At 41.6% G+C, this 72,089-nt stretch overlaps 2 protein-coding genes across 2 annotated transcripts; both read left to right on the top strand.

The window, feature by feature from the left end:
* Window positions 1-30,004: 30,004 nt before the first annotated feature.
* On the top strand, window positions 30,005-59,574 carry LOC146652892 (NACHT, LRR and PYD domains-containing protein 3-like). The gene is made up of 8 exons (XM_085381395.1): window positions 30,005-30,089; window positions 38,375-38,669; window positions 39,170-40,949; window positions 41,061-41,234; window positions 41,660-41,833; window positions 42,120-42,293; window positions 52,374-52,420; window positions 54,987-59,574. The coding sequence occupies exons 1-8, from the start codon at window positions 30,078-30,080 to the stop codon at window positions 55,538-55,540; spliced, it is 3,210 nt and encodes a 1,069-aa protein (XP_085237521.1). The 5' UTR covers window positions 30,005-30,077; the 3' UTR covers window positions 55,541-59,574.
* A 2,270-nt stretch (window positions 59,575-61,844) lies between these two features.
* On the top strand, window positions 61,845-68,791 carry LOC146652891 (photoreceptor outer segment membrane glycoprotein 2-like). Its single transcript, XM_085381412.1, has 3 exons — window positions 61,845-62,425; window positions 64,960-65,197; window positions 66,544-68,791. Exons 1-3 carry the CDS (start codon window positions 61,845-61,847, stop codon window positions 66,769-66,771), a joined length of 1,047 nt encoding a protein of 348 aa, XP_085237538.1. The 3' UTR covers window positions 66,772-68,791.
* The last annotated feature ends 3,298 nt before the right edge of the window (window positions 68,792-72,089 follow it).

Below are 72,089 nucleotides of genomic sequence, written 5' to 3'. Positions count from 1 at the left end.
AATGAAGTCCCTCACCGAAACTGTCCTCCAACTTTCCACTTCCGTCACCTTGCTGCAACGTCAGCCAGCGCCGGTGAGCGCGGAGCCCCAGATCGGACTACCAGATAAGTGGAACGGAGTTGATGGGCGGCCTGATGGTTTGCTCACCACTTTAGACATGCTGTTTGAATGTCAGCCCACTAAATACGCCACCGCCCGTGCAAAAGTTGCACTGTTAACCTCTCTCTTGTCTGGCCAGGCTCAGGAATGGGCCGCGGCTCTCTACAACAATAAATCTGCAGCTTGCAATGACTATGCCCTGTTTGTGGAGGCATTAAAAAGACATTTGTTCCCCCGAGCAGTGAAGTGGAAGTGGAGTCACAGCTGCTTCATTTACGCCAGGGCAGTCGACCCGTCTGTCACTTTGCCTCCCAATTCCGTATCCTGGCCGCTAAGCTAAAGTGGGGAGATGATTCTCTGCGCTCTATTTTTCTGGAGGGACTGGCTGATTACATCCGAGATGAGATGACCGGCCGTGAGGCCCCAAAAACTCTGGATGAGGCCGTGGACCTCACCCTGAAGATCGACCAACGAGTGATGTCGCGGCCTCGCCACACCCCTCGGGCCTTCAAATCCTTCCAGCCTCAGAGGGCCACGTCTTCGCAGCCTCCTCCCCCCTCTGACGGAGCCACTGCTAGCCCAAGCAGTAGATCCAGCGAGGAGCCCATGCAGCTGGGTAGACTCTCCAAAGAGGAGAGAGAGAGACGCTGGCGTGAGGGTCTCTGCGCCTACTGTGGATCAGCTCGACACCGTCGTCCCCAGTGCCCGCTACGTCCGGGAAACGACGACGCCAGGTAGACTGTGGGGGAGTCCCACCTGGCCCTTCCCACTCCTCTGACCCCTCTCGTTTTCTGTTACCAGTAATATTTCACCTGAAACACCAACAGTTCTCATCTGAAACCCTCCTGGACACCGGAGCCGCTGAGAACTTCATCGACCAAACACTAGCCTCTCAACTTCGCATTCGGTTAACTTCCGTCGATCGATTTCTCCTGGTGACCTCAGTAGATGGGCGACCCCTCCTACCCTACCCGATCCAGTTCCAGACCCAGCCAGTTCGCATGTCTATTGGGGATCATCAGGAGGAGATCCAGTTTCTAGTAGTCTCAGCCATTTCCTCTCCTCTCATCCTTGGATACCCCTGGTTCCGTCAACATGACCCCCACATCTCCTGGTCTTCCTGCCAGATCCTGGATTGGGGTCCCCAGTGTCAATGAAATTTTCTCCCATGCAGCAACGGTACGGTGTCGGAGACCGAGAACTCCTGGCCATCAAGTGGGCCTTAGAAGAGTGGCGGCATTGGCTCCTGGGAGCGAAAGACCCTTTTCTGATCTGGACTGATCATCAGAACCTGATCCATATTCGTTCTGCCAAGCAGCTCAACCCAAGGCAGGCCCTTTGGGCCTTATTCTTTTAGCCTTACAATTTCCACCTCGCCTACCGCCCTGGTTCCAAGAACGCTAAGGCAGACGCTCTCTCCAGACAGTTCGCCCAGGACGGCCTCACGTCAGACCCTGGACCTATCCTACCTTCTCATTGCTTTGCTGCCCCCCTTCGGTGGCCCTTGGAGGACTCTATCCGGAATGCCCTGACCGCCGAACCACCTCCGCCTGACACCCCTGCTGGGAGGCTCTATGTACCATCCCGGTGCTGTCAGGAGGCCTTGCTCTGGGCTCATTCCTCCCCGCTCTCTGGTCACCCGGGGCCCGACAGGACCCTCCAACTCCTCCGTCGTGCCTTCTGGTGGCCCTCCATGACTCGGGACGTCCGTGAATTCGTTTATGCCTGTGACACCTGTGCTCGGGCCAAGTCCTCCACTCAGCCGCCCGCTGGCAACCTTCGCCCTCTCCCTGTGCTGGGACGTCCCTGGTCCCATGTCGGCCTTGACTTTGTTACCGGCCTCCCATCCGTGGACGGTCTTGACACCATCCTCACCTTTGTAGACCGGTTTTCTAAGGCGGTGCACCTGGTCGCTCTGGCCGGCCTCCCTTCTGCCAAACGGATGGCCGAGCTCCTCTTGGACCATGTCGTCCGGCTTCACGGGTTCCCCAAGGACATAGTCTCTGATCGGGGGCCCCAGTTCACCGCCAGGTTCTGGAAAGCCTTTTGCCACCTGATTGGAGCGTCTCCCAGCCTCTCGTCCGGCTATCACCCTCAGACCAATGGGCAGGTTGAACGGACCAATCAACAGTTGGGGCGCTTCTTGAGGTGCTTCGTCTCCACCCAACCGTCGCTTTGGCCTCGTTACCTGTTGTGGGCTGGGCTGTCTCATAACCTTCACGTCTCTTCTGCCACCGGTCTCTCGCCCTTTGAAGTCTGTAATGGTTTTCATCCTCCATTACTAGAGAAAAAAAAATACTCAAAATCATCTCACAGATGTAACATTATGGTAAATGGTAAATGGCCTGTATTTATATAGCGCCTTACTAGTCCCTAAGGACCCCAAAGCGCTTTACATATCCAGTCATCCACCCATTCACACACACATTCACACACTGGCGATGGCAAGCTACATTGTAGCCACAGCTGCCCTGGGGCGCACTGACAGAGGCGAGGCTGCCGGACACTGGCGCCACCGGGCCCTCTGACCACCACCAGTAGGCAAACACGGGGTTAGTATCTTGCCCAAGGATATTTGGCATGCAGTCAGGAGGCAGACTGGGATCGAACCACCAACCTTCTGATTAGTGGCTGACCTGCTCTGCCACCTGAGCTACAGCCACCCAACTAGACTCAATTGGCTTCTCTCAAAATGTAAAAGAAGCCACCCACCACTTTAATCACACTCTACACAGCAAATTCAAAAGTGTTAAATTTTTTGGTGTTAATAGTCTCCTTGCAAAAGTAGAGTTAATTTTACTCTAAGCAGAGTCACATTCTTTTAATGTAACTCTGAGGTGTAAAATGATAGTAGTTAAAATCGAGTGTTAAAAATGAGTGTTTCTCTGTCAAATCTGGAGGTGTTACAATGGAAACATTAACTCTTGACCTCTTAACTCTGAACTCCTAGAGGGGCTATGACACCAACAGAGTAAATTCACAGACTCCACCCCCAGCACGGCTCCAATCGAAGCTGAAGTGAAGCCGTTTCAGAACATTTTGCTCTACATATTTGAGTTGTTTGCCATGCTTGGTAAGTCATTTTTTCAAAGATTGTTTCAATTATTATTATGAGCTTTTACTTCTGTGGCTCTTTGGAGTTGAGACAAAGCTGTGTGAAAGGCATTAGCCATGTTGCTCGGTGATAGCATAATATTCTGTTTTAGCTAGCTGAAAGGTATTGTTTGCGGGCAAATACCACAGCCTTGGAAAAAGCTTGCATGTGAATTTTCAGTCAAACCTTTGGTCAAATACACCTAAAACAATGTGTAGAATGTGAAATGTTGGTATAATGGTGCTACTTGAAGCCTGAAAACGATCGCCCATAAATTAAAAAAAAAACGAGCAAACAGCAGTAGCAGACGTCCTGACTGGGTTCTACGTTAGTATAGATCCCTCCAGAGTTTTGTGCACACGGTTTAGGTAAAAATGAAAAAGGTTGAGGTTTTACATTTAGTTCAGTATTACCTGTTGCCTGTGTATTTGTCTTTTGGGAAAATACTTTACACAAGTAATGGCTCAAAGAGGATTCCTTTTTTTTTTTTTTTTTTTACTGTGCTGCAATTGTTTACTGGATTATTTGTGCCATTAATTAGTGTCAACTAATTTTTATTCAATCTCCGCACAGGATATGCTTGTGAAGATGGAATATGGGGGAGAGCAGAAGTGCGTTGAAGTTCCACAAAGGGATGAATGAAGGACATGCATATTGTATTGAAGAAATAAGTGATGAGAATGCTGTTATTTGCATTTACCAGCTCGCCTATGTCAGACCTTTTGATAAACACAATTCTAATGAACGTGAGAACATGTACACTGTTACATCTTTCAGAAAATGTTTTGAAATTGTGGTGCACAGTTCAGAATAAATGTTTTTCAAAAACCATTGCATCTTTTTAGTAAATGTTTATTTCCAAAAGAAATTTCTATAAGTTCAGAACAGTAAAATTCCCGCTTTTTAGAATGAATTAGAAGATAACTCTTACGTAGTTAAACTAAAATACTCTTTGAGAGTTAATATATAAACTCTTAACACCAAGTGTTAAATTATCAACTCCAGACAGATTTGGTGTTTAACACTAAATCAGAGTTAACGTACCAACTCTCCAAAAAGAGTTAAATTAACACTCTCTGGTGTGGACCCATATAGACACTTTAATAGTGTTGAAATCAAATCCGACAGTGTTAATTTGGGCATGCTGGATTTGCTGTGTAGATCTTGTTTTAACATATGGCATAGAAACTGAACATTTAGCAGTGTTTCCTGAAAACCCTCTCTTGTCTGATCATTTCCTGATAACATTTACATTTACAATAATTGATTACACAGCAGTGGGGAGCAGACTTCATCACAGTACAGTGGGGCAAAAAAGTATTTAGTCAGCCACCGATTGTGCAAGTTCCCCCACTTAAAATGATGACAGAGGTCAGTAATTTGCACCAGAGGTACACTTCAACTGTGAGAGACAGAATGTGAAAAAAAAATCCATGAATCCACATGGTAGGATTTGTAAAGAATTTATTCGTAAATCAGGGTGGAAAATAAGTATTTGGTCAATAACAAAAATACAACTCAATACTTTGTAACATAACCTTTGTTGGCAATAACAGAGGTCAAACGTTTACTATAGGTCTTTACCAGGTTTGCACACACAGTAGCTGGTATTTTGGCCCATTCCTCCATGCAGATCTTCTCGAGAGCAGTGATGTTTTGGGGCTGTCGCCGAGCAACACGGACTTTCAACTCCCGCCACAGATTTTCTATGGGGTTGAGGTCTGGAGACTGGCTAGGCCACTCCAGGACTTTCAAATGCTTCTTACGGAGCCACTCCTTTGTTGCCCGGGCGGTGTGTTTTGGATCATTGTCATGTTGGAAGACCCAGCCTCATTTCATCTTCAAAGTTCTCACTGATGGAAGGAGGTTTTGGCTCAAAATCTCACGATACATGGCCCCATTCATTCTGTCCTTAACACGGATCAGTCGTCCTGTCCCCTTGGCAGAAAAACAGCCCCATAGCATGATGTTTCCACCCCCATGCTTCACAGTAGGTATGGTGTTCTTGGGATGCAACTCAGTATTCTTCTTCCTCCAAACACGACGAGTTGAGTTTATACCAAAAAGTTCTACTTTGGTTTCATCTGACCACATGACATTCTCCCAATCCTCTGCTGTATCATCCATGTGCTCTCTGGCAAACTTCAGACGGGCCTGGACATGCACTGGCTTCAGCAGCGGAACACGTCTGGCACTGCGGGATTTGATTCCCTGCCGTTGTAGTGTGTTACTGATGGTGACCTTTGTTACTTTGGTCCCAGCTCTCTGCAGGTCATTCACCAGGTCCCCCCGTGTGGTTCTGGGATCTTTGCTCACCGTTCTCATGATCATTTTGACCCCACGGGATGAGATCTTGCGTGGAGCCCCAGATCGAGGGAGATTATCAGTGGTCTTGTATGTCTTCCATTTTCTGATAATTGCTCCCACAGTTGATTTTTTTCACACCAAGCTGCTTGCCTATTGTAGATTCACTCTTCCCAGTCTGGTGCAGGTCTACAATACTTTTCCTGGTGTCCTTCGAAAGCTCTTTGGTCTTGGCCATGGCGGCGTTTGGAGTCTGACTGTTTGAGGCTGTGGACAGGGGTCTTTTATACAGATGATGAGTTCAAACAGGTGCCATTCATACAGGTAACGAGTGGGGGACAGAAAAGCTTCTTACAGAAGACGTTACAGGTCTGTGAGAGCCAGAGATTTTCCTTGTTTGAGGTGACCAAATACTTATTTTCCACCCTAATTTACGAATAAATTCTTTACAAATCCTACCATGTGAATTCATGGATTTTTTTTTCACATTCTGTCTCTCACAGTTGAAGTGTACCTCTGGTGCAAATTACTGACCTCTGTCATCATTTTAAGTGGGGGAACTTCCATAATCGGTGGCTGACTAAATACTTTTTTGCCCCACTGTAGATGTCTTTCTGAAAGTGCTGTAACTAAGTTTAAGAGTATAATGCACCCACTGTTATCATCTTCAATGCCCTGTACCAACACAGAGCAGAGCAGCTACTGTACCTGAACGCTGCTCAAACAGAGGTCGATTATCTTGTTAATAACTTTGCCTCCTCACTACGTATGACACTGGATACTGTGGCTCCTGTGAAAAATAAGGCCTCAAATCAGAAGTATTTAATGGTGTGGTATAATTCTCGTATCCTAAAGCAGATAACTTGTAAGCTGGAGAGGAAATGGTGTGTCAAAAATTTAGAAGATCATTTAGTGTGGAGAAATAGTTTGCTGCTTTATAAGAAAGCCCTCCGCAAAGCCAGAACATCTGACTATTCATCACTGATTGAGGGAAATGGTAAATGGACTGGTTCTTATAGCGCTTTTCTTTTTTTATTATCTCTTTTATTGAGAAAGCAATTGAACATAACAGTAGTATGGCTTTTTACACTGTCTTTGCTTTCATATTTTTTAACTTATAATTGGAAAGAACAAAGAAAAGATGAGAGAAAAAAGAAAAGAAAGGGGGAAAAAAAGACTTGGGTTAGGAGGTAGCAGGGCGGGTAAGTTCACATAATACTCAGGGCTTTAATGTAAAAAAAAAAGCATGGTTCATAAAAAATCACACCTCACAGGCTTAACATATTCTGTCCATTTAGACCATATTCTGTTGATGGTATCCCTCTGAAGTTTAAGAGAAAATGACAATTATTCCATCGTATACATCTCTTGTACAGAATGTATCCAATCTTCCATCGTTGGTGGTTCAGGCTTAAGCCGTCTCCTCGTAAGAGGCTTTTTACTTGCGGCCAGTAGGATATACAAGAGTCTTCTATCATTGTAATTCAATTTATCCACTGGTGCATTACACAAAAATATGGTCTCAAAGGTTAAAGGATAAACAAATGAAAAACCATTTTGTAGATGTTCATGGATTAGAGACCAATACTGGCAAACAACTTTGCAATCTCAAAAGATATGGAAATGGTTAGCTCCATCTCCCCCACATCTCCAACGTTTGTCACCAGTTCCCCGATATCTTTGTTGAGCAGGGGTGATGAAAAATCTCATGATGCTTTTCCAACAAAATTCACGCCAAACATTAGACCCAGTGGTAGCCCACTGTATCTTGCATGCGTGGCCCAACACTCCTCTGTAATTGGCAAATTACCTTCTTTTCTCCACATTGCTTTAATAAACACAGTGCTGTCACTTTTACACCACAGGATGCTGTTATATAAATTGGAAATAATTTTGCTTTGCACTCCAGGTTTAGTTAATAATAAAAATGTTTCTACAAATTGTAATTCATTTAGGTTAACTTTTAAGTTTTGATTAAAATAATTTCTGACCTGTTGATATCTAAAGAAATCGTCTGAACCTAAATCATGTTTACTCCTTAAAAATTCAAAGCTTTGGAATGCCCCCTTGTGGACAAATGAATAATAATTAGTTATACCTTTTGAAATCCAGTTTTTGAATCTATTATCGTACTGATTTGGAGTAAAATCTGAATCATATGCACACCATCTTAAAACCTTGGAGGCATTTTCCAAACCCTAAATTCTTATTACTTCTTTCCAAGCAGATATCATTATTTGTAGTATGGGTTTGTCTGCCATGTGTATTTTATTCTGTAATTTTATGTCCGATATTAAAGCTGTAACTGGTATTCCTTTAACTATTGTTCCTTCAACATCTTTCCATCCGGCGGTGTAATCTGGACAACAGAGACATATCAGTGGTCTTAACTGAGCTGCACATTAATATTCTCGTAGACAAGGAAGCCCTCCCTTTTCTTTCTTTAGTTGGAGCGTTTTATATTTAACTCTAGTTTTTTCCCGTTCCAGATATATTTTAACAATATTCTATCGGTAAAGACTGAAACAAATACAGCAGTCGGGGAAGAAAATTTAATCTGATTGATTCGATCCTGGAGTGTAGGTCCTGAAATGGAATGGTATCCCATCTTTGTATATCTGATTTTATAGATTCATTTAGCGGGGCATTGTTGGCATTGAACATTTTGGTGAAGTCACAGTGTATTGCCACCCCTAAATACCTAATGCTATCTGCATCCCATTTCCATTTATAGCGATTCTTAATTTCGACTGGTGGTTCATAGTTTAAAGTTAATACCTGCGTTTTATTTACATTAACCTTATATCCCGAAAAAGAACCATACTCTGATAGCATTTCCATGATTTGTGGGAGTGCCTTTGAGGGATAGGATATTGTTAAAAGTATGTCGTCAGCAAATAGTGCTAATTTCTGTTCCCCTTCTGCCGTTCTTACTCCAGTTATATCCTGTTTCTGTCTGATCCACTAACTTAATAGTTCTATAAACAAAGCAAAAAGCAGTGGTGAAATACAGCAACCCTGTCGTGTCCAGCATTCCAATATAAAATGGTTCGGTGACGTTTCTGTTGATTTTGATTTTAGCTGTTGGTTTGTTGTATAGCCCTGAAATAATATCAACTATGGATTTATCAAAGTTAAACAAGCAAAGTTCTCAAGCACTTTATATAAAAAGGACCATTTCACTGAACCGAATGCCTTCTTGGCATCTAAACTTAACACTAAGGTCTCTAATTTTTGTTTATCAACCTGCCTCATTATGTGCAAAACCTTTCTGATGTTGTCCTGGGCCTGTCTCTGTTTGATGAAACCCGTTTGGTCATTATGTATTAACCCGGGTAATATTGTTTCTAGTCTCTTAGAGATGATGAATGTGAACAACTTATAATCAATATTCAGTACACTAATTGGCAGGGCTGGACTGGGACAAAAAATTGGCCCGGGCATTTTGACTAGAGACTGCCCCCCCCCCCAGGTATTATAGGAAAAGCCATAAAGCCTTTGAATGAAAACAGACTCTGTTTTGACAGTGATGTACGCTGTCTTGTTGGTATATTTCTATACATTTTACGTCAGATAACAACTTTGGTTGTAAGCTTCAGATAATTAATAAAAGCATGACATTTTAAATGAGAATAAGAACATATTTCTTTGTGCTCCCCTTTCCCTGTTAATACCCTACCTGGCCCCCTGGCAAAACTTTGCTAGACCCGCCCCTGCACAGTTACCAGCTGTCAGCGTAAAAAAGGATCCTGGTGTTATTTGTCTCTCAGAAACAGTTCATAACTTCCCTTCAACTCATTACTGTCACCTAAAAGGTAAACCTGTTTCTCAATCACCTGTTCAGCTCTGATGGGTAAGGACATCTCCTGGTTTCATCTTCATGTTTCCCTCTCGCCACATATACAAACCGATATCATGACCAGCAGCTTTTACAGCTGTGGCTCCAGCAAACATTAGCTGATACTAGAAATTAATATTAAATAAATTCTAACAACAGCTGATCAAGCTTAAACGTGCAGCTGTTGTTTAACGTGACATCTGCTGGTTTCTTCTTTCTGGCGCTAAGTGGGCGATAAACAAACAAGAGAGAAAAGCTGATCACTGATAAGTTTCATGATTGAAGTAGCAACAGGAGAGGGAGGGGGACAGAATTAGAAGAGAAGAGGCAGCTGTGCAGCGTAAAGACAGAATAAATCCAGCTTTGTGTCTTTTTCCATTCTAGCTGAAGTACAGGACAAACTGTGCTCCTTTTCAGTTCAATACGAAACACGTAATATTTTCTCTCAATGCGGGACGATTCCGTCTTTTTACAGGACGGTTGGCAACTCTACTAACTAACCTTATGAATAAAATAAAGTTCACTATCAGTAACATCATAGCACCCACCCAGCTGTATAGAAACTCCGTCATGCTAGCTAGTACGCAGTATTGTAACTGACTGTAAAAAGTCAGCACAACGAAAATAAACTCCACCTAAACTTGGTTTATATCTGACCCAGATAGACTGCAGGTCATAACTTCTTACCTGAAGTTCAGTTCACCTGACACTCGGACCTGCGTCTGCCTCGGGTCTCTCCTTCTCCTGCCTCCCCTTTCTCTCATCCACCTGCTGGCCTCCACCACTTGCTAATGTTACTGAATCTGTGGAAGCTCCGCGATAGCCACCGCCAAACAACTGAGTTATTTTTACACACCGGCCAGCATCTGGCCAGTCCACCACCGTTACAAAAAAAAATAAAAAATCATCGGCCCATAAAAACCCGGTATGCCCGATGGCCAGTCCAGCTATGCTAATTGGGCAATAGTTACTACATTCTAGTTTATCTTTTCCTTCTTTTGGTATAATGGAAATTATTGCTTCCCTCCATGAAGAAGGGATAGTTTTCATTTACATTACCCAATTAAATGTTTTTAACATGGTGCGAGTCTAATAATCCTGCATTATTTTATACCATTCTGGGTCAAACCCATCTGGCCCTGCCGTTTCCCCTCCCTTTAGTCTTTTAATTGCCAAGTAAATTTCTTCTTTAGTTATTGTGGACAACAGCATTTTATTATATAGCGCTTTTCTAATCTCACTGAGCACTCAAAGCGCTTTATATAACTTGTGCATTCACCCAATCATTCCCATTCACACAAGCACTTTATCTAAGGTTTTTTTTAGTGCTTCTATCTAACATTCACTCGCATTCACACTCGGATGGAGTGCATCGGAGAGCAACATGGGGTTAGTAACTTGCCCAAGGATATTTGGCATGGTGTAGACTGGAGGAGCCTGGCATCGAACCACCAACCTTCTGGTGAATAGTTGCCCACCTGAGCTACAGCCACCCCAGAAAATAAGACCAACCCTAGGTTTCTCTTCAGCACTGTAGACAGGCTGACAAAAAGTCAGAGCTCTGTTGAGCCAACCAATCCTTTTTCTAGTTATGACTTCATGAATTTCTTTACAAAACTTTTTTAACCATTACTAGAGAAAAAAAAATACTCAAAATCATCTCACAGATGTAACATTATGGTAAATGGTAAATGGCCTGTATTTATATAGCGCCTTACTAGTCCCTAAGGACCCCAAAGCGCTTTACATATCCAGTCATCCACCCATTCACACACACATTCACACACTGGTGATGGCAAGCTACATTGTAGCCACAGCCACCCTGGGGCGTACTGACAGAGGCGAGGCCGCCGGACACTGGCGCCACCGGGCCCTCTGACCACCACCATTATCTACAGCTACTTTGAGTACCATTGATATTCATTTAGAGTCTTTTTCTCCAATTGATCTTTCTGAGTTAACTTCAGTAATTACTTCCTCCAAACCATCAACGTGTCTTTTAGACCCCATTCCTACAAAACTGCTCAAAGAAGTCCTGCCACTAATTAATGCTTCAATCTTAAATATGATCTACCTATTTCTCTAAACCTTTACTTAAAAAAAGATCTCTAGACCCAGTGGTCTTAGCTAATTATAGGCCAATCAACAACCTTCCTTTCATATAAAAAAAACTTCTGTTATCAAATAGCTAACAGATCATCTGCAGAGGAATGGCTTATTTGAAGAGTTTCAGTCAGGTTTCAGAGCCCATCACAGCACAGAAACAGCTTTAGTGAAGGTTACAAATGATTTTCTTATGACCTCAGTGCAACATTCGATACTGTCGACCATAATATTCTATTAGAACGATTAGAGCATGCTGTAGGTATTACAGGTACTGCGCTGCAGTGGTTTGCATCATATCTATCTAATAGACTCCAATTTGTTCATGTAAATGGAGAGTCTTCTTCACACGCTGAGGTTAATTATGGAGTTCAACAGTGTTCAGTGCTAGGACCATTTGTGTTTACATTATACATGCTTCCCTTTGGCAGTATCATCAGAAGGCATAGCATACATTTTCACTGCTATGCAGATGACACCCAGCTCTATCTATCCATGAAGCCAGATAACACACACCAATTAGTTAAACTGCATCAATGTCTTAAAGACATAAAGACCTGGGTCATTTTTGACCAGGATATGTCCTTCAATGCACATATTAAACAAATATGTAGGACTGCTTTCTTCTATTTATGCAATATCTCTAAAATTAGAAATATCCTGTCTCAGTGACACTGAAAAACTAGTTCATGCATTTATTACTTCTAGGTTGGACTACTAAAAAGAATGTCTGACTATGAAATGCACGATTTATTAAAAGAAACTGCTTTGGCTATAATGTGATTGACAAACACAGAGGGAGAAGTATTCCTCTGTATTTGAGTTAAAAAGAGATTATGTTCAAATGAATGTTCATTTGAAAATGAACTAATGATAAAGTTGATTAATGACGTCAATTTGGATAAACTGAATGAAACATGAAGTATATTCAGAATCAGAATACTTTATTAATTCTGATTCTGATATTACAATTCAATTACATATGAATATACTATTAGTATTTCCTTTTCAGTCACCTTTCTCACTCAACATGTGTTAATAGACCTCTCTACACTGAATTATACTTGTTATAATCTCTGGCTCTCTTCCACAGCATGTCTTTTATCCTGTCTTTCTTCTTTCACCCCAACCTGCAGCAGATGGCCGCCCCCTCACTGAGCCTGGTTCTGCAGGAGGTTTCTTCTTGTTAAAAGGGAGTTTTTCTTTGCACTGTCGCCAAAGTGTTTGCTCATAGGGGGTCATATGATTGTTGGTTTTTTTTCTCTGTATGTATTATTGTAGGGTCTACCTTACAATATAAATTGCCTTGAGGCGACTGTTGTTGTGATTTGGCACTATATAAATAACATTGAATTGAATTGAATTGAATTGAATTGAATTGAACAAGTATCTATACTTCTACTTAAGTACAGAATGTACTTTTGCCAACTCTGGATTTTATAGAAAGTTATTGATTAAACTGGTAATATATGGCTATGAGAGGGGTGTGGCAACTGAGTTCAATCAGCTGACTGAACAGACAGCTAGTCTAAAGAGGAAGTGTAAATAAATTAGGAATCTTCCCCACAATACCTGCACACCTGAGGTGGGCTTTTTCAGCTTCAAACCATCGAGCAGAAGCTGCTGGCAAGGTTTCTGACTTCCTGTGCTCTGAGTTTCTCTGTTAAACTCCGTAAACCTGCAGAGGAAATGAGCCTCATGTTCATTTAAGGCCCACGGAAGAGTTTTAGATGAAAAAAAAAGAATGCAGGAACTCTGTCAAACCCCAAATAGAAAGTGGAGGTACTTTTACTGTAGTACTTTTAGCTGTTACAGAGTGTTTCAGGACTGTAGCATTGCAGGTATTTCCATGTCTTCCAAACACACACATACACGCACACACACACATATATATGTATATATATATATATATATATATATATATATATGTATATGTATATATGTGTGTGTGTATATATATATATATATATATATATATATATATATATAACAACACCCAGCACGCCCCTGCAGGCGGTTTATCCTTCAAGCTCGGGTCCTCTACCAGAGGCCTGGGAGCTTGAGGGTCCTGCGCAGTATCTTAGCTGTTCCCAGGACTGCGCTCTTCTGGACAGAGATCTCCGATGTTATTCCCGGGATCTGCTGGAGCCACTCGCCTAGCTTGGGAGTCACCGCACCTAGTGCTCCGATTACCACGGGGACCACCGTTACCTTCACCCTCCACATCCTCTCGAGCTCTTCTCTGAGCCCTTGGTATTTCTCCAGCTTCTCGTGTTCATTCTTCCTGATATTGCTGTCATTCGGAACCGCTACATCGATCACTACGGCCGTCTTCTTCTGTTTGTCTACCACCACTATGTCCGGTTGGTTAGCCACCACCATTTTGTCCGTCTGTATCTGGAAGTCCCACAGGATCTTAGCTCGGTCATTCTCCACCACCCTTGGGGGCATCTCCCATTTTGACCTCGGGACTTCCAGGTTATACTCGGCACAGATGTTCCTGTACACTATGCCGGCCACTTGGTTATGGCGTTCCATGTATGCCTTGCTTGCTAGCATCTTGCACCCTGCTGTTATGTGCTGGATTGTCTCTGGGGCATCTTTACACAGCCTGCACCTGGGGTCTTGCCTGGTGTGATAGACCCCAGCCTCTATGGATCTTGTACTCAGAGCTTGTTCTTGTGCTGCCATGATTAGTGCCTCTGTGCTGTCTTTCAGTCCAGCTTTGTCCAGCCACTGGTAGGATTTCTGGATATCAGCCACCTCCTCTATCTGCCGGTGGTACATACCGTGCAGGGGCCTGTCCTTCCATGATGGTTCCTCGTCTCCCTCCTCTTTCTTGGGTTTCTGCTGCCTGAGGTATTCACTGAGCACTCGGTCAGTTGGGGCCATCCAATGTATTCTTGGATGTTCGTTGTCTCATCCTGGACTGTGGTGCTGACACTCACCAGTCCCCGGCCCCCTTCCTTCCGCTTAGCGTACAGCCTCAGGGTGCTGGACTTGGGGTGAAACCCTCCATGCATGGTAAGGAGCTTTCTTGTCTTTATGTCAGTGGCTTCTATCTCCTCCTTTGGCCAGCCTATTACCCCAGCAGGGTACCTGATCACGGGCAGGGCGTACGTGTTGATGGCCCGGATCTTGTTCTTACCATTCAGCTGACTCCTCAGGACTTGCCTGACCCTCTGCAGGTACTTGGTGGTTGCAGCCTTTCTAGCGGCCTCTTCATGGTTCCCATTTGCCTGCGGGATCCCCAGGTACTTGTAACTGTCCTCTATGTCTGCAATGTTGCCTTCTGGTAGTTCAATCCCCTCAGTTCTGACTACCTTCCCTCTCTTTGTTACCATCCTACTACACTTCTCCAGTCCGAACGACATTCCAATGTCATTGCTGTATAGCCTGGTAGTGTGGATCAGTGAATCGATGTCTCGTTCACTCTTGGCATACAGCTTGATGTCATCCATGTACAGGAGGTGGCTGACAACTGCTCTGTTCCGTAGTCGGTATCCGTAGCCAGTCTTGTTAATGATCTCACTGAGGGGGTTCAGGCCTATGCAGAACAGCAGTGGGGACAGAGCATCTCCTTGGTAGATCCCGCACTTGATGGTGACTTGTGCTATGGGCTTGGAGTTGGCCTCTAGTGTTGTACGCCACATCCCCATTGAGTTCCTGATGAAGGCTCTTAGGGTCCCATTGATCTTGTACAATTCTAGGCATTCCAGTATCCAGCTGTGGGGCATTGAGTCATAGGCCTTCTTGTAATCAATCCAGGCAGTGCACAGGTTGGTCAGTCTGGTCTTGCAGTCTCGGCTGACTGTTCTGTCTACCAGTAGCTGGTGTTTTGCGCCTCTGGTATTCTTGCCAATTCCTTTCTGTGTCCCACTCATGTATTGACCCATGTGCCTGTTCATCTTAGCCGATATGATGCCTGACAGGAGCTTCCATGTAGTACTGAGGCAGGTTATTGGTCGGTAGTTGGAGGGGACCGGTCCCTTCTTGGGGTCCTTGGGGATCAGGACCGTCCGACCTTCGGTTAGCCATTCCGGGTGTCTCTCGTTAACTAGCAGCTGGTTCATTTGTGCTGCCAGACGCTCGTGGAGTGCAGTCAGCTTCTTTAGCCAGTAGGCGTGAATCATGTCGGGCCCTGGTGCTGTCCAACTCTTCATACTGGAGACCCTTTCTTGGATATCTGCCACTGTGATGGTTACTGGACCCTGTTCAGGGAGGTCGCTGTGGTCTGCCCTCAGATCCACTAGCCACTGAGCATTGCCGTTATGGGTTGCGTCCTTCTCCCATATGCTCTTCCAGTATTGCTCCGTCTCCAGCCTTGGTGGTGCTGTTCTCTTATTATTGTTCCCTTGCCACTGAGAGTACACCTTTGCTGGTTCTGTGGAGAACAGCTGGTTTATTCTCCTGCCTTCTATCTCTCTGGTGTACCTCCTCAAGCGGCTGGCCAAGGCTGTGAGTCTTTGCTTGGCAGTTTCCAAGGCCTCAGGTGTGGACAGCTTGCTGTATTTCTTATGCACCTTCTTTGTCGCACCTTTCTGCAACTCTGTTAGTTGGCTAACCTCCCTCCGTGCTACTTTGATCTTGCCCTCTAGCCTCCTTCTCCATGGAGGGTACTGCCCCTTGTGGCTGTTCAACTTGTAGCCAAGCATCTCAATGATCACTGCTGCCGTATTGTAGATCAGCTTGTTAGTGTCGGTAATCGTGGTTGTAGGTATTGTCCGTAGTGCTGCATTAACATCATCTAGCAGACCTTCTGAGGGTACTTCACGTATATGTGTATATGTGTATATATATATATATATATATATATATATATGTGTGTGTGTGTGTGTGTGTATATATATATATATATATATATATATATATATAAACAAACACCCAGCACGCCCCTGCGGGCGGTTTATCCATCAAGCTCGTGTCCTTTACTAGAGGCCTGCACCAGACTGGGAAGAGTGAATCTACAACAGGCAAGCAGCTTGGTGTGAAAAAAATCAACTGTGGAAGCAATCATCAGAAAATGGAAGACATACAAGACCACTGATAATCTCCCTCGATCTGGGGCTCCACGCAAGATCTCATCCCGTGAGGTCAAAATGATCATGAGAACGGTGAGCAAAGATCCCAGAACCACACGGGGGGACCTGGTGAATGACCTGCAGAGAGCTGGGACCAAAGTAACAAAGGTCACCATCAGTAACACACTACAACGGCAGGGAATCAAATCCTGCAGTGCCAGACGTGTTCCGCTGCTGAAGCCAGTGCATGTCCAGGCCCGTCTGAAGTTTGCCAGAGAGCACATGGATGATACAGCAGAGGATTGGGAGAATGTCATGTGGTCAGATGAAACCAAAGTAGAACTTTTTGGTATAAACTCAACTCGTCGTGTTTGGAGGAAGAAGAATACTGAGTTGCATCCCAAGAACACCATACCTACTGTGAAGCATGGGGGTGGAAACATCATGCTATGGGGCTGTTTTTCTGCCAAGGGGACAGGACGACTGATCCGTGTTAAGGACAGAATGAATGGGGCCATGTATCGTGAGATTTTGAGCCAAAACCTCCTTCCATCAGTGAGAACTTTGAAGATGAAACGAGGCTGGGTCTTCCAACATGACAATGATCCAAAACACACCGCCCGGGCAACAAAGGAGTGGCTCCGTAAGAAGCATTTGAAAGTCCTGGAGTGGCCTAGCCAGTCTCCAGACCTCAACCCCATAGAAAATCTGTGGCGGGAGTTGAAAGTCCGTGTTGCTCGGCGACAGCCCCAAAACATCACTGCTCTCGAGAAGATTTTTGTTATTGACCAAATATTTATTTTCCACCCTGATTTACGAATAAATTCTTTACAAATCCTACCATGTGGATTCATGGATTTTTTTTTTCACATTCTGTCTCTCACAGTTGAAGTGTACCTCTGGTGCAAATTATTGACCTCTGTCGTCATTTTAGGTGGGGGAACTTGCACAATCGGTGGCTGACTAAATACTTTTTTGCCCCACTATATATATATATATATATATATATATATATATATATATATATATATATATATATATATATATATATATGTATGTTAGGGGTGCAACGATACACAAAATTCACGGTTCGGTTCGGTTCGGTACTTTGGTGTCACGGTTCGATATTTTTTCGATACAAAAAAATGTTCATGCCTTTTTAATTTGTCATTTATTAAAATTATAAATATATATTTTAACTCAAAAGTACAGTTTTTAAATTTAACCCTAACCCTTGTGCGCGTTTTTTATTTTGACAGCGAATGCGCACCTGCGGACCACTTATGTGCAGCCCTGGTTATTTAGCTCGTCATATTGCAGCCACAGAAATTCTTTTGTCCATGAAACCATAAAGCTGCACTTTCTTTTTGCCTTATAGTCTCATTTGTCATAACTTCTCCGTTTTGTGGTAAGCTTTTCTTTGGCTGTCACTTCTTCACCCTGACCTGTCTTATTTGGCTCAGCAGAACTAAAATATAAATCCTGCTGCTTTTACACACGGACTCACATAATTTCAGCGATTCTCTGCGCGATCAACCTCTCACATGTTTAAGCTTGCTGCGGGAGATTTCACTTGTCATGTTTGCATAGTAAGCTAACGATTAATAAGACGATGTCAGAGCAATTGGTGCACAAATTATCATCACTCACAGATCAGTGCTGTCGCTCTCTATACACAGTTCGCACGATTGCAAAGTGAAAGCAAAAAAACAAGCGCAAATTCAAACGCGATTTCAATATGTCACATATTGACAGTGGCTCACCGATGCCAATGACATAATTACCCAGCTACATTTCTGAAAGAATGCAAAAGCATTGACATATATTTTTCCTTCCTACAATAGCCCAACGGGCAGGGTAGCCCGTCTGAAAAAAATCGCTAGCCCCAGGACTCGGGCTAGCGATTTTGCGAGCCCTGTATCTGATTGAGGAATCACTCATCTTTGGAAAAGAGAGTTTATTACAGAGAAATGTCTCTTTCCAAAATAAAAGCTATACTATCCGCTTCTTCTGGGCTATATTCTCAGCAGCATAAGGAGAATCATGTGCTAACAGCTGTCTAAATGACTCAGCTAAAGTTAGTAGCATGCTTGTTGTTTTTGTCTTTGCACTAGGATGATGTCGGCGTAAATGTGCAGTCATATTCGTTGTGTTCCCACTAGTGCTTTCAGGTTAATCTCGTTGAAATGACCTTAACGCCACAACACGGCAAATCTCCGTTAACGAGCTACCGCCGATCGCCCCGTGCATGGGGCTAGACGGCCAACACGTTAACGAGCTAACTGCGCTAACACACTAGCTCCCACCCATGTAATTAAGCATTGCATGGCACATCCAACATACTGTTTTACTTTAGTCCATGACTCGCTTACCTTCAGGGTCATACGTCACATGAAAACCAAAATAATTCCAAACGCCAGATCTGAATGAGAGTGGGGGAGGTCCATCTTGCAAGGTGAGCTTAACTTCTGTCTTGCTAGCTTGCCCTGCGCTCTTCCTTCTGACTATGCTGTCTGTGTTGAGCGCTCAGTGGATCTGCGCTCGACAGTGCAGCCTAGGCGGAGTAGTCGAACGCAGATTCACTGAGCGCTCAACACAGACAGCATCGTCAGAAGGAAAGTTGATAAAATAAATTACAAATGTTGTATTATTCGATACATATGCGTACCGAACCGAAAGCACTGTATCGAACGGTTCAATATCAATACGAATATCGTTGCACCCCTAATATATATATATATATATATTAGGGGTGCAACGATACACAAAATTCACGGTTCGGTTCGGTTCGATACTTTGGTGTCACGGTTCGATATTTTTTCGATACAAAAAAATGTTCATGCATTTTTAATTTGTCATTTATTAAAATTATAAATATATATTTTAACTCAAAAGTACAGTTTTTAAATTTAACCCTAACCCTTGTGCGTGTTTTTTTATTTTGACAGCGAATGCGCACCTGCGGACCACTTATGTGCAGCCCTGGTTATTTAGCTCGTCATATTGCAGCCACAGAAATTCTTTTGTCCATGAAACCATAAAGCTGCACTTTCTTTTTGCCGTATAGTCTCATTTGTCATAACTTCTCCGTTTTGTGGTAAGCTTTTCTTTGGCTGTCACTTCTTCACCCTGACCTGTCTTATTTGGCTCAGCAGAACTGAAATGCTTTTACACACTCACTCACATAAGCTCAGCGATTCTCTGCGCGATCAACCTCTCACATGTTTAAGCTTGCTGCGGGAGATTTCACTTGTCATGTTTGCATAGTAAGCTAACGATTAATAAGACGATGTCAGAGGAATTGGTGCACAAATTATCATCACTCACAGATCAGTGCTGTCGCTCTCTATACACAGTTCGCACGATTGCAAAGTGAAAGCAAAAAAACAAGCGCAAATTCAAACGCGACTTCAATATGTCACATATTGACAGTGGCTCACCGATGCCAATGACATAATTACCCAGCTACATTTCTGAAAGAATGCAAAAGCATTGACATATATTATTCCTATAATAGCCCGACTGGCAGGGAAGAGATAGATTTTGGTAGCCCGACTGAAAAAATCGCTAGCTCCGGGACGTCGGGCTAGCGATATTGCGAGCCCTGTATCTGATTGAGGAATCACTCATCTTTGGAAAAGAGAGTTTATTACAGAGAAATGTCTCTTTCCAAAATAAAAGCTATACTATCCGCTTCTTCTGGGCTATATTCTCAGCAGCATAAGGAGAATCATGTGCTAACAGCTGTCTAAATGACTCGGCTAAAGTTAGTAGCATGCTTGCTTTTTTTTGTCTGCTTCCACTTGTCTTTGCACTAGGATGATGTCGGCGTAAATGTGCAGTCATATTCGTCGTGTTCCCACTAGTGCTTTCAGGTTAATCTCGTTGAAATGACCTTAACGCCACAACACGGCAAATCTCCGTTAACGAGCTACCGCCGATCGCCCCGTGCATGGGGCTAGACGGCCAACACGTTAACGAGCTAACTGCGCTAACACACTAGCTCCCACCCATGTAATTAAGCATTGCATGGCACATCCAACATACTGTTTTACTTTAGTCCATGACTCGCTTACCTTCAGGGTCATACGTCACATGAAAACCAAAATAATTCCAAACGCCAGATCTGAATGAGAGTGGGGGAGGTCCATCTTGCAAGGTGAGCTTAACTTCTGTCTTGCTAGCTTGCCCTGCGCTCTTCCTTCTGACTATGCTGTCTGTGTTGAGCGCTCAGTGGATCTGCGCTCGACAGTGCAGCCTAGGCGGAGTAGTCGAACGCAGATTCACTGAGCGCTCAACACAGACAGCATCGTCAGAAGGAAAGTTGATAAAATAAATTACAAATGTTGTATTATTCGATACATATGCGTACCGAACCGAAAGCACTGTATCGAACGGTTCAATATCAATACGAATATCGTTGCACCCCTAATATATATATATATATATATTAGGGGTGCAACGATACACAAAATTCACGGTTCGGTTCGGTTCGATACTTTGGTGTCACGGTTCGATATTTTTTCGATACAAAAAAATGTTCATGCATTTTTAATTTGTCATTTATTAAAATTATAAATATATATTTTAACTCAAAAGTACAGTTTTTAAATTTAACCCTAACCCTTGTGCGTGTTTTTTTATTTTGACAGCGAATGCGCACCTGCGGACCACTTATGTGCAGCCCTGGTTATTTAGCTCGTCATATTGCAGCCACAGAAATTCTTTTGTCCATGAAACCATAAAGCTGCACTTTCTTTTTGCCGTATAGTCTCATTTGTCATAACTTCTCCGTTTTGTGGTAAGCTTTTCTTTGGCTGTCACTTCTTCACCCTGACCTGTCTTATTTGGCTCAGCAGAACTGAAATGCTTTTACACACTCACTCACATAAGCTCAGCGATTCTCTGCGCGATCAACCTCTCACATGTTTAAGCTTGCTGCGGGAGATTTCACTTGTCATGTTTGCATAGTAAGCTAACGATTAATAAGACGATGTCAGAGGAATTGGTGCACAAATTATCATCACTCACAGATCAGTGCTGTCGCTCTCTATACACAGTTCGCACGATTGCAAAGTGAAAGCAAAAAAACAAGCGCAAATTCAAACGCGACTTCAATATGTCACATATTGACAGTGGCTCACCGATGCCAATGACATAATTACCCAGCTACATTTCTGAAAGAATGCAAAAGCATTGACATATATTATTCCTATAATAGCCCGACTGGCAGGGAAGAGATAGATTTTGGTAGCCCGACTGAAAAAATCGCTAGCTCCGGGACGTCGGGCTAGCGATATTGCGAGCCCTGTATCTGATTGAGGAATCACTCATCTTTGGAAAAGAGAGTTTATTACAGAGAAATGTCTCTTTCCAAAATAAAAGCTATACTATCCGCTTCTTCTGGGCTATATTCTCAGCAGCATAAGGAGAATCATGTGCTAACAGCTGTCTAAATGACTCGGCTAAAGTTAGTAGCATGCTTGCTTTTTTTTGTCTGCTTCCACTTGTCTTTGCACTAGGATGATGTCGGCGTAAATGTGCAGTCATATTCGTCGTGTTCCCACTAGTGCTTTCAGGTTAATCTCGTTGAAATGACCTTAACGCCACAACACGGCAAATCTCCGTTAACGAGCTACCGCAGATCGCTCCGTGCATGGGGCTAGACGGCCAACACGTTAACGAGCTAACTGCGCTAGCACACTAGTTCACACCAATGTAATTGAGCATTGCATGGCACATCCAACATACTGTTTTACTTTAGTTCATGACTCGCTTACCTTCAGGGTCATACGTCACATGAAAACCAAAATAATTCCAAACGCCAGAACTGAATGAGAGTGGGGGAGGTGCCCTGCGCTCTTCGTTCTGACTATGCTGTCTGTGTTGAGCGCTCAGTGGATCTGCGCTGGACAGTGCAGCCTAGGCGGAGTAGTCGAACACAGATTCACTGAGCGCTCAACACAGACAGCATCGTCAGAAGGAAAATTGATAAAATAAATTACAAATGTTGTATTGTTCGATACATATGCGTACCGAACCGAAAGCACTGTATCGAACGGTTCAATATCGATACGAATATCGTTGCACCCCTAATATATATATATATATATAAAAAACACCCAGCACGCCCCTGCGGGCGGTTTATCCTTCAAGCTCGGGTCCTCTACCAGAGGCCTGGGAGCTTGAGGGTCCTGCGCAGTATCTTAGCTGTTCCCAGGACTGCGCTCTTCTGGACAGAGATCTCCGATGTTGTTCCCGGGATCTGCTGGAGCCACTCGCCTAGCTTGGGAGTCACCGCACCTAGTGCTCCGATTACCACGGGGACCACCGTTACCTTCACCCTCCACATCCTCTCGAGCTCTTCTCTGAGCCCTTGGTATTTCTCCAGCTTCTCGTGTTCCTTCTTCCTGATATTGCTGTCATTCGGAACCGCTATATATATATATATATATATATATATATGTGTATATATATATATATATATATATATATATATATATATATATATATATATATATATATATATATATATATCATATATACATTCCTCCCTCTGCTGGTAGTTCCAAACCCAGCATCCGATGAAGAGTCCACAGATTCTTCATCGTCAGACACAGACTGCAGAATAAATTCATTGTCAGAAGCCTGCAGCTTCCTGCATGAGCTGACTTAACCTTAAAAATCATCATGACAGTTCTCACCAATGGGTTCATCAGGACTTTAGTGAATATTATATTTGCTCCTGTCACACTAAACTTTGTCCTTCTGAAATATTCTCTTTAGCCAGCTCTGACTTTTATCTTTTCCAGGATTTAATCTGAATTTGGAAAACATGGTGATTTGAGTATTTCATCACCAGGAACTGCTCTTGGTCCTCAGAAGCTTGCTTTCAGTGGAACAACTCATCTCTCATCTGCATGTTTTTAGCATTTATTTAATCAGTAACCTTTGTCTTGCTCTACATCATAAAGATCAGTCTGCTTTTAACACTTTGGGATACCAAAGCTTAAAACTCTGTCAGTACTGTCCACATGGAGGCAGTATTTCTTAACACCTTATGCTAGTTTATGGATTATAGCCTCTTTTCACTGAGACAATGATGACAATAAAAAGAACCCTGCAGCTTATTCTGGACGAGGGATCTTTTTTAGCCTCACTGTTTGTTGTCATAACATTTATATAAAAACATTCAGACCCGTAAGCAAACCGAATGTAATGAAAATGTGTCTCACCTGTCTTTAGAGGACTCCTGTTTGAACACATGGAGTTTTAAAGTGGTGACGATTTTAATAAAAGTGCAGAAAACGTGAGGACAAACAACATGTGCTAGAAATGTAAATGAGAAGTAGGAACCTTTCAGCATTGCATATGGGACTGCAGATTTGTTCATCTGTTATGGTAAATGGTCTGGTCCTTATATAGCGCTTTTCTACTCAACTCAGCACTCAGATTGAATAACTGGTCTGGCACAATAGTCCCTCTGACTCCTGCTGTGTGTTTGTTAGAAGACAGACCCCACGGCGCTCTAGTTACAGCTTCCAGTTTATATTGTTCTATTTTGGTTTTTTTTATAGCTTTTTAGCTTATAAAAAAGGTCAAAGAAACAAAACTGAACCCAAGCAAAGAACTGCAAACTTAACAATCCAAATGACTGCCCAAACAAACATGACTGACCTCAACATGAAATGACATACAAGGGTATATATAATGGCTGATCAGACCACTATGACACATGAGAGGTAACTAAACAAAACACAATTGTAAACAACCAACAACGCAGTATAGTCTGGTTTGTTAATAAACTAAACACCAAAGAAGGAAATCAAAACTACTAAACCCTAAACTCAAACATTTAATTAAGTAGAAATACTGTTTTTAATTAAAGAAAACACACATTCTCTCCCTTCAGCAGGGAAGGGTGGTACGGTCCAATTATCCCTCTTTGTATTTAAGGGCTTTAAACTCTGGCAACTCCCCAGATCACGGCTGGTACGAAGTAAAAGAAACAAGTGTGCTATTGTATTCAAACAAAGAAATGAAAATACACAAGAGTTACTGACTTTAGAGTGTGGCCATGGGTTTGGCCATCACAGTGGGTTTGGTTCCAGCTTTAGCTTCATGTTGCTGCTCACCTGCTTTGTACCAGAACAGTTTACATGTCTCAGGTGGATGTTGTTGCCCCGACATGATTAACATATCTTGGCTGTGCGTCATCAGGTTTACTTCCTGTTATCATTGCTGTTTGATTGGTTTGCCCGTTTTATTTTACTCTCAGTTGTGTAAAATGTAACCTGATTACTTAATGCACAGTTACTGAAACTTCAGCTTGTTTATTAACAGCAAAAAGTCTCAAATTTCCTGCAGTTTAGAAACACTGAAGTGATTTTGCTTTAAATCCATTTGAAGCTACTGACAGTAACCAGCCTGCGTCCTTCAGACCGCTCATGATTAATGTTGACATGCACGCTGTGGACCGACTTTATTACTGCAGGTAAAGCTGGTCGTGGTAAAGCGTGGTAAAGCGTGGTGATTTGTATTTTTAATGTCCTGCATTGTCTGAGGTACAGATATCGCTTAGGTCAGTATGTGTTTGGTATTGTCTCTGCAGAGCTGCCCCTGTAGGTCAGGACACTCTCAATTGGGCAGTGATGAAATGACACTCAGTACAGATCCCTGTGGGGATCTTGATTGACTGTGATTGGGTGGTTAGAAAGTCCTGTGTCCAGAGGGAGATGTGGAGGAGGCCAAAGGCCATAAAACCATAAAGAATCTTGTGCTGTGAATCGTATGTTTGCCTATGCAGTACCCACCCCTTGACCTACGCTTAATCTGTCTAAACACAGACTGAGTCCAAACCCTTTGTTACTTTTAAGTGGAGGAGGCAGCGATACACTTCCTGTACCTAGCGGCTCTGATGTATTTCAGAGAATCCAACGCCACGGGGTGAACAAGCTTTAAAGCTTCTGAGGAGCAGACACGCCTCCGTGGCTCTCTTACTGCAATGTGACCTCTGACCACAGTGTGATAACCAAACCCTCACTAATAAACATTTATCTGAGGACAAGCAGGTTAACACTCAGTGACTGCAGAGGTCACGTGTGGGTTGTCAGGCAGCGCCGCCTGAACTGACCCCTCTGCTCCCATGCTGTCAGGAGGAACATTTCCTGCTCTGAATTCTTCGGCTCATCCCTGGTTTCTGTCTGGCAGGTCTGACTGCTCTGATCCTTTTCCGTGGAAACTTTGTTCTAGGCAATCAGGTGACGCTCTGATTCCTGAGAACTGCACTGAAAACACAAACAAACCAAACATGTAGAAAATGTTTGTGATGATGTGTATCTACAGGGGGAGGAGAATCTGTCACTAATCACTGTGTTTGCCCTTGAAGGTGATTTTAGAAAAAAGAAACGACTTTTTTGAGATGCTACCACGAAATTCAAAATAACCTCATTATTTTCTAAAATTAGTTTATTTGCTTAGTTTAAACATTTAATGAATTTTTCATGAGTTTATGAAATTTGCAAATTGTATATCATTTTGTTTGTTTGTTTTTTGTTTTTTTACACTTTAAGAAGCATCCCAGCTTTTCTGGAGCTGGCTTTGTGCGTGAGGAATCTCTGATCTGCCAGCTTCTGAAGCCACAGATTTAAAAACCAGAAGTGAAAAGGTTCCTGAGATTTTGTGAGCAAAAGGCTGAGTGAGAATGAAAACTGAAAAACCAAAGGCTGTTTTCAAAGTAGCAGATTGAGATTAACCTGATTTGTTCCACAGAAGTTATGCAATGTATGTAGAGCCATGATTTCCTGATCAGTACCCTGATAACCTGCATCTGAGCACGTGACATGAGGATGGTGGATTTATTTATATAACAGCAAACCCCCCCCCCCCCCCCCCCCCAAACAAACCAAGGTGAAACAACAACATTCATTTTACTCAAGCATTTTACAAACAGCAGAGACGGGGAGATGATGTTCATTATGGCGCCTTTGAAGACCCTCAAGGTCACCAAACAAACAACAAAACATAAAACATAAAAACATAAGGAAACATAAGCAAAATGAAAAATAAAAAACAAATATGAAAGCTAAAAAAGGTAAAAATAGACTAAAACAGAATGCAATTCTGAATAGATGGGTTTTAAGGAGCAATTTAAAAGTGGAGAGAGAGTTTGTAGTTTGGAGATCTGGTGCAAGTGCATCCAAAGTCTCAGGGCAGAACAACTAAAGGCTCTGAATCCCATGATAGTCAGGTGAGCAGGTGGAACAGACAGAAGGGAAGCTGAAGAAGAGCGGAGTGTACAAGGGGGTGAGTACGTATAGATAAAATCAGATAAATATGGGGAGTGAGGTTATGAAGTGCCTTGAAAGTAATAAGCAGAAACTGGAAGCCAGTGGAGCTGTTTAAGATCTATGTTCAGTAGATCTAATTCTGGATATAAAGCAATGAGTTGTATTTTGAACTAACTGCAGTTAATGTTGAAATTTATGAGGTACACCATAGAGAAGAGAATTACAGTAATCTGTAATGTGACAAGAGCATTGACAAGTATGGTGGTACTGTTTGGAGCCAGTGAAGGACAAAAGTGGTTAATATTACAATGATGAAAATATTATTTATATGTGCTTTAAGGGAAAGGGTGTCGAGGATGACTCCAAGACTCTTAACCTCTTAAGCCCCAATGCCTAGGACAGAGCCTTGGAGTACGCCGGAGTTAACTGGAGTAGATAGTGAACTGTGAGTGAGTAATTGAACAAACTGTGAACGGGGAGAGATACGAGGTAAACCAGGTGAGTGCTGTACAACTGATGCCAATAGATGTTAGTCTATGAAGAAAGATGTGGTGGGTGATAGTATCAAAAGCTTCTATAAGGTCAAGAAGAATAAGGATAGTGATGATAGAGATAGAGATAGATGATAGCGTCAGCTGCAGCAGAAGATCATTAGAGATTTTTACTAGATTCTGTACCATGAAATGAGCAGAAGCCAGACTGAAACTGTTCGTACAAGTTATTTCCAGCATGGTGTCTATGAACCTGTGCAGCTACTATCTTTTCGAGAATTTTGGCTTGTAAAAGTACATTTGAAAGTGGCCTGAAATTATTTAAATTGGAAGGGTCACAGCTGAAGTTACAGGCATTCAGAATTTAAAGGGAAAAGGGACATTTCCAAGACTTGATTACGCACAGGAAAAAATGCCCAGTGTACCTACGTGTAGGGGTATTCTTATTAAAATATTCAAAATACAAACATTTTTAGGTGTGTAAATAAAGTTAAAACATTTCTGTTGTTCAATACCAAAGAAATTTCAGCTGACAGATGGTGCAAAAAATGTGCCACATGCCAAAACGTTGGCTATTCATTAACAGTGCTGTAATCTTTCACTGCTTCACTCCAGAAGCATAAATCTTTGCACAGATAATGTTCATATGTGGATTACTGGTTTTCTGGAGTTAAATGTCTACTGAAGCACATTTTCAGAATGGTTATATGCAATAAAATCCAAAAATAAATTACACTCTCAAGTGTTAGCTCTATTTATACCAAGATTGTTTATACAGAGTGTGTAATTGCAGAGAAAAACTCTTGAACATAGTATTTTCGAGCAGGAAGCTCAGAAAGCCCTTTGGTGCTTAAAGATGCTCTCTACGGAGAAGAGATAGAAATCTCTTTTGGAAGATCAGCCTCTGACTGGCCAGTCGTCACACAGAAAAGTGATTTTCTTCTTTCTTTTTCATAGCATATACACCCATAAATGTCTGTATGCACTCATTCAGTGTCTCCTGCGGCGGATTGCAGGAGCTCCAGCATGAGATGTCGTGTGGTCACATTTATGAAGTGCTGTTTTCAGTGACCTGCTCTCTGACTTGTTTTGATTTCTCTTACATTGGAGAAACCAAACAGCCACTTCACAAGTGCATGGCACAACATAGAAGAGCCACCTCCACAGGACAAGACTCAGCTGTCCATCTGCATCTTAAGGATAAAGGACACTCTTTCGAGGATGCCAATGTTCACATTTTGGACAGAGAGGACAGATGGTTTGAAAGAGGAGTGAAAGAAGCCATCTATGTCCACTGTGAGTGACCATCTTTGAACAGAGGCGGTGGTTTATGACACCAACTCTCTGCCATCTATAATCCAGTTTTGAGATCCCTTCCCAGACGCCTTAACGCCCACTCACATCCTGGGCCATCTGATCTCAGGAATTCGCATGATAAGGTGGGGCCAGGTTTCACAATGAACTCACCCGAAACTCTGGCTGATTGGGACCCACACCCAGTTTCACACCTTGGCTCTGGCGATTAGAGGATCATCAGGGGGTCCTTTTGTCCCTCTGTGGGGGGACACTCCCACTAGGTTTATATCTGGGACTCTCCACCATTTGACCTTAGAACTGAAGAAGCTTCTCGGATGAGAGGTGAAACGTCTTCAAGTAACTTAAAGAAGTCCAGATGCTTTTCTTTGCAAGCTCCTTTGACTACGATGACCTGGATGACTGAGAACCTTCACAGACATTTTGATTTCTGTCCTGTTCTTCTGACTGTGCGTTTGCAATGATTAAAAAATACTTGTTGAGCACCAGTCAGCTTGTATGTGATGCACATGTGTACTAATGTGTGTTTTTGGCATTTATGAGCAGTCTGTAGGTGAGGGTGAGAGAGTCTCACCTGTGCGTGGATTCAGAGGGCAAGCATCCCAAATATCATCCAAAGTGGGCATGTTGGGTTGAGGGGTGGCTCTTAAAGTGACTTGCAGTCTAAAGCTCTTTGATTGGTCAGTGAGAGTAGAACCCTGAAGCCCTCAAGCCCATTTGTGCTTCGGTTATATGTGTTTCTTGGTATTTATGGTCAGTCTCAGAGTCTTAGGACCATTTTCCTCTCAGATGAACTGGATGCTGCGTTTGCTACATCAAACTGTTTGAACAAATCAGGAAAACAGCAAAGACAAAAAAGTTTGAATTTGATTGATACCATTATTTTTCTTCTTCCATGTTTGGATCCTTCTGTTTGCACTTACTGTGCAGTCAGTCAGGGGGCTTCTCCAGGCTGGAGTTACTGATAGTAACCATTGAAATAACTATAGCCACAACGCAGTGTGTGAACAGTGTCTCAGAGTAAGTCTATCAGGTGTGAGGTCTGAACACTCAAGCTTGGACAAATGCCACTGAAAAACACCTCTGTCAGTTTCTCCTCAGACTGCAGGAGGAAAATCATTCCTGAACAGGTTACAGCCTGCCCTGATCCAAACTACACAAGGTTTGGAGCTGACCTCACCTGCATGTTAAACGCAGGTAGGCTGATGGTCTGATACTACAGAGAAAACTATTACAGCAATGAAAATGAGTCATTTAATTGGCCTGAACACCTTAATAACCCAGCACATGGGGCGGCCGAGACTCACTCACCAAGACTGACAGGAGGAACAATCTCCGCCCTCTGCACATGCCCCGCCTCATATAAGTCAACCTGTTTCCACTGAGATCTGTGGTGATTTATGTAATAGTTTTCATTGTTGTTGTTTTTTTTGTTTGTTTCAAAGAGTTGACAGCGATGAACGAACATCAGACACAATCAGAAGCTGAGAAGTGAAGTCGCTGTTTTTTTCTCTACAGGTGACAATGAGCAGAAAGGTAGGGACGGCTCTCCTCTGTGTGTGTGTGTGTGTGTGTGTGTGTGTGTGTGTGTGTGTGTGTGTGTGTGTGAATTCGGTCTTTGTGGTAAATCTTAATACCAGCTCATTAAACCATTAAATATAATGAAATTACTTTGAAATGCAATGAGAAAAAGATTCAGATTTTTGTGTAACTCTCACAGAAACTTGAACCTGAAGCCTGTGAAACAAAAATGTATTTATTTCTACTGAAACACAGAAAATAAAACTGTGGTTAGGACTTATTCTTTTATACAAACAGAATATATTTCAAGTTACACAGAGCTCAAACTGACTAAGATAAGAAAAGGTTACTGAAACCTTACTGAGGCCCACACAAGTGTCTGAGTGTTTGTGGGTGAGATACTGAACTTGAAATCTTCCATCAGAGAGAGAGAGTGTGTGTGTGAACGTGTTAAAGACTGAACACTAAAATGTTTTCAGGTGATACAGAAAAAGAAATAAACTGCTGGGATTAAAAATTGTGTGAATAATGAGATTTAAAATTCCATCACATGTACTGACAATCAGCATCACACATGAGATATGTCATTTGATTAAAAAAAACTTAATTTAATTTAATCTTGGTTTCTCTGAAACATTTTGTATATTTTAAATAATCCGAATGTTACACAGAGTTTATTGGTCATTTCACATAAATCATAATGCACAGAAAATAATTGGGTTGGATGGTTGGTTGGTTGATCAGCTTTGTGATTTGGGGGAGTTTTTTAAATGTCCGCCTACTAATGGTAACTGTTTTCACATTTTAAACTATTCAGATTTAGTAGACTCTTCCTGTTTATTAATCACATTAGAAAGTTAAGAAATAATAGATAATCAATAATAATAATCACTGTAAACCAGCCAAAGTAAAACTAGGTCTTTGGTAAATGTGATCTAGGAGCTTGTATGCACCAGGTCCAAGCAGTTATGGTGTTATTTTTATGCCACTATTCGGAGCGCACGTGAAAAACATTTGAGCGCACGTTAAAAAAAATTTGCAGGTGCAAGTGTTGCATTTTGAGGAGAAATTTATTTTGAGCGAAGAAAAGCTAAATTTGAGTGAACAAAATTCATTGCTGTGTGCAAAAAATGTATTTCAGTGTTTGCTATTATCCACACATACACAATAGCAGCGCCTCTCGCTCAGTTTTTGTATTTGCGCTTGCATACAATGTGTTGCTTGCACTCTCAACATTTCTGTCTGTGCACGTTCAACTCTTTCTGTACACTGTTATATTTGTGCCACAAAACCAGCCAATCAGTTGTTTTGGTCTCCAATCAGCTCAAAATGACGAAATGCAATATTCCAGAATCCATTTCGTCCAAAACTCAAACGAGGCAGTGGCAGAAAAACACAGAGTGGCGGAGTTTGAAATATTACTCTTTCTGGGTCACAAAATAAACTTTTAAGATATTTTCATGCGAGAATGGTGCTGTGTAAACTTCAAATATCTGCTCGATTTATCAAGACATCACATATTTGCATAAGTGCTCTCTAAGTGCTCTAACATTTTGTTAGAGCACTTATGCTCTAACATTTTGTTAGAGCACTTATAGCGGTGTACAGAAAGAGTTGAGCGCGCACAGGCAGAAATGTTGAGAGTGCAAGCAACACATTGCGAGCAAGCGCAAATACAAAAACTGAGTGAGAGGCGCTGCTATTGTGTATGTGTGGATAATAGCAAACACTGAAATACATTTTTTGCACACAGCAATGAATTTTGTTCACTCAAATTTAGCTTTTCTTCACTCAAAATAAATTTCTCCTCAAAATGCAACACTTGCACCTGCAAATTTTTTTTTTTATGTGCGCTCAGAATAGTGGCACAAAAATAACGCCATAAGCAGTCCCCTCTTCAGTGCAACAGTGAGGAAATAAAGCTGTTGTGTAAGACGGTTTGGGTTTTGGCACTGATTAAATAATGTAATGTGCTTTTGTTTTTGTTTTTGCTTTTCATCTTTCATTTTGTTTCATGGGAAGATGTTATGCAGTTTGACCTGTTAGGTTGATGCTCTGAGTTCTTCAGAATCACAACCAGTCAAACAGGATCCATTTGTAAGCTTAATGCTGTATGTCAGAATAGAGGTGAGAATTTAAGGGTGCAAGACTGAATGACAATAGACACTGACATTTATGTGATGTGATGGATTTGCATACATAATGACAGTCATGACATCAAACACTGTGAAACAGGGACAGTTTCAAACATTTAGATATTTCTAGAGTGTTGATTCTTTGACTGGTAATTCTCATTTAGCTCATGGATATCACAATCCCTGAATACATCTGTTTATTGCAGCAATGGACTGTGACTTTTACAGGAAGGCAAGCAAATGTGACACTTTGTTTAACTGGCAATAATTCAATAATGCAACGTATTCTATAAAAACATGTTTGTATGTACTCTGCTTAACAAATTTATTAGAGCACCACCCAGTATAAGGTTTGTGCCACATCTGCTCTAAATGATCAGTACAGGTAATTACTAAATCATTTATATTTCTTTAATGGTTAATCCAGCAGTATGTGCAAGCAAGCTCTTTAATGGAAATTATATTTTTTTGCTAAAAGTTGATTTTTCAACTGTTTTACAAATAAAAGCAGAAAAAAAGAAGGAAATGATTACTTTTGGATTAAGATCAAGATCCAGACGTTTGTGATATATATACACAATGCAAAACACAGTACTGCCTGTGGGAAACTGAGGGAAATTTAAAACTGGTGGTTAAGGGTAGGCGTAAATTTAGTAAAATTATAATTCACATTGGCAGTAATGACACCAGTTACGTCAATCCGAGGTCACTAAAATCAATATTGAATTGGTGCGGTGGCCTTTATAGATAATTGGGAAACTTTCTGGAGGAAACGTGGTTTTGTTAGGAGAGACTGCATCCATTCCACTTTGGATGGAGCAGCTCTCATTTCTAGAAATCTGGCCAAATTTATTAAGCCCCACAAAATGTTAGCAACATCCCACAAGAACCCAAAGAGGAGAGTCCTAGCCTCTAGCCCTGCCAGTGTAGCAGAAATGATGACGGATGATGATGGCAGCAGCAGCCGTTCTTCTCTGCGTGAGTAGCTTAATGTTGTTTGTGTGTAATTTACGTTGAGTAAGCTAACCACGTTATTACATTAATGCATGTAAGTGAACTAGCAAACATCATCATAGCTACATGCGGCTGTCTTCTTGTTTGATGGCAGATACTCCCTTCACCCTGGCCAAAAAGGCTAAAATGACCAAAGAAAAAGTGGAAAACAGTTAAACATGAGAGGTTTTTGGACAAAGTTTGTGTTTTTTCCATTTTTTAAGCACTGCTTCCGCAAAGAGTGATACCATATATGCCCTATAGCTGCAGAAAAGGCTAACATTGTTATCTTTTTTACAAAAAACATAGCTGAACATGAGAGGTTTTTGGACCAATTTTGTGTTCTCCATTCTTTAAGCACCAGTTTGAGCACCGTTTAAGCACCGGCACCGTTTCAAAAGTACCGATTTGGCACCGGTATCGGATAAAACCTAAACGATACCCATCCCTAATGCTGAAGATATCTACCTATTCGGAACCATGATAACAGGGTTCTTGCTGATCGGAGCTGGCTTGGCCCTGGCTTATCGGAGAATTAAAAAAGCGGAACCGGCTGTTTATACACCCCCCAAGGCTGCCCGCTGGGATTGAAACGATGGGAGGAGGCGCGACTTCTCAGAACGGGCTCATTGAGAGCAGCATGGTTAAGACCTTGGAGATGCTTACAGCTGCTGTGAATACTCAGAATAACACCTCTGAGCGTATATTGGATTACATCAAGGAGAGGCCTGCTCAGAATAACACCTTTGAGCGAAAGTTGGATTACATCGTGGAACAGCTCACTGCAGTCGTGAGTTCTCAGAATCGGTTCTCTGAGCAAAAGAATGACAACACCACGGAACGCAAGTTTGATAACGTCATGGGGAAGCTCGCGGTTCTCCAATGGGAGATTGAGAGACCAGTGTCGGAGTGTTAAAGAACAGCTTTGAAATTTTCATGAGTTGTTGCAAAAGAAAAATACCATCATAATCTGGCTACCCCTTCGGCACCAGCAGTGGGCTCAAGGCTGTAGCTGAACAAAAACTCCCTGATAACGACTGTGTTGAGTCTGTTCCTTCCCATTCCATGCAAGGCCACCTGGGTTGGCTGGAAGACTGTTTACTTAGCCTGGCAGGGCGAAGGACACTGTCTCAGCTGAACTATGGACACGCACACACATACATATACTGATACTGATAAGCACTCACTGACGCATCACCCTCCCTACCCCGGATCCAACGCCACCTCCAACGCTTACCTCCCTTCTGATGTGGACATCGGGTCAGCTGGAGGCGCAGTCGAAGATTGCAGCGGTCCCAGATCACATGTACACACTGGAACACTTTCCCATGTTGCTTGTCTGTGTTTATTGTACTATGGTGTGTTGATATCTGTGCATTCCTGTATTATCCTTTTGTGTTACACATTTTGATGTTTTTTTCCTCGCTACCTAGCCTGACCTGTCTCCCCAATGTGATGTTTGTGTATTGTATGTACGGTCGGCAAGGTCTGTCATCTCGGTTGTGTCATCTCTCATCATCATCTCTAATCACACTTTAGATCTTGTTTTAACATATGGCATAGAAGCTGAACATTTAGCAATGTTTCCTGAAAATCCTCTCTCCTCTTATTATTTCCTGATAACATTTAAATTTACAATAATCGATTACACAGCAGTGGAGAGTAGACTTCATCACAGTAGATGTCTTTCTGAAAGTGCTGTAACTAAGTTTAAGAATATAATGCACCCACTGTTAGCATCTTCTATGCCCTGTACCAATATAGAGCAGAGCAGCTACCTGAACGCTACTCCAACAGAGGCTGTTTATCTTGTTAATAATTTAGCCTCCTCACTACGTATGACTCAAATCAGAAGTACTTGACTTCCTGGTATAATTCTCAAATGTACAATTTAAAAGATCATCCTTCAGTCTGGAAATATTATGTCTGAGCATCCGGTGTGTTTGTGGAGTGGACCCAATTGTAGACATGAAACGGAATCTTAACAAAAAATGGGCTGTTTACTTGGCCGAAAAACATGAATATAAAAAAGGGCAAAATGGACGCGGACAAAACAAAAAACCTAAACTGGGAAAAGCTAGACTGTGTAAACTATGAAAAACAACACATTAGCATGATTCTGAGCAGGAGTACAAGAGTAACTCTGACAAAAAAAACTGTGAACATGAATCTTGATATAACTTGAACAGAATTATGAGGTACCCAGAATCTGACCTGACATGGACGGAGGAAAACAGAAGCACCAACAACAAACAGAGGGAGACAGAGGACCTAAATACACAGGAGGGTAATGAGGGAAGTGGAAATACCTGCGGAGACACAGCTGACACAAATAATCATGACACCAAAGGGAAAAGTAAAACTAAGCACATTAAACATAGAAACAAGACTTTCAAAATAAAACAGAAAACCTGGAGAGACATGAACTGGAACACAGAAGTTTGAGACAAGAGACAAAGAGAGGCAGCGAGAGAGGGAGAGGGACACAGAGGAGAGAGACACAAGAGGAACCTACATAGACGAGGAGAGAACACATGACACATAGGAAAAGACTCAAACACCGAAACATAGGAGAAACATAAACTAGACTAAACTCAACTAAATCCTAACTAATAATAACCACACAAGAACTTAACATATTTCCAATATAACCAAAGGAATCAAAAAATACAAAATAAACTTAAAACGCTGGGTCACAGACAAAGCCCCTAACAGGAAATAGTTTGTTGCTCGGTAAAAAATTCCTCCTTTATGGAGCACTTTTTTGCTAGAACATCTTACTATTCATCGCTGATTGAAGAAAATAAGATCCAGCCTAGGTTTCTCTTCAGCACTGTAGCCAGCCTGACAAAAAGTCAGAGTGAAAAGAAAATTACTCATAATCATTTCACAGACATAACATTATCTATAGCTACTTTCAGTACCACTGATATTCCTTTTCTCCAATTGATCTTTCTGAGTTAACTTCAGTAATTACTTCCTCCAAACCATCAACGTGTCTTTTAGACCCCATTCCTATAAGACTGCTCAAAGAAGTCCTACCATTGATTAATGCTTCAGTCTTAAATATGATCAATCTATGTCTAATAATCGGCTATGTACCACGCTGGCAGTAGTTAAACCATTACTTAAAAAGCCATCTCTAGACCCAGTGGTCTTAGCTAATTAAAGGCCAGTCTCTAGCCTTCCTTTCATCTCAAAAATTCTTGAAATAGTTTCAGTCAGATTTCAGAGCCCATCACAGTACAGAAACTGCTTTAGTGAAGATTCTAAAGGATGTTTTTATGGCCTCTGACAGTGGAATCATCTCTGTGCTTATCCTGGTAGACCTCAGTGCAGCGTTCAATATGGTTGGCCATATAATCAATACTGTTGACTGCTATTAGAGCGAGTAGAGCATGCTGTAGGTATTACAGGTACTACGCTGCAGTAGTTTGTATCATATCTATCTAATAGACTCCAATTTGATCATGTAAATGGAGAGTCCTCTTCACACACTAAGGTTAATTATGGAGTTCAACAGGGTTGAGTGCTAGGATCCATTCTGTTTACACTATACATGCATAGCATACATTTTCACTGCTATGCAGATGACACCCAACTTGATCTATCCATGAAGCCAGATAACTCACACCAATTAGTTAAACTGCATCAGTGTCTTAAAGACATAAAGACCTGGGTGGCCTCTAACTTTCTACTTCTAAATTAAGATAAAACGAGGTTATTGCACTAGGCCCTGAAAATCTTAGATATATGGTATCTAACCAGATTTTTACTCTGGATGGCATTACCTTAGCCTCCAGTAGCACTGTGAGGAAACTTGGAGTCATTTTTGACCAGGATATGTCCTTCAATGCACATATTAAACAAATATGTAGGACTGCTTTCTTCCATTTATGCAATATCTCTAAAATTAGAAATATCCTGTCTCAGTGACACTGAAAAACTAGTTCATGCATTTATTACTTCTAGGTTGGACTACTAAAAAGAATGTCTGACTATGAAATGCACGATTTATTAAAAGAAACTGCTTTGGCTATAATGTCATTGACAAACACAGAGGGAGAAGTATTCCTCTGTATTTGAGTTAAAAAGAGATTATGTTCAAATGAATGTTCATTTGAAAATGAGCTAATGATAAAGTTGATTAATGACGTCAATTTGGATAAACTGAATGAAACATGAAGTATATTCAGAATCAGAATACTTTATTAATTCTGATTCTGATATTACAATTCAATTACATATGAATATACTATACTATGTTTCATTCAGTTTATCCAATTTAACTTCATCATTCATCAACTTTATCATTAGCTCATTTTCAAATGAACATTCATTTTAACATAATCTCTTTTGTGATGAAATTATTAACATTTCTATGTTAAGTACAACATAGAAAAGAAGAACATGTATTGAAGTGAAAATTTAAAGTTGAAACGTTTGAAACTTTTCTTTAAACCATGTACATGGAAAAGTCAGACAGATAGAGGATGATAAGGTGCAGCTGGAAATCGGGTGATTTAATGTGATGATCTGATATCACCCGTGGGATCAACTGCTGCCCAAACTTTGAACCTGCAAATCACCTTGAACCTGCCAAAAAATCACCATTTTTTGGCTTTTTCTGTTCTCATTTTTGCCATGTTAGATCGTAGATTCAAGAAGATTTGGATTTTCAATGTTTTCCTGCTGGCTTACAACTTCCAAGAATTTCCTCTGATTCCCTTTTGGGTAAAACCTTCAGAAGATTTGGAATTCCACTGTATTCCTGGGAGATTGAATTTCCAGTGGATTGACAGAGGGTTTCTTCTAATATTTGACAACATAGCAAGTCCAAGTTAGGATTTCTGATTCATGGTGGAAAGAATCTGTGCTAAACCCTCACTCTCCTTCTTTAGATATCTGCAGGTTTGGCATCACACATTTGTTTCTGAAGTATTTCTGCTGGTCCTTCCTTGTGACACCTGAGAGTTTCCTTTTCTTGTCCCCTTTAAAAGGGACAACAAGTTTATAGTCAACTTTTATTTTGTAATTTTTATGGAGTCCTGATGCTACTTACCTTTAGTTTGAACAAAGTAGTAATATAAAAAAGAATAATTACAGCTGCAGTGAATCACCCCAGCAATTATAGAACTGTTTCAGACGTGCGATTTTCTTTGATTTTGGCAGGGAAACATGATGTCAAATTCAACACGTGAAGAGCTGCTCCTGAGAGCACTGAAAGATCTGGGAGACAACGAGTTAAAAGAGTTCAAGTGGTACCTGCAAAAGTCTGACGTCCTGGAACGCTTCCCAATAATCCCAAAGAGCAGACTAGATAAGGCAGACAGGCCAGACACAGTGGATCAGATGCTGCAAACATACTGTGAAAACGTGCTTGAGGTCACCAAAAAGGTTTTGAGGAAGCTAGATAGGAATGACCTTGTGCAGATTTTAATTGACCCAAATGCAGAACCTGAAGCAGGTAAGTCATTGAATGATTAACACTCATATGAGAATGATTCCTGGTATGAGGTGCACTTTGTGATGACCATAATTCAGACAGAAAATGTATCTTATTACATTTTCAGTTTGTTATGAACCATGGCATAGAGATGGACTTGATAATTTCAGATGCTGTTCTTTACCTTAATACACAGATGGTAGATCTGAGACGATAGCAAGAAATGGCAATAGTGGGTTTGCGAGGTGAAAAGAATAATAAAGAATAGGACCTATTAATTGCTTTGATATGAAATGTACTTACCACACTCATGGACATGACAGTTATATTTTAATGTTGATGAACAAAACCGCTACAGAAATTTGGGTAATTACTGTTTTTTGCTAAGAACCTGTCCTTGCCATCCTAACCATATTCTGCTTATTTTCCATTGACAACTATCACAATTACATAAATGTACCTTATTTTTTCACAACTGACATTTACTCACATCTACTCTTACCATTTCACTGTTTATTTAGAGGGTTTTGCTGAGTTCCAGAAAAACCTCAAATCCAACCTGATGAAAAAGTTTCAGGAATCAGCTGAAAAACTTAAAAAAGGAGGTAAATCTAAGCTTCAAAATGAGACCTACACAGAGGTCTGCTTCAAAATAGAAAACAGCCAAGAGGTCAACAAGGAACATGAGATCAGACTAATTGAAAAAGCACACAGGAAACCAGACAGACCAGAAACAAGACTTCGATGTGAAGACATCTTCAAAGCTTCACCCATTAAAGACAAACCAATCAGAACAGTGCTGACAAAGGGAGTGGCTGGCATTGGGAAAACAGTCTCAACACAGAAGTTCACTCTGGACTGGGCTAAAGACAAAGCCAACCAGGACATCCACTTAACATTTCTATTCACTTTCAGAGAGGTGAATGTACTGGAAGACAAAAAGTTCAGTTTGGTGGAACTTGTGAATCATTTTTTTACTAAAAACAAAGAAGCAGGAATCTGCAGCTTTGAAGGGTTTAAGGTTGTGTTCATCTTTGATGGTCTGGATGAGTGTCGGTTTCCTCTGGACTTCCACAAAACTGCGATCCTGACTGATGCTACAGAATCCACCTCAGTCAGTGTGCTGCTGACAAATCTCATCCGGGGGGATCTGCTTCCCTCTGCTCGCCTTTGGATAACCACACGGCCTGCAGCAGCCAATCAGATCCCTTCTGAGTATGTAAACATTGTGACAGAAGTTATGGGGTTCACTGATGCTCAAAAACTAGACTACTTCAGAAAGAAATTCAGAGATGAGAAGCTTATTGGCAGAATGATCTCTCATATCAAAACTTCACAGAGCTTAAACATCATGTGCCACATTCCAGTCTTCTGCTGCATCACTGCTACAGTTCTGGAGGATATGTTGAAAACTAAAGATAAAGATGAGCTGCCCAAGACCCTGACTGAGATGTACATCCACCTTTTGATATCTCAAGCCAAAGTTAAGAAGGTCAAGCATCAGGGAGGAACTGATGCTGATCCACAGTGGAATCAAGCAAGCAAGGAGATGATTCTGTCTTTGGGAAAACTGGCTTTTGAGCAGCTACAGAAAGCCAACCTGATCTTTTATGAATCAGACTTGAAAGACTGTGGCATCAATGTCACAAGTGCCTCAGTATATGCAGGACTTTTTACAGAGATATTTAAAGAGGAGAGAGTGTTGCGCCAGGACAAAGTGTTTTCTTTTATCCACCTGAGTGTTCAGGAGTTTCTGGCTGCTCTGTATGTCCATATGACCTTTTTCAGCTCTGGACTCAATCTGCTGGACGAACTCCAACAATCATCCTGGATTTCTAGACTTTCAAGAAGTAAATCTAATCTCCACCAGAGGGCCGTGGACAAGGCCTTACAGAGCCCAAATGGACACCTGGACTTGTTCCTCCGTTTCCTTCTGGGTCTTTCACTGGAGACCAATCAGATTCTCTTACAAGGCCTACTGAGAAAGACAGGAAGTAGCTCACAGGAAACAGTCCAGTACATCAAGGAAAGGCTTGATGATGGTCTCCCTTCTGAGAAAAGCATCAATTTGTTTCACTGTTTGAATGAAGTGAATGATCATTCTCTATTGGAGGACATCCAAAAGTCATTGAGTTCAGGAAATCTTTACACGAATGATCTATTTCCATCTCAGTGGTCAGCTCTAGTCTTCATATTATTATCATCAGAAAATCTGGATGTCTTTGACCTGAAGAAATATTCAGCTTCAGAGGAGGTTCTTCTGAAGCTACTGCCTGTGGTTAAAGCCTCCAACAAAGCTTTGTAAGTGCTGTGATATCTATTAAAAGTCATTGGTTAGCTACTATTGATACTCATATGATGATTTTAAAATATGTTTTCAATGGTTTTCTCTGTTGTTGTTTAATTTTGCAGGTTGAGTTCTTGTAACCTGTCAGAGAAAAGTGTAAAAATTCTGTCTCCAGTGCTCAGCTCCCAGTCCTCTTGTCTGAGAGAGCTGGACCTGAGCAACAACAACCTGGAGGATTCAGGAGTGAAGATGCTTTCTACCATACTGGAGGGTCCACATTGTCAACTGGAAACTCTCAGGTCAGGAATGTTAGTGTTGGCTGATGCTCGTCTATGTTTCGCGGCATATTTTATTCTTAGTCTTGGTAAATTTAATTACTATTCAAATTTCTTCTTGATTGCAACATACAGTGTTGCATACATGTCTTAATTTCTCTTTGGTTTTGTGGGCTATTGTTTTAGTTTTAGTTTAGTTTTTTACTATTAGTTAAATATTTGAGATCATCAAACACATTTTTATATCAGACAAAGCTAAAAAGATCTGCAGGTTTTTAAATGCTAATTGAATTTATTAAGGTAAAAAAAACTATCCAGACTTAACTGGCCTTATGGGAAAAAGTGTCAATCTGTAGTTGATGTTGATTTGCATCAATTCTGTCTGTCTTTTTGTGCTAATTTAAAAATCATTGTTATTTTAACATGTCTAATGGTTTGTTTATAAACAGGCTGATTGGCTGTAACTTGTCATGGAGAAGCTGCGAAACTCTTTCTACAGTTATCAGCACACAGTCCTTAAATCTAAAAGAACTGGATGTGAGCAACAATGACCTGCAGGATTCAGGAGTACAACTTTTATCTGCTGGACTGGAGAGTAATCACTGTGTACTTCAAACTCTTAGGTCAGGACTCCACAGTTTCCTCATTTATAAATGATGAAGTGACATTACATATTACTTTATGATTTTTATCATCAAATTGGACAACTTTCATGTAGTTTTATTTCATTTCTTTGATTGATTTGATTTATTAATAATGTAACTGGACTTACTTGTGGAGTACAGTGGTATACAAAGGTACTATCTGCTATCTTTTTCATTTTCTTATTTGTGTCATTTTCAAATATCTGTTACCTAAATTTGTAAGGAAGTTTGTAACTTCAGAAAAAAATAACTGACTCAATTTCAGGCTATCAGGCTGTCAAGTCACAGAACAAGGCTGTGCTGCTCTGGCCTCAGCTCTGAGTTCAAACCCTTCCCATCTGAGAGAATTGGACCTGAGCTACAATCATCCAGGAGACCAAGGCGTGACTCTCCTTTCTTTTGGCCTGAAGGATAGACAATGCCAATTGGAAACACTCAGGTACGAACAGAAAATTAGCAGCCTACTAATTACTAATTAAAATACTTTTGAATATTAATCATATAATTAAACCTCTGAGGTTTCACTCAATATTGGTGATGACTTCTTGCTCCAAATGCTGCCCTTATATTTTGGAGATAAGTAAACAGGATTTATTTGGAAAAAATATAAATAGTTATTTAAACATGTCAGTGCATCATGGGTAATATGCTTTGGCAAAAAGGAAAGTTTTAAGCCTAATCTTAAAAGTAGAGAAAGTGTCTACCTCCTGAATCCAAACTGGAAGCTGGTTCCACAGAATAGGGGCCTGAAACCTGAATGCTCTGCCTCCCATTCTACTTTTAAATACTCTAGGAACAAGAAGTAAGATCTTGTATGTGAAGAGAAGGATTTTAAATACAATTCTTGATTTAAAAGAAAGCCAACGAAGAGAGGGAGTATGAGAGAAATATGGTCTCTCTTTCTAGAGGCCATAAGAAGATCATTTGTAGCCTTCACTAATACAAACAAAAATGAGATAACACGGAGTATGGAATACAATGAATTTTAATATTGAACTTTAATACTACTACTACTACTAACAACAACAACAACAACAACAACAACAACAACAACAATAATAATAATAATAATAATAATAAGCAACAAATATATAAAATATAGAAGCAACATTGAAATTAAAGCTGCAAGCAGCGTTATGAGGGCCCTCACACCCCAGCGCATCGAGCCATGCCCACCACCTACACCAAGCATTTCCGATCTGATGTCACATTGATGGAATTCATGCGTAGAACCACCAGCTAAAATTTCATTTCGTTCAATGATAATTATAGTCATCCCACTGGGTGGCGCTCTAACCATTACTGATAAATTGCTTGTCAAATATTTCCGAGCTTGACTCTTGACTCATGCCTGTGAAATTTGGGAGAGATTGGATATTGTGTTTTTGAGTGACAGCAGATTACTGCTTTTTGGCGAGTGATTGAAACTCCACGTGCCGCCATGACCACCCCGTTTCCCTAAACGTAAAAAGCTTCGCAATTTAACATCACAAAGGTCTTTAGATTCCCTGCACTGGAGATCATCTCGATCTGATTAAAATTCCTTGGAGGAGTTTGTCAAAGTACGAGGCCTGAAAAGAGGGGAAAATGTCGCCAAAATTACACATTAATTTTAAAATGGCTGACTTCACATGGCTGATCACATAACAAGAAAGTCTTCATCACATTGGAGGTGTGGGCCAAATTTCAAGAGTTCTTGAGCTTTCTAAGCCCCTCAAATGTCCAAGCATTTCACTACATATCGTACTGTGTATGACTGTGTACGTGACAAATAAAATAAAATTTGAATTTGAAATGCCACTTCATCTTTCATGGTGAACCACCTTGCCACCAGGGTGCGCCATTAAGTTTAAACTCACAATTGTCTCACTGAAGCATCATGAGGGACTGATGTTAATATTCACCGCTTTTGAGGTGGACCTGATGAACCTGTGAAAACCAGTATATAGGGATGGGTATCGAAACCCGGTTCTTGTTGAGAACCGGTTCCCACTGTTTCAATTCCTTGGAATTGTTTGCCATTTTTGCAAACGATTCCCTTATCAATTCTAGTCGCCCCGAATGACATCACCACATTGCGGAGTGTCATTTACTAAGTGGCTCAAACGCTCAAAAGTTTGGTTATACTTTACGAGAACGGTTAGATAGTAGATATTTCATTTAAGGGAGGAAACACTACGAATATGCAAAAGCATTTGCTCACAAAACACGCGATGACCTTAAATGAATGTCGTGTTTTTAATTCTGCTCCGGACTCATGAATCTCAACCCAGCAGCAGCGGTAACGTTTGTATGTCCTCTCCCGTTAATTCGGCAGGTAAATAATCAACTAACAGTGCATATTATGTTAGCGCGATCTGCCTTATTACAAAACCTGCCATTACTGTGCGCTGCATTTAGGTGACCATGATGAGAGAGACAGACAGAAGCTGTGTCCCAAAACGTCGGCTGCATCCTCCGGAGGACCTGGCCTTCGCAGTCTACGTGGGCTCAGTGTTGCCAACTTAGCGACTTTGTCGCTATATTTAGCGAGTTTTCAGACCCCCTTAGCGACTTTTTTTCTAAAAAAGCGACAAATCTGGTGACTTTTTCTGTTATTATTGGAGACTTATTTATGACGACTTTTTGACGTGAAAACGCTCTTTTCACGCTCTTACTCTCAACAAGCAGCGGTGCTGCCTTGGACACCTCGCCCGTGCCAAAGCACTCCCAGGCGGAGTATAGTCCTCCCCCAGCTGCTATCAGGGCAGGAGACATTCACACCTGTGCGTCCCAACTGCAAATGAATTGCGCATGAGCGAAGCCGCTGCTCCCGCACTGACTGTAACGCAGTCATGCTGTTTTGTGGATCACAAGGTTTAAAACTACTTATAAACACACACACTCACACACAAAGTAACTCCACCAGAGTGCCAATTTCGGGTCACTTTTGCTGGTCCAGGCCCGGATAAAGGAGCAGGGTTGGAATTGTGACATTAAAAAACAATAATTGCTAAAAGAAATTTAATTTGTAGTTCTAAATAAATTCTAACTAGGATGTTTTTTACTCACTTTATGTGTCTTCCACGATGTTATTTCTCTCTCCAACAACGTAGGTTACAATTACATTAGCATGACCAATTATGCAAATTAGGCGATGACATCATTTGGCGACTTCTAGCAACTTTTAGGACAGCCAATAGCGATTTTCCTTACTGAGGAGTTGGCAACACTGCGTGGGCTGGGTCCTTCGAAGACTGAGAAGGCCGGAAGTGTGAGGCTGTGAAACAGAACGGTCTAGCCTTCAGATTTGCGTCACCGCTGTCTCGGTGGAGTTTAATAAACTCGGCCGTCTGCTCGTTGCTATCTAAAATATAACAGGACACTGGCGTAAATTCTCGACCGTCTGACACTTCTGTTTAATCAGTTTTCTGTTTGATGTTTATTCAGCTGTGTGAAAATCCCGGAGGAACACACCAGATAGATTAATAACATTTTATTTTATTTAATCTAATAATCTAATAACTTTGATCTCAGCCAAAACGATTTACTCCGGAACAAATAAAACACTGAAAAAAAGACAAACAATTACATTTTTAAGTTATCCGAGTGACTTATATATCATGTTTAACCTGAGTAGCGAAAGAGCTGGGATCTGAAAACGACAAAGCCACGATTCCGCTGCTCTCTCCGGCTCGAGTGACCACTGAACCCCCCGCTTGCTATCCAGTGGGTGGCTAACAGACGTCTCTAAAAACGTCGGCGCACTTTTGCAAATATGCAATGTCTTGATAAACCAAGCAGATATTTGAAATTTACACAGCTTCTTTCTCGCCTGAAAATATGTTAAAAGTTTATTTTGTGACCCAGAAAGATTAATAAGAGTAATTTTAAAACTTAGTAGCGGCTGCCATTATTGGCAGCTGAAATTTGGCTGGGCCGCGCTATGAATTCTGGGATATGGTGGGCCATGAAGGATACACCCGACCCATCCTTCAAATTCGGGGAAATGAAGGACGCATTTGTCGGCCACATTTGAAGGAGTCGACGAATTGGTTGGCTCAGATGCTGGCAGTTCTCGCTGCAGTCTACCGTTAGCGTCTCCTTTCAGGCCAGTATATACGAATGTCACCGAGCAGTGTCTAAGTTTGTGGTAAAAGGCTTGCACCCATTTGCCACAGCAGATGCCCTCGATTTTCGGTAAGTGAATGTGTTTAATTGTAGGCAGGGAAATTACTGGATATTCTTGTGTAATTGCTACAGAATAATTTATGTTACACTTTGTTATTGCTACAGAAGAATATTTATTTTATTATTTTACATTTACAATTTTTTTTCCTGGGGACCCCGTGACACCCCATTGAAGAACGATAGGCTGGATCTCTTAAGGATCTCTTAAGATCTCACTGTTGGGTTTGTAAGGCCATGTTACTCCTAAATTTCTATCTTGTTCAAAGAGAAGATATAAAACAAAGTTCTAAGCTAATTGACCTTAGTGTTCTCCTTTTTAAAAAATAAAGAATCGATAAGAGAATCGATAAAGAATCGAATCGTTAAACAGAATCGAAAATGGAATCGGAATCTTGAAAATTTTATCAATACCCATCCCTACCAGTATATCAAAGTATAAGACATGACATTTCCTGTTCCCACTAGGTGGTGCTCTGTGTATTCCTAACAATGGGCATATCAATCTATTCAGGGCAGGTCTGTCATCATGCCTGTAATGTCTGGTACTGATCAGACTGGATTTCTTTGAGTTATACTAATTTGTTTCTTCATGGCGAGACATCAGTGTTCGCCATGCTGCTGGGGTCACACCCTTTCCTGAAGATGCACACATTTCAATGTATTGCCAACTCCTTAAGGCTTTCCTGGAGAAATATGAGGCTGCACACGTCACCCACCACAAAATCAGTATATCAAAGTATAAAACAGGACATTTCCTGTTCCCACTAGGTGGGGCTCTCCCTGATGTCAAATATGGCTATTGAAATATGTTCAGGGGTGAAGCCTTATCATATGTGTGTACTTCGGTCAAGATTGGACAATGTATGACAGAATGAGAGAGGCAGTAAGATTTTCATGGCGAATCATCGAAATTCACTGTGGCGCCACGGCCATACGATTTCCCAAAAACTCAAAAGCTCCGCAATTTCACATGGCCCAGGTGTGTAGTTGATACTGACCAAATATGAAGCTTATACAATCAAATCCCAAGGAGGAGTTCGCAAAAGTACAAGCCCTGGAAATGGCAAAATGGGAGCCAAAATATCACCTTCAATCCAAAATGGCGGACTTCCTGTTGGGTTTGCATCAATGGGCCCACTGACTTTTTTGTTTGTGTCAGCATGATACACATGTGGGCCAAATTTGATTCATGTAGCTTAAACTGTGTGTTCGTAGGACTGCATTTAACAACGCATAGGTGGCGCTCCAGAGCCATTTTCCAATGCTCATATGTAAAACCATAAAAATACAAAATTTTTCACCAGACCTGACACGTGTGCAAAATTTCAAGAGTTTTTGAGCATGTTAAAGCCCTCAAAAGGCATTTGTTTTGCCTGAATAATAATAAGAAACGTAACAGATACAATGGTATGGAATGCCAGGACTGCCATAATGAATTAATTAAATACACCATTAAATAATTAATTAAATGTGGCAATAATTAATTAAAATTGGAATTAATTAATTAAATAAATAGTTATGACACATGTAATTAATTAATTATTGACACATTTAATTAATTATTTATGTATTTCACATTTTAATTAATTATTGACACATTTAATTAATTAATTATTGACACATTTAATTAATTAATTATTGACACATTTAATTAATTATTTTTGTATTTCACATTTTAATTAATTATTGAAACATTTAATTAATTATTGACACATTTAATTAATTATTTAATGATATATTTATTTATTTCATTTTGGCAGTCCTGGCGCCTGGCTCTCATCATGAAATAATTTTATCTGTCAGCCTCACCCATCAAACTCAGGGGGCAGGGTTAACGCTGCTCATGCAGCTTCTCTAACATTTGATTGGTTGCCGTGCAAAGTAAGTCAAAACAGGTCGATCCTAGATAATTGATTGCTTGTGTAGACTTGGGGCAGCCAGGTATCCCAGAATGCAGATCAAATCACAGGCAGCAATGGTGGTGGTGTAGCTTTAAAATACCCCGTTTTTCTGTCACCAGCTACACTTTTAACAGTGTTTTAGCCGCGAATGTCGCGACGTATGTCTGGTCAGGTTGTCAACATAGAACATGTTTGCAAAAGTGCTCAGATGTTTTCAGAGATTTCACTAGCTCTGCTAACAATTAGCATGCAGAGTGCACCGAGGGGGTTACGTTAACCGGTTTGTTTACATTCCACTCTCCGTGTTCCACATGTTGCATTCGCAGATTCTCATTTTCACCGAACGATCGTCTCTTTCCGCCTGGTCTTGTGTCTCTGTGCTTCTGTAACATAAAGAACGAGCTGACATTTTTCTCACGAAACCAGCGATCAGCTCAACAGACCCTCAGTTTACCTGCATGCATCCTCCTCCTCCTCATCTGTCAGCTGTTTAACACCTGCTGCTAATTCAAGAAACACGCCTACGTTACCTGGTGATAGTCACAGTTTAACTGGGCAGCTGGTACTCGATATAAAGCAATGTCAGCGCATTTTTCTGCACAAGATAAGTAAATATAGTGTTTTCCCCGAGCGCAGAGCTGCTGGAGCTTGTTTCCTTACAGAGCACTTTATAGGCGAACAGCTTCATCAGCGGCTGATGTCCAATCACCGGCACACAGCTTTGAAACCTCAGCTGAGTTTTAGCTCTCAGTGGTTAAACGCTGGACTTCATTCACTCAGGTTCTGTCTGTCGGGTCACGTTTACTTCGCTGTTTTATTTACAACTGAGCAAATCGGTTTGGCTGAGGTTAAAGTTACGTTTCATAACTGCATAGTTTCACAGACGTTTAATGGTTCACTGGCACATGTGTTAGACTGAACTATCATCTAAATATCATCTGTTTTTTAATAGTTATTCAACTGTATTCTAAGCACCAGCTGTCTGTTAGAATGTGATTTTTTTCTCTCTCTCTGTTGGCAGACGTATAAAAATGCGCAGGAAAATCTGACGTGCATGGCAAACTTCACCGACAATATTTAGGGAGGAATAAACACACATCAAACATAAATGAACCATTTGCCTGTCTCCATAATTGAGAGCATTTTCTCTTCTTATGTCAACACTCTCTCTCTCTCTCTCTCTTTTTTTTTTTTTGCTTTTTCGGTCATGTTATGTTTACCTGTCAAAGGCTTGTTACAAACTATGAAACACATCGTGCAGACTTCTGGATGTTAGAAGAAAACTAATACTGCTCATGAAGGAGACTAAAGGCAGGAAGGTGTCCTTTAAAACTAAACATGTTAATAGGACCTCCCTATTTATATCATAGTTTATGATATAGCACGTGTATTTCAGTAATAGCCTGCTGAGGCCACTATACGTGCTGGCCTCATATCAAATGTGAAGGCAGACTGAGTCTATGTTTGACGTTTTTTATATCTAATCTTCCTTTTCAAACATTTAAACAGCAGCGAGTCTGCAGCTGAGGGAATACAAACTCAAATTGTCGGAACAGGTTTGCTCATTTCTTGGATTCATTTGGTGATTTATTAAATGTATAACTGTTATTCTAATCTGCTGCTGAGTCTCTTACACTTTTCTTTATGCTGTATATTTTCACGTCTCTGGAATAGTTGGAAGTTAGATAGTCAGCTGGGAAACTTTGTGTTAACTCATGGAGCTGAGGATATCGTGGATATGCTGACCTCGCTGCGTGGTGTACAGAGCGAGGTCAGCATGATTAATATTCACAATAAAAATATTAGCCGAACATCATGAAGTCTGTATGTGTTTCATAGTGTCGAACAACCTTTGTACAGTTAAAGCCAGCAGTTACTACATGACGGAAACACCAACGTTATCTCTTTTATGCGTTTATACACAGGTCACGCTGATTACTGAACAAAAACCCAAAGATCAGATGTTAAACAGATTTATTTGCTCTCTCTCCTCCTTAAACATGTTTTTAATGTTAGTTATAATTCAGAATTGGCGACTGAAACATGTAGGACACATAAGAATAGGGCTGAACGATATATCGCATTTGCGATAATATCGCGACATGATCAAGTGCAATTTTCTAACCGCAAAGGCTGCGATTATACTCTGGACATGTCCAAATTCATGGGCTGCATCCTCCTGAGGCCGCATTTGTAGACCGATTACGTCACAGCGACGCGCCGAAGGCTGTCCAAATTACTACCATATCCCAGAATTCATAGCGCGGCCCAGCCAAACTCCAGTTTCCAGCAATGGCGGCCGCTACTAAGTTTTAAAATTACTCATACTAATCTTTCTGGGTCACAAAATAAACTTTTAACATATTTTCAGGTGAGAAAGTAGTTGTGTAAACATCAAATATCTGCTCGGTTTATCAAGATATCCCATATTTGCAAAAGTGCTTCGACGTTTTCAGAGGCGTCTGCTACCCACCAGCTCGACAGCTAGCCGGGAGCTCGAGGGTTACTGATGCGGCCGAGAACGGCACAACTCCCGGCACATCATTTTCAGATCACCGCGGAGTTTCGCTGCTCGGGTTAAACGTAATATATAAGTCACTTAGATAACCTAAAAATGTTATTGTTGGGCTTTTTTCAGTGTTTTGTTTGTTCGTGAGTAAATCGGTTTGGCTGAGATTAAAGTTATTAGATTAGATTAGATAAAATAAAACTTTATTAATCCCCCGGGTGGGTTCCTCCTTGGTTTTCACACAGCTGACTAAACGTCAAACAGAAAACTTATTAAACAGAAGTATGAGACAGTCGAGAATTTACACCAGTGTCTGGTTATATTTTAGATAGCAAGAAGCAGACGGCCAAGTTTATTAAACTCCACCGAGACAGCGGTGACGCTAATCAGAACTAGCCTTCTGATTAGCTAATCAGAAGGCTAGACCGTCCAATTTCACGCCTTTAAATTTTAAAGGCGTGTTTGTGTGTGTGTTTATACAATTGCTATTATGTTTGCACTTTATGTGTAATGTTACTGACTGCAGAGATCAGTAAGATGTGTGTATTTTTTATTTATTAGTTTTATTTATTTAATATTATTTTTTAATTGAATGACTGTCTAGTAGTTCACAGATATCGAAAAACTGAGTGTGGTAAAGCCACTGATTTTTTTTATGTATATTTCTGCAATCTGCACATTGTACTGACTTTCATTTTAATGTTTACACCAGTTCCTTGTCAGCACTTTATGCTCAGATGTTTGTAAGCTAAAAATAAACTATTGTGTATGTTCAAATATACTGTTGTGATTGAAGAAGTTAAATAAAAATGTCAGTCATCAATTCATGCATCACCTCATGTCATCATAACAGAGGTCTGTCTTCCAGGAAAGAACAGTTTAAAATTAATGTAATATAGTATTGGCCATACTATATGATGTATTGCTTGTCTTTGTTTAATAATACAGAAGACAAAGACCTTAAAAAATAATCGCATATCGCATCGCAATCGCAATATTGGGGCAAAAAATCGCAATTAGATTATTTTCCATAATCGTTCAGCCCTACATAAGAACATCAGGAAATAAAACACCGATAAATATAACCTCAGTAAAAGAAGTCAGCGGGGGTTACTACAGCTGTGTACCGGGGCCTGCGCTTTGTCGGTGGGATTGCTTGCGAGGCGAACGGGTCTATCCCACGCTTTGCCGTGAGACTGGGCAGACATCTCCGAAATCATCGAAACACTTTTGCAAAGAGGCTGTATCTTGACAAACCGACCAGACACATGAAGATTAAACCACTACATTCTCGGCTAAAAAAAAATATTAAAACGGTATTTGGTGACACACAAACAGGGTTTTTCAAAACTCAGTTCTGTTAGCTTCCACATGCCGGTTGTTGTGTGCTAGAAACAATGGCCACCAGGCCAAAGCAATGGTTTTGACTCGATCAGCGTTAACCCCGCCCCCTAAGTTTGATGGGTGAGGCTGACAGATAAAATTATTTCATGATGAGAGCCAGGCGCCAGGACTGCCAAAATGAAATAAATAAATATATCATTAAATAATTAATTAAATGTGTCAATAATTAATTAAATGTTTCAATAATTAATTAAAATGTGAAATACATAAATAATTAATTAAATGTGTCAATAATTAATTAATTACATGTGTCAATAATTAATTAATTAAAATGTGAAATACATAAATAATTAATTAAATGTGTCAATAATTAATTAATTACATGTGTCATAACTATTTATTTAATTAATTAATTCCAATTTTAATTAAATATTGCCACATTTAATTAATTATTTAATGGTGTATTTAATTAATTCATTATGGCAGTCCTGGCATTCCATAAATGGGGCCCTAAATAATAAATTATTATTAAAAACTCAACAGTAGAAATAAATAAATGAGAAAATAAATTATTTTTCGACTTTTCCTCCCTCAGGTTGGACCATTGTGGAGAACAGCGACTGAAACCTGGTCTGAGGAAGTGTAAGAAACATTCATATATTAAAATTTCAATTTTCCTATGATGTAAAGAGGAACTAATCTGCAAAAACCAGCTTTGCAGTATTAGGGTCATGACCTCCTTCACTGTTTAGTCATGGTCAATAGTCTGTTAGGATTCATTTCAGCTAATTGGAGTCCGTAAACTGGATATTTTGGCTATGTTTGTGCCTTTTGCAGCATTTTTAATGCAATTATCTGACAAATAATATGGCGGCTGTGTGGTTAGTTTTACTAACTCACTGTTCAAGTAGTATGAGCTCCAGTTTTGATGAATGAATTTCTAGAATTGTAATTTCACATATCACCAAATAGCAGATGTCTGTGTCAGTGTAAATGGTAAATGGACTGGTTCTTAAACAGTGCTTTTCTACCCTATCTTTCCCACATATTCTATGCTCTTTCTATGTAAGTCCTATCTAACATTCACACATATTCTTACTCTGATCGGTCAACTTGGGGTTAGTATCTTGCCCAAGGGTATTTGCCACCAGTGTTGGGAAGGTTACTTTTAAAATGTATTCCATTACAGAATACAGAATACATGCCCCAAAATGTATTCTGTAACCTATTCTGTTACGTTACTCAATGACAGTAACGTATTCTGAATACTTTGGATTACTTAATATATTGTGGCGAGTTCAGACAAGGAGGAGACGGAGGTATCGTTTGGTCTTGCTTCCCGTGAGCTAGCCAGGGAGCACAGCCGTTTATTACATTTGCAGAAGAACACACTGCCACTAGCTAACTGCTCAGCGCGGCAACCACAACACACATAGGGCGCCCTCTGACCCCGGAAGGACACACCGTCGCAGCGAGAGGGCGTCACCCGTCACCATGGCAACATACACAAAACATAACTGTACAAGCAGAACCCCGAACAGCCCTGACCCGCTACAATATTATCATGCTTTTTACAACAACGTGAATGTACTATTGCTGTGTGATTTATTACTATTACTGAAGGTCCGCGACTCCGAACTGTAGTAAAGGGACCTCTGACTAATGCTGGGCTCACACTGTGCGATTTTTGGCCCATTTTGAGCCGATTTTTGAGTCGTGCGATCGTTTTGGCGATCGGCCCGATTTTGGCCTTCATCGTGCGTCGTGCATCGTGTAGTATACGTGGGGTAACGAGAAGCGATTGACACCTCACGACCAGCTCCCGATCATCAATCGCTTGGTCGTGAGGGTGTCACCGCAGTTTGCCACACTGCGCACGCGCAAACACAAATGTCAGCGAAAAAGACGGCGTAGCAAGGCAGTGCAGCGTGTGATCTGGACACAAGCGATGGAGGCACAACCTGTAGAACCATCCGAGCCCTTTCGATGTGGCCTCACAAAATTATCACGACCACAACAACCGTGAAAATAGTTGGATCGACACTGCTGCTCAGTCACAGCTGCCTGACCAATGTTTTTCATTAGCAATTTAGCAAAGTTGATGGTGGTGGTGTGTCTGTGTGAGTGAAAGACGGAGAGGGAGAGCGAGCGACAGAATTTCTGTTATAACCTTCATTTTTATGGACGCACAGTGTGAGCACTCAGGTCGCATCAGAGCATCGGGCCGTATAGTGTGAGACCCTGCATCGTGACCTATGAACTTCTAACCCCTGCGAGTCAATCGTACAGTTTGAGCAGGAGCTGAATCGCGCGACTGAAAAAATCGCACAGTGTAAGCCCAGCATAATACGGCGGGGTCCCTGTCGGCTGGTAGCCGAAAAATAGCTCTACTTTGTTGTGTGGGTCAACTTTTCTTGCGACAGACAGAGAGAGGCGTTGAAAGGCTGCTCCAACGGAACTTGTTGTTTTCGGAGGAAAACACGAACACAGTGTACAGTCGAGTCTTAATAGCTTACTTACAACTGGGCTCGTCAGGCACTCTTCTTGGCTGCAGTGGTTATTATTATATTTACATGCTTCCAGCTCCCGTTTTTGCTCGATGACTGCTCGTACCTTTCCACTCCCCTTTTTCTCCCTCCTAGCGCTCACAGACACATAACGTGTATGGCAGTCCATTCTCCCAGCAGCACGGACTACACTGAACATGATGCTACATTCTTTAGAGCTATGCTTGTAGCATTCTGCCTGTTAGCTTAGCACAACAACAACAACAACAACGACAGGAAACACACAGTCGCAGAGAGAGAGAGCGTCGCCCTGTAACCATGGCAACCGTAACGCTGCCGCCTGGAACAAAAGGACGTAGCTGTCAAACAAAACCCAAACAGTCCTGACCCGCGACAAAATGAAACAGGAAAGTACCCCAGTGTATTCCATTTATTTCAACAAAGTAACTGTATTCTGAATACCACCTTTTTAAACGGTAACTGTAACGGAATACAGTTACTCATATTTTGTATTCTAAATACGTAACGGCGGTACATGTATTCCGTTACTCCCCAACACTGTTTGCCACACAGACTGGAGCAGATGGGTATCGAACCACCTTCAAATGTGGTCACTCATACCTCCAAAAAACAAAAAATATTTGTTTTGTGAGTCTGTGGTTGGATGATAGAATAATACTTTGTGCTGTTGTTTCTTTCAGATTTCTGTGGGCTTGAACTGGATCCAAATACAGCGCACAGAAACCTCAAACTGTCTGACGACAACAAGAAGGTGACTGTGGTGAAAGAGGAACAGCCCTATCCAAATCATCCAGAGAGGTTTGACTACTGCTGCTGGCAGGTGCTGTGTAAAAATGGTCTGACTGGTCGTTGTTACTGGGAGGTGGAGAGGGAAGGGCAAGTTGTCATAGCAGTGACGTACAAAAGAATCAGCAGGAAAGGGAACAGTGCGGACTGCAGGCTCGGGTGGAATGACCAGTGCTGGAGTCTAATCTGCACTCAAGAGAAATATTCTTTTTGGCACAACAAGAGAGAACATGTTGTCTATCTTCCCTATGGTGCTACTCTACCTAAAAGAATAGCAGTGTATGTGGACTGTCCTGCTGGTACTGTGTCCTTCTACCGAGTCTGCTCGGAAAAACTGTCCCTCCTGCACACCTTCCACACCACATTCACCGAACCAGTCTACCCTGCCTTTGGGTTCGGGTTTGGGTTCTGGTCATATGAGTCCACTGCATCTCTGTGTGAGTTGTAGGAGAGAGTCTGCTCCTGACTGCAAACTACTGCTGATGGTGGTTTTCACTCTGCACACCACAGACTATAAACCAAAGGACCATGTAGCAGTTACCCTCCTACTGATTCTGCATAACAGAGAGGTGGTCACCAGACGTTTGGTGGTGAATGAATGAATGTCCTACCAAAGAGCTGAAAATAATGTAATCCTTTTTTTTTTTTTTTTTTACCCCATGGTCATAAATGCATGACATGTATGACAGTATTGGAAGGGGCTGTGAATACAAACTTGCCAGCAGTTGACAGACATGTATGGTGTTATTTTTGTGCCACTATTCTGAGCGCACGTGAAAAAATTTTGCAGGTGCAAGTGTTGCATTTTGAGGAGAAATTTATTTTGAGCAAAGAAAAGCTAAATTTGAGTGAACAAAATTCATTGCTGTGTGCAAAAAATGTATTTCAGTGTTTGCTATTATCCATACACACACACAATAGCAGCGCCTCTCGCTCAGTTTTTGCAATTGCGCTTGCTTACAATGTGTTGCTTGCACTCTCAACATTTCTGCCTGTGCGCGTTCAACTCTTTCTGTACACCGTTATATTTGTGCCACAAAACCAGCCAATCACAGATGTGGATGCAAAAAAATCTGATTGGCTGTTTTGGTCTCCAATCAGCTCAAAATGACGAAATGCAATATTCCAGAATCCATTTTGTCCAAAACTCAAACGAAGCAGTGGCGGAGGAACACAGAGTGGCGGAGTTTGAAATATTACTCTTTCTGGGTCACAAAATAAACTTTTAAGATATTTTCATGCGAGAATGGTGCTGTGTAAACTTCAAATATCTGCTCGATTTATCAAGACATCACATATTTGCATAAGTGCTCTAATGTTTTGCGAGCAAGCGCAAATACAAAAACTGAGAGAGAGAGGCTGCTATTGTGTGTGTGTATGGATAATAGCAAACACTGAAATACATTTTTTGCAAGCAGCAATGAATTTTGTTCACTTAAATTTAGCTTTTCTTCGTTCAAAATAAATTTCTCCTCAAAATGCAACACTTGCACCTGCAAATGTTTTTTACGTGCGCTCAGAATAGTGGCATAAAAATAACGCCATACACATGTTTATCATAGGAAATGTACTGTACATTATAACATACAAATGTAATGACTCCCTGCTTTTACAAATATTTTTTTTATGATGGCTTTGATGGCTATGATGCTAATCCTAACTGGTCTACTTTCTTTTTTTTTTGTGTGTGTCCCATTTGGATCTTTAGCCATCAGAATTGTTGTCTTAAGGCCAAGAAAGATGCCAAGCGGATTTATTTTACCAAGTGGATCATCATGGCCTCGCCATATTGGTCCATTTGATTGACCTTTATTATAATTATGAATTTATTTTATTTTCGGTTGCTACAAACGGGACAGACATGACTGGGGGATAGAACAGGGAGAAAGAATGAAAGAAAGAGAGGGAGAGAAAGAAAACCAGAGGGGAGAAGAGACGGTGAGAAAGGGGGGAAGAAAGAAAGAAAAACAAACAAAACACCTGGATTACCTGTATGGAGAAAAAAAAAACAGAAGAGAAAGCAAACAAAAAAAGAGCAACATAATAAAAACAGCGCCATCACAATAAATTAGCTAGCAGTAGATAACAGAAGATACTAAATATTAAACGCTATTGTGCAGCACACAAGATAGACAGCGCACAATGTGCTTTGAGGCAGCAGCCAAGAAAGGTGTAGTCCGCGTCTGTGAACACCCGTGTGTACACCTGTGTGCATACCTGTGTAGATCAGCATGCATGTATTCCAAAGGTTTCTCCATGTAACGATCTGCTAGGGAGTGTGGGGAGCCACAGCCCCGTCCACCAGGGTATGAAGCAGGTATGGAGGAGATCCAGGCCCCATATATACAGAGGCCCCAGAGTACAAGGACCCGAGGAGGACCACCAAAAGGGGGGAAACCGTGCCACCCTCCTGGGAAGAGCTGAGTAGAGCCCCAAACGAGAGGTCACCCAGCAGCTACGGAGCAGAGGCCAGAGGGGGTTGCAGTGGCGTGCCCACGGGCTCTGTCGGCAACCAGCTGTGCCAGAGAGGACCGAGCTTCAGGCCCAGAGGCCAGAGGCCTGAGGGCATCCCACCCCCCGGAAGGGGCCCAGGCGGGCCACAGGTGCCAGGCCCCGCCAATCGGCCTCCAGGAGTGAGCCGGTACATAAATGAGCGACCAGCCCAAGACGACAAGGACCACCAACACACCAATGTCTGAGGGCATCAGCCACCGGCAGGGGGTGTGGTGAGGGGAGATAGGCCTCCGTACTTTGGAGGGCCTGAGATGTACCCAGAGAGGTTGAGTCTAAGACCCAACCTGACATATAGACACAGACGAACAGGCGCACGCGGACACAAACATGCATTCCCACCCCCATATGCACAACCAAATACTTGGCACTCACCCAATGTGTAGACAGACACAAATAGACACTGCACAGACAGTCGCACTCCCCAAACATACTCTATATCCCAGGTCCAGGTACCCCCGCCCCCAGAGGGGCAAGCCGCACCTAAACCCAGGAGATGTAACCCTTCTCTCTGGGATGGAGGCAAGCGGACCACCTCCTTATCTGCAGTAGCAGGGAGGCCCCGCATCCCAGACCCCAATCTGATGGCCAGCACCTCCTCCCAGCCCCCCAGCCCTGACGGCTAACAGAACCGGGGTGAGTGAAGACCCCAAACCTCCCTACGCCCGCTCATATGTAGTGTTGCTGTGTGCTGTTCTAAAGTGCATTTAAAACACAGGAGAGCATGGTACTTGCTTCCTCTCAGAGAGCAGCACGGCTCCTCCCGAAAACCCTTAGTGTCTATATGCATTTAAAATTGAGGGTAGGGCACCAGTGCCAGAAGTGGGTTGGAATACACCGACCATCCTCTGGATGCTGTAAAACATGCCCACCCCCAAGGCCCTATATGTATGTGTTATGTGAGAGTGTGAGTAATGTGGATGTCTAGGTTGCAGAATAAAATTGAGGCACAGGCGGCCAGAAGGGGACAACGGCCAGAAAGTAACTGGTCTACTTTCATTCTGACGTCTCAGGATATTCTGTTAAAATCTATTAAAACAGATGTGAAACTTTTTTTTGCCACGTTTTACTGTTTTTATATTCTATTTCATTTTTATTCTATTTTATTTTTGTGTGTTATACTGTGTGAGAAGATGCTGTGGGTCTACATAGAGTGTCTCCACAGCATGGTCTCTGCCTGAATGACATGGACAGATCGATGACCTATAATAATAGATCAAGACACATATGAAAAACAGATGGTGCATTCACCAGTGTGGATATAATTTATGGTTATACTGGTCAGTTGCTGTGCATTTCTATAGCTAACACCTGGATTCATAGACAGTAAAGATTTCTAAAAGCCTCTTAATTATTCATGTTAGACTCTCCAGCCTTTTTTATTTCACAGTGTGGCAGAAATCTCAGTTCTTCAATAGTTTGTTTGGAGAAAGTTTTTATGAATGAACCTTAAAAATCATAGTAATGAAGGTGTAGTTTTTACAGTGATATTGTGGTGTCATACCTTTAATTAGAGCGGGGCGTTTATGATGTATTTATGATTATATTGTGTTTTTGTTACCTCTCTCGTGAAGCACTTTGTGACATCTGTCTGTGAAAAGTGCTATAAAAATAAAGTTTTACTTACTTACTTAGTGGGTTATTCAAATCTATTAATTCAAAGAACCCTAACGGTACCTGTAATTTTTGGGTTGGGAAGAGTTAATATTTTTCTCCTTTTTACAGTTAACCAAGTTTTCAGAATGACTTAAGCCAAAAACATCATTTGTGTTCATGTTATTGTGCTTGTATAAACCAGTGACTTTTCTACATTCTACAGATTCTCACTGAAGGTACTGATGGCGTGTGCTTACATCATTAAATGCTTTGTTTTGTTAGTCTGTAGTAAAGGCTTTGATCAGCTTGCTTCCTTTTAATCAGCCTTGAATAAACATATTTTTCTCACTGTGCATGTATTTCTTCAGCATCTTTTACCTGCAGTTAATGTAACAGGCTATCTTCATATCATGTATGCTACGTCAATAAACTGAGATGCAGTGATGTGAATCTGAGTTCATGTGTTTATTTAGGTGCTTCGCGCAATTTCTCCTTTAGTCAGAGAGATCGCTGACTAAAGGAGAAACTCTGGGGATTATGATTTGGAGCATATGTCTACACATGTCTGTACATGAGGATGCTGATAGTTGTGCTTGCTACAGTCAATGCTGTCTTCTGTTTGGTTGCAGTTAAAATAAAACAAAATAGGATGATTGAAAACTGATAGTGACAGTTATGTTCATGACACAAATTTCTGTTAGGAAAGTCTACAAGTTGCACAGCACGGAGTCCTTGAATTTCCTAATTTCATGCTGTTGTGGAGTTTCACAGAAAAAGATTGGATATTAGAGGAATACAACCACTTGTACAAAGAAACTGAAAAGCTTTAAACTTTCTGAATGAATATAACCTGAAGCAACACGTCATCCCAACTATCCCCAAACGTGTCCATCCCTCACAAATAACAGGTGATTATGTGTAAAACATGTTGAATTAAATAATATTAGCAAATAGGGTTAAACCACTTACTTATTAAGAAATATGTCACTACCGTATACACTCCCTTCTCCTATCTTTTCCACAGGAGCTTAACTGACCCCATCCTCCTCATCTCTACTCCATCATCTGCTCTCCCCCTCCCTCCTAATATACTCTTGCAATATGTTCAGATCAGCATGATTTAAAGAGTGGATGTGTCTTTCTGCTGAAGGCCTAGCTGGTGAGTCGAGGGTTGGAGATTGTGTCAGCTTATTACAGCTGATTATCTGTAAGGGGATTAGAAGTACAGGATGGTGAGTTAACAGGCACTTCAAAATTGCTCTTCTCAGCTTCAATATTTGCTTTGTGTCAGAGCTCACCTTGCTCCGGGATAGCGGGAGATCAGCACGACAATGGACTAGCAGCAGGTGTTAGATTTCACTACCCAAGGTAAAGATTTTGCCATGTGTTGTATTGTGGGCATAGTATTGGCTGATTGGATAAGTGTATATGTGCTGCCTGACAGCTAGCATCCTTAGCTCGTCTCATCTTTGCACTTTCTTCTGATTTATAATAATGAAAAGAAAAAAAATGCCTTCAGTTCGTGCATGTTGTAGAAATGTATAGTCTTATGCTTTGGAAAGCATTCATGGACCTCGGCAGACAAAAGAAAGAACATTTGGATTAGTAGATGTTTACATCTGTCTTTGTTTGTGCAGTGTAAAAGCATCAGTTAGACCTAAGTTGGAGTTATTTCATCTAAGTCAACGCTAATGGGTGTGTCTATATGATTCTTAATCCTCTGGGAATCACACAGCTGGGATTCTGATGATGGTGGTTCTTAGTATTTGTGCCAGTTTTGATAAACTGACCTTCTTTCTTCCCCGCAGTGCTCTAATGCTGATCATGTCAAGTTGTGGTCTGCAGTCAGGAGTGCCTAAAATATCTCTGTAAGCTGCTTATGACACTTAGCGGGCAGCAGCCTCCTTCCTGCTCCATCCTGCAGCTTTCATTTAAAGAAAAGTCCACACTGAAGCCTGACCTCTGACCTCTGAACCTCTCGCACCTGTGTGGACTTCACAATTGAGCCACCATACCCCATCTGCCTGATGGTTCATGACAGCAAGATCCAAACACCTTAGTTTAGACTAGTTCTCAGAACTGTTTGTCCAAAGGGAAGTTTTTCTTATTTCGAAGAGATGAAATGAAGGCCTGATTCGAAACCAGTCAGAGTGCACACAACCAGCTTCTAAAAAGCCTGATTGCTCTGTGCCTTCGTCTTTACATATTCACGCTCACAATTGATTTACAAAACACTCCTTACATTGTGGTACATCTTATCTCCTGTTGTGTTTTTCTGTGTTTTATCAATCATCTAACAATCATAAATGATTGATATTCATGAAAAGTGCAACCTTAAATATTTCAGTCGGTGGGCCTTTAGAAGCTTCAGCTGTGAGCAAATGAAGTGAGAATGATGAATTTGGTGGCTTAAAATTATATTAATTTGTAAACAAGTTTCAGTTTTGAAACAAAAAGGCATATGCACAAACAATATGCTGTCATGTTGTTATGTAGAACATAAACTTTTTAGCTCAGACAGCCTGACAGTAGATTGTTATGCAGCACCTTGTGGTCAAAAGTGTTCATGCACACTGAGGGTGGCCACCTTTTGGCCATGTTAGCAGCTTCTTAGCCGTGAGTCACTCAGAAACCTGAGAACGGTCATGGCAGTTGGGAAGGTGACATTTAGCAAGGTGGAGAGAGAGAAGCTAGCTGAGGTTCTCTGGCTGCTTAATTGGATTTCTGTAGTGACAGGAACTATCCTCTTTGGCCTTGGCTTGTTCCTCAGAGTAGAGATTCACAAATGGCAAGAAGTGATGTCGGAGCAGGGAATCCTCTATGTGCCAGATATGCTGATCACCACAGGACTAGCAGCCTGCTGCATCAACTTTTTCGGTGGCAAGATCTGCCTGGACTGTGCCGACACCAACAAGTTCCTGCGCTGGAAGCTGGTGATGATGCCGTACATCATATGCACCTTCTTCTTCACCTCTTGCGTCCTGGCAGGGGCGCTCATGTGCTACGGCATTCGCAGTCAAATGGAGGAATCCCTGTTTATGGGCCTGAGGAATGCCATGCGATACTATAAAGACACAGACACTCCGGGCCGCTGCAACCTGAAGAGAACTGTGGACCTATTGCAGATCCAGTTCCAGTGCTGTGGGAACACAGGATACCGAGACTGGTTCCACATCCAGTGGATCAGCAGCCGCTACCTGGACATGAGCAGCAGTGCTGTGGTAGAGTAAGTTGAGCAGGACATGCTGAGTCTTTCTGGGTTTGTTGATTACTGTGAATTACCATGTGAATTACCATGTGCATCATATGGTAGCAGGTACAGGGTCCTTCAGTAGAGTGTATCAGACCAAAGCGCACCAGGTTAAAAACTACACCCCGCCTAAAGGTGTCTGTCAGAAAAACCCCCAGTATTAGTGCAAAACATAACGTAACACTTTCCACAAACCCTTTCACTGTAGAAAATCTTAGAAATTACATCAGATAGTACATTAAGAGTTCAAAATATGTAAAATATTAGTCTAGATGTCAGTAGATAGCAGATTGAACTGAGGTCTTTTTTCTTACCCCTCACAATTTATTTAGTGCATAATCCTAGCTGTGGTGGCTGCTGTAGGACAAACACCTCTGGATGTCCATTAGTTGTAGTGAGTGTAGTCTGCTGTTATCTCAGCTGTTGGTGTCCAGGTCCATTTACTCTGGAAGAGAGTCTGATAAGAGTCGATGAGTCAGAGGAGCTCACTTGTGATACTGAGGTGAGTTGCTGAAGATCTGCTGAACATTTCTGTCGGTAAATGCTGCTGTTAGCCTCTGTTAGCTGGTGTTTGGGAAACTTTCTTCAAGGCTGATCTAATGTTTTCAGGCTTGGAGACTTAGCAAATAAACTCTCATACCATATGAGAATATAATCAAACTGTTTGATTTTTGGGACATTTGTTTTAATGTTGGTTTATAACCGGCTGTTGTTGTTGTTGTTTAGTCGGATGACAATTTTAGGAATAAATAAGTGTGTTCGTGCACATTTTTATGTGTCAGAGCCCTGGCTTTAATTAGCAAGATACGGTTTGTGGTGAGGAGGAAGAGGGATGAGGTGGAGATAAGGGACGAGGAAAAAGACATTTATTTGTTTGTGATCTATAAATTAAATGTAACTGTGGTACTATGTGGCTGGTCTGTTCCATTGTCATCATGCAGGTGGGACGGCCATGTCATTCTTAGCCACTGCATTCAAGATGGCAGGGCAACACGGCGGTGTCTAGGTCCATTTACTCTGGAAGAGAGTCTGATAAGAGTCGATGAGTCAGAGGAGTCAGAGGGCATCAGCTTGTTGGAAGACGGAATTACGCATTAATCAGTATATATTTATGAAGACTTTTTTTCTATTAAAAACTTCTAAAAATGACCGACTGCAACTTTAAAATAAAGTTTCATTACATGCTGCATTGACTGATTGTGTGTCTGTTTAGTTAGTCTTTTATTTACCAGCAGTGTGAGTTGTTCACACACAGTTCACACTGCTTCCCCTGACTTTATTATTTCTAACTGAAGGCCTGTTTATAGAACACCTATGTGGAAATGTGGGTGTTTCTCTTCCAACAGACAGTAAGCAGACTGACCCCTGAAGGATTTAGGCCACTGGTCTAATGCAGTTAAGCCTGTACGCTACAGAGGTCAGGTGTCATAGATTAATTAGGATTAACCAATAGGGTCCAGTCAAATAACTTCAGATAACTTATTAAACATAAGTTATAAGTTAGCAATGACAGAAACTTTATCAATCATTCTGATAAAAACATGTGATAATTGTTTCTGCAGCTTTAGTTTCTTTAAATTTGATCATGAGATCCCTTGGAAGATCATGACTCCACAAACAGCATACAAACATCACTTAGAAACAGCTGCAACATGTATTGAATTTAATTCAATAATCCCACCCTCCCTCCCCTTTTTCCAATTCTTTCACCTCTTCACTTCTCATTAGTAAATGGTGATCTGCCAGGCCCGGGAGCCACCCACTGTGACGGTTCTGGGTCCGTTGGACCCAGTATTTTGAGTTTATTATATTTCGGTTTAATTCTGCTTCATGGATTGTTTTCTTATTCTCGTAGTGATGATGATTATTTCTTGTTTCTGTTTATCCGTGCTTAAGGATTTGTTCTCAGTTATATCTCACGTTTAGTTTAGTTCAGGTTCCATGTGTCATTCTCTGTCTGTCTCTCAGTGTAAAGTCTGCATGCTTGTTTAGTAATTCATGTGTCCTGTTTTATTGTGAAAGTCTTTGTCTTATGTTAGTGTGTGCAGCTTGGTTCCCCCCGTCTCGTTAACCCTGATCTCTCCCAGCTGTGTCTCCCTCCTGTTGCCCATTCGCTGATTACCACCCTGTGTATATTAGCCCTGTGTTTTCCTGTGCTCAGTGTCGTGTCGTACCCTCAGATCCTGCCTGTGTGTTCCAGTTAGTGTGTTCATGTTTGGTTTCTGTTTTGTTGGTGCCAGCAATAAAGCTGTGGTTTTCAGTTATATTTCTGTCTGAGAGTCCTGCACTTGGATCCACATCTCCACCTGCCCGCACACAGAGCCCTGACACCAACAGTCTCAATCGAGGCCTTCCCCAAACCTTAGCTCAATTCTTGATTAAGCCATTTGCCTTTATCTACTAAAAAGTGCTGCCAAACCTAAAATGAGGAAGTGGGCCCAGCTAGTGAAACGATTGACTGACTAACTGCTCTGCATGCAGTAGCAACAGTTCCTGTTCCTCCCTTTCAGTCGTATGAGGAGTAATGTGGAGGGGAAGTACCTGATGGATGGTGTTCCCTTTAGCTGCTGCAGCACCTTCTCCCCTTGGCCCTGCATCCAGCACCATCTCAGCACCAGCTCGACCCAAGACAAGCAAAGCCAGCAGCTGAACCTGTGGAGGCGGGGCTGCCGACAGGCCCTGCTAGACCACTACACCGGCATCATGCAGTCGATCGGCCTCACCGTGCTGCTCATCTGGCTTTTTGAGGTACTGGTGATTTTGCTGAAACTAGAACCGTCGGTTCATACAGAACAGAAGTGAAAGCACAGAGGTTTACAAATCAGCTCCATAAAAAGAGATTTTTTAAAACCCCAATAAGATCTGCAAAGCCACCATCGTGGACCTCTGTGGTTTTAAAGGAGACTCACTTTCTGTGATATATGCCATGATCTAATCTCAGATGTTCACTAAATGTGGCTAAATTTTCAAATATTGAGGTAAACATGCAAATCAAATATAAACTAATCTAATCCAAAGAATGTGAGGGCCTATTAAAGTAACAGAATGTAAATCAGCTGGTTTCGGAAGATGACGGCCTTGTATCAGATGAAGATGGATCATTTTGTACTCTGGCTCATGCATAGCTGCGCTGGTAGAGTCCAACAATGAAAGTGAGGAAGTGGAGCAGCACCAATAGAGAGTGTCTTTTCACAGGAGCTCGAGCATCAGCTGGAAAGCCACCAAACGATTCCTGTAGCGTTTTTTCAGAGACACCCTCATGGCACTTTTCTAACTGCGGATGTGAGACAAGAGCCTGGGTACAGAACTCCAATTCAGTTTCCATCACTGCAGAAAAAATGATGTGAGCAACAAGAGTACCTTGATGAACTCAGGGATGCCTTAGGATCTGACAGTAAATAATGTTCACCTCACAGGTCAGCTGTTCTACACAACTTTCATTTAGTGATCGTGCAGCTCTTTTGGATAAATCCTGAGCTTCACCTGAGACTTAGATCTCAGGACCTTGCACAGTCCCAGCAGCTTATATCAGCAGAGTTCTCCCTGATATCATGAGCATATTGATCCTCCTTCAGCCTCATCTCGTTGTTTTTGGAGAAAAACAGAAGTAAATCCCGAGCTTGCACTGAGTGTGTTTCTTATACCCTTATTTTTGAGCCACAGATTAACACTGCTCATGGTTAATAAAATGAACTGACTGCTCTTGTGTGTTTATATGTTTATAAATGATAATTTTGTCACATTTACATTCGGCTCATTCTGTGGGTGAGAGCATGTGGTCTGACCCTAGCTTCGTACAGTAATACCAGTCTGATGTGCACACCGTTTTACCACCCTTAATCACTGGATTATTACAAAAGGTGGGACCAAAAGTGTCAGCTTGACCCCATCCAATCAAGATCCCCATAGCAGACTAACGCTCTTATTGCAGATTTAACACTGAGCAGTTTCAGTGTCTTAAAAGCAACCATGTTAAAGGCAGGGAGATCACAAGATGGGGGCACACAGTCACAATACTTCTGGTCACACTGTGGTCTCCACTGTGACTGAAGTCTAAACTTGATTAAACATACTGTATTTCCTTTTTTCACCAGCTGCTGGTTCTGACAGGTGTCCGTTATCTGCAGACGGCCATGGAGAACGTTCTCCGGCTGGGTGATCCAGAGTCGGAATCAGATGGTTGGATTTTGGAAAACAGCCTGGCAGAAACGGCCCGGTCCAACTTTAACATTATTAAGAACCTGGGAAAGTGTTACCAGGTTGACGACGACCCAAACATCAATGTCCCGACTGCTGCTGCAGAGGAGGAACTGCCATCATAGCAGGTCCAGGTCCCCGTGACCAGCTAGCCTCCAGCCTGTGGAGTCATGGACAGCAGAAGGAATGAGCTGTTCCAAAGATGCTTTTGACTCGGGATAGAAATCACTTCATTCTCCAGGATGCAGAGTGAATCAAGTGGATCTGACAAGTTTTGCTTCGTCCCAGAGACAAGAACAAAAACTTGATTGTTTGATCGAAACAAGTTCGGAACAGTGGCTAAACTTTACCTGCTGAGTCCTTAGAGCTCTCAGATTTATGGACCAACAAGGTCTTCTGCCTTCAGATACGTGAGTTTGAATAGGTTTCACCTTGATGACAGGTTTATAAATGAACTCTTTGTGATTTTTTTTATATGATAAGAGGAGTTATTTTTTATACTTGAAGTAAATTACAAAGCCATGAACTGGTACCTTTGGGTCTTTGATTGCATTTTTAATTTTTACCATTCTCCAAAGAAGTCTGATCACTGAAAAAAAAATCAACAGCCCATCAGTTAAAGCCTGAAAACAGTACAAGTACAGGTTGGGCCATTTATATGGATACACCGTAATAAAATGGGAATGGTTGGTGATATTAAAGTCCTGTTTGTGGCACATTAGTATATGTGAGGGGGCAAACTCCTCAAGATGGGTGGTGAGCATGGTGGCCATTTAGAAGTCGGCCATCTTGGATACAACTTTTGTTTTTTCAATAGGAAGAGGGCCATGTGACACATCAAACTTATTGGTAATGTCACAAGAAAAACAATGGTGTGCTTGGTTTCAACGTAACTTTATTCTTTCATGAGTTATTTACAAGTTTGTGATGTGTGTTCAGTGTGCTGCCCATTGTGTTGGACTGTCAATGCAACCCTCTTCTCCCACTCTTCACACACTGATAGCAACACCGCAGGAGAAATGCCAGCACAGGCATCCAGTATCAGTTTCAGGTGCTGCACATCTCGTATCTTCACACCATAGACAATTGCCTTCAGATGACCCCAAAGATAAAAGTCTAAGGGGGTCAGATCGGGAGACCTTGGGGGCCCTTCAACTGGCCCACGATGACCAATCCACTTTCCAGGAAACTGTTCATCTAGGAATGCTCGGACCTGGCACCCATAATGTGGTGGTGCACCATCTTGCTGGAAAAACTCAGGGAACGTGCCAGCTTCAGTGCATAAAGAGGGAAACACATCATCATGTAGCAATTTCAAATATCTAGTGGCCTTGAGGTTTCCATTAGTGAAGAATGGACCCACTAGCGTTGTACCCCATATACCACACCAAACCATCACTTTTGTTGTTCCAACAGTCTTGGAGGAATCCATCCAATGTGGGTTAGTGTCAGACCAATAGCGGTGGTTTTGTTTGTTAACTTCACCATTCACATAAAAGTTTGCCTCATCACTGAACAAAATCTTTTGCGTGAACTGAGGGTCCTGTTCCAATTTTTCTTTTGCCCATTCTGCAAATTCTGTGCACCGATCTGGGTCATCCTCATTGACATACTGCAGTAGCTGGAGTTTGTAAGGGTGCCATTTGTGAGTAGCTAATATCTGCCGAAGGGATGTTCGACTAATGCCACTCTCCAGTGACATGCGGCGAGTGCTACGCTGTGGGCTCTTGCTGAATGAAGCTAGGACAGCCACTGATGTTTCTTCATTAGTGACAGTTTTCTTGCGTCCACATTTTGGCAAATCCAACACTGAACCAGTTTCACGAGCAAGCAGTTTGCTAACTGTATAACTGTAGCATGGGAGATGGGTGGTCTCGTAGGGTGTCTTGCATTGAAATCTGCTGCAATGACCCGGTTACTGCGTTCACCAGATATTAACACAATTTCGATCCGCTCCTCACGTGTTAACCTCTTCGACATGTCAATGGCTGTGAACAAAGAGAAACTTGTAAATAACTCATGAAAGAATAAAGTTACATTGAAACCAAGCACACCATTGTTTTTCTTGTGACATTACCAATAAGTTTGATGTGTCACATGGCCCTCTTCCTATTGAAAAAACAAAAATTGTATCCAAGATGGCCGACTTCTAAATAGTCACCATGCTCACCACCCATCTTGAGGAGTTTGCCCCCTCACATATACTAATGTGCCACAAACAGGACTTTAATATCACCAACCATTCCCATTTTATTACGGTGTATCCATATAAATGGCCCACCCTGTAGAATAAAATAGAATAGAATAGCCACTTTATTTTCATTCAGAATGCCCACCAGTGCACATCAGAAGGAAATTTTGGTGCATTTACTCGCCATCTCGTCATATTTACCTGTAAGACAAATTTGTATATACTAATTATTATTAGTAAAGAATGTTAGGAGATAGATATGCTGCACAGCAATAATAGCAGCAGAAGAAAACCAGTGCATCATTCTAGGCGTAAAACTGCACTGCTCCAACATTTATGAAAAGAACAGGCAGCACCAGGTGGCTGTAGCTCAGGTGGCAGAGCAGGTCAGCCACTAATCAGAAGGTTGGTGGTTCGATCCCAGGCTGCATCCTGGCTGCATGCCAAATATCCTTGGGCAAGATACTAACCCCATGTTTGCCTACTGGTGGTGGTCAGAGGGCCCGGTGGCGCCAGTGTCTGGCAGCCTCACCTCTGTCAGTGCGCCCCAGGGCAGCTGTGGCTACAATGTAGCTTGCCATCGCCAGTGTGTGAATGTGTGTGTGAATGGGTGAATGACTGAATGTAGTGTAAAGCGCTTTGGGGTCCTATGGACTAGAAAAGCGCTATACAAATGCAGGCCATTTACCATTTACCGTCATGGTTAGCAGTGTTGCCTCACACCAACAAGGCCCAGAATTCAAATCCACCACCTAACTTGGGCCTTTCTCTGTGGGGTTTACATTTTTCCCTCACATTCCAGCTGCATGGCTCCATAACTCACCTGAGAACAGTCGCATCCATCACACACTTTAACATCTGGAGCTTCATGACACCAAAAGAACTTCAAAAGATTTTGTGCTTTAAAGCTGAAGCAGCCAGTCTCCTTGGTTCCCAAATAACTGACGAGTATGATTATTCAAAATTATGCTTTCACAAAGCGATCTCAGTTTTGACACCCGATCAGTTCTTTAGCCGTTTTAATAAAAAAAACTGTGGGCTTTAAACAATGCAGTAAACACTGCACTCTGGAGTTACAGCTTTTTCTGAAATGTGTTAATGTGTTGTACAAATGAGTGACAAAGGATGCTGCCACTGCCCTTAATCATACATGGTGGTTTCATGTATAGGTTCATGCACGTCAAACATGAAATGAGTAAACTAATACCAAATTGTCACAGAGAGGCAGACCCCCAAAGAGTTTCCTGCTACCAGGAGTCAAATCGTGGCCATTATGTGCCGCGCCTTAACCTTTAGGGCCTTTTTTTAAATGTTTTATTCACAGCCAGGTCATAAAAGATGAGGCTGAATCAGAGGAAGTCAGCAGCACTAACTCTGAAAGGTAAAATTTGAATTTCCTGTGAAAGTAAACTGCTCATGTTGCTGTTGGTCATTTTTCCAGAATTTTACATTCAAGTCTCAAGTACCTGTGAGACGTACTGAAACACATGACACTCGCAGCCTCCTTAAAAACTGGAACAGATGATGTTTGTTTTCACGCAAAACGTTGTGGGTTTTCAGTTTTAGATGTATTCAAAAGTCTGAGGTGTCGCTGAACACTTGTCTGAAAACACATTTGAAGGTTTGCTGTAAGCAAAAATACTTACAGCAACAATATATTTACAATTCCAAGTCAAAATTTATGACCTTTGTTGTTGAATAACAAAGTTTTAATGTTATTTTTATATCCGGTAGATAATCAGAATTAACTTTGACCTTTTCTGAGACGTTTTCACAGATGTGTCAATTTGGTCTTCATATGATTCATGCAATTGGGTTTATGACAGTAAAGTCACAGCCATTAGTTACAGTGCATTTCATCCATGGTGGGAAATCTGCTGTTGTTATTGTTGCCCTAAAGAAATAAAAATGAACCAAAGAAGACATTTTTCTGTCTCTGCTTTCTGTTCATCGAATAATGTTTGAGGAGCTCTGCAGTCCTGAGCCTTCATTGAGTTTATTTCCTTCTGTTTGTTTGTTTTAAAAGTTTGATTATTTTAATTAAAAAAAACAAAACAAAAAAACAATCAGGATCATTTATGAGGAGAATGTAAAAGCCCTGAAAGAGGTCACGAAAGGACTGGTGTGATAGAGGAGGATGTTAGGAACTGGGTGATGGAGGCAGATGTTCTGCTGTGGAGACCTCTAAAGGCCAAAGATGAGGACCTGCCTTTTGTATACGCCACATAAAAAACAGAAGACATTGGCACACAATATGCAGATGCTGTCACTCTCTGTTACATATTACGCAGGTTTTGGACACTAATTTGGGAACCTGTGTATTGGTCATGTTCAGAAATTTGAAGGCTTTATGAATAAAAGACAAGTTTGACTGGTTTCAAAATTAAATCAATTCGAACATACCTGGTTCCGATAAACAGTTTAACAGTGGTTGCTATGCACTATGGGATGTAATTAACTTCCTGTCATTTCATTAAAAAAGAACAGGAAGTCCTCTTGTATCCTTGTGTCCTCTTCTAAAGGAGGCGACCCTGGTGCAGAGCTTCAGAGTCACCTCCCTCAGCCGAAGCCCTTGAATCGTTTTAACTGTAAAATTCAGTCTGATGTGTACAAGATCAACTGGGACACCTTTTATCCCTTTGCCTCTGATTCCTTTAAAAACTTTTTTTTATATGTGATCATATCAAAAACCTGTCTGAATGCTCCCTGAGGTCAGCATGCTCCTATCCACACCTTCAGCTTCACCTGCCTCAGTTAACTGGTCAAACCACGCCCCCTACTGGCATCTCTAGTGTCCCGCACCTTCCTATCGAATCCTGAAGCACAGCTTGTTACCCTGTAAGTCATCAGTAATGACCCCACCCCTACTCCAGCTCCCTAACCCTGTGTTAAAAGCTAAATTAGTTTTCTGGAAAAACAAATAGTTCCTGATGTGTTTCAGTTAGGATGATAATTTCATTATCCTCTGCCTGTTATATGTCAGGAATTGACAAATTCTGATTGCAGAGGCTGATCAGCATCAACCTTGAAGGGTTAAAAAATAGAGAGTGCTCTCCTCTGAGTCAGCTTCATCATAGCTTAATGAAGAACCTTACTTTATAAGGTCAGAGAACATGAGATCTTTGAGGAGCTCCGTGGACAATAAAGAAGGAATTCACCTCCTGTACTGCCATGAACTTTCATCCATCTTGGATGAAGGATCTACCGGTGGCTCTTCTTTGCTGAAATTTTTACATTATTTGTCAGTTTTTT

This window comes from Rhamphochromis longiceps, linkage group LG15 (assembly GCF_057381845.1).
Source record: "Rhamphochromis longiceps isolate RC_006_pf linkage group LG15, R_longiceps_female_GT1.1, whole genome shotgun sequence".
Classification (NCBI taxonomy): Eukaryota; Metazoa; Chordata; class Actinopteri; order Cichliformes; family Cichlidae; genus Rhamphochromis; species Rhamphochromis longiceps.
Note: the sequence above shows the minus strand (reverse complement) of the source record. Positions and strands in the feature narration are given on the sequence as shown.

Bases quoted from the DNA above. Each gene is read 5' to 3' on its own strand.
- LOC146652891 (XM_085381412.1), top strand. From the start codon at position 61,845: ATGGCAGTTGGGAAGGTGACATTTAGCAAGGTGGAGAGAGAGAAGCTA. The intron at 62,426-64,959 runs GTAAGTTGAGCA...CCTCCCTTTCAG, and splicing joins AGCAGCAGTGCTGTGGTAGA to TCGTATGAGGAGTAATGTGG. The intron at 65,198-66,543 runs GTACTGGTGATT...TTTTTTCACCAG, and splicing joins TGCTCATCTGGCTTTTTGAG to CTGCTGGTTCTGACAGGTGT.
- LOC146652892 (XM_085381395.1), top strand. The intron at 42,294-52,373 runs GTACGAACAGAA...TTCCTCCCTCAG, and splicing joins TGCCAATTGGAAACACTCAG to GTTGGACCATTGTGGAGAAC. The intron at 52,421-54,986 runs GTAAGAAACATT...TGTTTCTTTCAG, and splicing joins GAAACCTGGTCTGAGGAAGT to ATTTCTGTGGGCTTGAACTG.